General features: G+C 31.0%; 4 protein-coding genes and 1 pseudogene across 7 annotated transcripts; 3 read left to right on the top strand and 2 right to left on the bottom strand.

The window, feature by feature from the left end:
- Nucleotides 1-346: 346 nt before the first annotated feature.
- Nucleotides 347-4,187, top strand: LOC129322126 (pentatricopeptide repeat-containing protein At1g62670, mitochondrial-like; annotated as a pseudogene).
- A 23,346-nt stretch (nucleotides 4,188-27,533) lies between these two features.
- On the top strand, nucleotides 27,534-33,497 carry LOC129321705 (pentatricopeptide repeat-containing protein At2g02750). 4 transcript variants are annotated; one of them, XM_054967586.1, is made up of 4 exons: nucleotides 27,534-29,913; nucleotides 30,043-30,124; nucleotides 32,881-33,018; nucleotides 33,104-33,497. In XM_054967586.1, exon 1 carries the CDS (start codon nucleotides 27,668-27,670, stop codon nucleotides 29,519-29,521), a length of 1,854 nt encoding a protein of 617 aa, XP_054823561.1. In that variant the 5' UTR covers nucleotides 27,534-27,667; the 3' UTR covers nucleotides 29,522-29,913; nucleotides 30,043-30,124; nucleotides 32,881-33,018; nucleotides 33,104-33,497. The 4 variants fall into 4 exon arrangements, with proteins under 4 accessions (XP_054823561.1, XP_054823562.1, XP_054823560.1 ...); XM_054967587.1 differs by lacking the exon at nucleotides 32,881-33,018 and having other exon boundaries at nucleotides 33,283-33,497; XM_054967585.1 differs by lacking the exon at nucleotides 32,881-33,018.
- Nucleotides 32,831-33,834, bottom strand: LOC129322468 (B3 domain-containing protein At2g31420-like). Its single transcript, XM_054968783.1, has 2 exons — nucleotides 33,754-33,834; nucleotides 32,831-33,271 (listed from the first exon to the last, which is right to left on the bottom strand). The coding sequence occupies exons 1-2, from the start codon at nucleotides 33,832-33,834 to the stop codon at nucleotides 32,831-32,833; spliced, it is 522 nt and encodes a 173-aa protein (XP_054824758.1).
- A 3,111-nt stretch (nucleotides 33,835-36,945) lies between these two features.
- LOC129322943 (uncharacterized) lies at nucleotides 36,946-43,577 on the top strand. The gene is given in 10 exon segments (XM_054969410.1): nucleotides 36,946-37,195; nucleotides 39,777-40,059; nucleotides 40,062-40,163; nucleotides 40,640-40,699; nucleotides 40,861-40,943; nucleotides 41,189-41,253; nucleotides 41,343-41,376; nucleotides 42,384-42,454; nucleotides 42,626-42,764; nucleotides 43,130-43,577. Coding segments are annotated over 8 exon segments (714 nt in total). The 5' UTR covers nucleotides 36,946-37,195; nucleotides 39,777-39,851; the 3' UTR covers nucleotides 42,717-42,764; nucleotides 43,130-43,577.
- Nucleotides 43,578-51,112: 7,535 nt separating this feature from the next.
- On the bottom strand, nucleotides 51,113-54,149 carry LOC129322467 (WRKY transcription factor 72A-like). Its single transcript, XM_054968782.1, has 5 exons — nucleotides 53,640-54,149; nucleotides 53,133-53,246; nucleotides 51,625-52,040; nucleotides 51,321-51,541; nucleotides 51,113-51,225 (listed from the first exon to the last, which is right to left on the bottom strand). The coding sequence occupies exons 1-5, from the start codon at nucleotides 54,147-54,149 to the stop codon at nucleotides 51,113-51,115; spliced, it is 1,374 nt and encodes a 457-aa protein (XP_054824757.1).
- Nucleotides 54,150-72,089: the final 17,940 nt, after the last annotated feature.

Genomic DNA, 72,089 nt, shown 5'->3' with positions numbered 1-72,089 from the left:
GGCTAACCAGCGGATCGTTCATTATCTTGGTCTTTACACGGTCACAGAAATATCATCCGTGACAGGTGGCTCCTCCTCAGGCTGAGACTACTTTCGTTGTCCCCTCGGTTCGACGTCCGCATCTCGGAGCAGCAAAGTGTTTTGGCGAAGGATATGAAGGCTAAAGATGATGTTTTGTAGCGCTTCAAGGTATGCCTTCCCTAAATTTCCTTTCTTCCCCGCATCGTCTCCGTCTTCATTCCTTCCTTCTCCTTCCTATGCCCTTCCTCTCTACTTCTGTCTCCATTCCAATTCCACAAATCCTCTAAGGATTGAGGAGGTTGTCTCTTCTTTCCACGCCTTGCTTCATAGGCATCCCTGACCTTATATAGTTTAAATCAATAAGGCTTTAGTATCTATTGCACGGATGAAACATCATCCTACTGCTATCTCTCTTTTTGCACTCGCGGAATCTAAGGGATTCACGCCTTCTTTCGTTACTCTTGGCGTCTTGATTAATTGTTACTGCCACGTGGGTCAAATGACTTTTTCTTTCTCTGTCTTCGGGAAGATTCTTAAGATGGGTTGTCAGCCAAATACGATAATTTTGACAACGCTGATGAAGGGCCTTTACATCAATGATGATGTCGGGAAGGCCTTAGATTTTTATGATGATCTGATAGTAAAAGGGTTTAACTTAAATGAGGTTAGTTACGGCACCCTCATCAATGGGCTATGCAAAACAGGGAAAACAAGATGTGCTGTCAAACTTCTCCAAAAGATGGCCAGAGGGCGGGTTAAGCCTAATTTAATTATGTATAATACAATTATTGATGGCTTTTGCAAGGAAGGACTCATCACAGAAGCCAGTGATTTATTTCATGAAATGATTGGTCATGGAGTATCTCCTAATGCTATGACCTATACCTCAATGATAAATGGTTTGTGTTGTATGGATAAATGGCCAGAAGTAGCAAGGTTGTTCAGTCAAATGAGACTTGAAAGCATCAACCCTGATATTTATACTTTTAATGTAATGTATTAGTCGATGCATTTTGTAAGGAAGGAAGTGTTACCAAAGCTGAAGCTGTTGTTAGCATGATGATGAAGCACAGTATAAAATCCAATGTAGTTATTTACAACACTTTAATGGATGGGTACTGTTGGATCAATAATGTTAGGAAGTCAAGAGAATTGTTCGATGAGATGGTCAAGAGTGGTTTGACTCCTGATGATTTTAGTTATAGTATTTTGATCAATGGATTCTGTAAAATCAAGATGGTTGATGATGCCTTGGATCTCTTCAAAGAAATGAAACACAAAAATTTGATTCCTAATATGGTTACCTATCGCTCTCTTGTTGATGGATTATGCAAATCAGGCAAATTGTTGAGCGTGCAGGATATTATCTATGAGATGCGTGATAGAGGCCACGTCCCAAATATAATATTTTATAGTATCTTATTGTATGACTTGTGTAAAAGTCATTATCTTGATCAGGCAATTGCATTATTTAAACAAATTGTTGACCAAAGAATTCAACCTAATATATACACATATACCATTCTTATAGATGGTTTGTGCAAAGGTAATAGACTAAATGACGCACAACGAATTTTCCAATATCTTTTGGTTAGTGGTCTTCCTTTAGATGTTCAGGCATATACTGCTATGATCAATGGACTGTGTAATGAGGGCTTGTTTGATGAGGCAAAGGCAATGCTCTATAAAATGAAAGAGAATGGGTGCTCACCGAATTTAGTAACTTTCGATACAATTATTAGACCTCTTTTGAAAAAGGGTGAGAATGATAAGGCAAAGGATTTTCTTGATGAAATGTTCGCTAGAGGTCTCCTAAAGTGATGAAAGAAGGTTAGATACTTTGATCCAAATCCATTTGATTGGTGAATGGTGATAGTTGATACTCAGTGATAAAATTTATTGCAATAGTTAACAAATTTCTTAATTTAAATAAACTTTGCGGACTATATGATGGCTTGCTTCAATCGTCTGTTATTGTTAAATCATGTTTGCTGTTTTTTGTTTTTTCACTTTTCGTTGGTACTAGTTGTCAAGATGTTTTTCTTTTTTGGCTTAACATGGCTTTGTTTTTTGTTTATGTCTCCACTTTGATTTATGAACTCATAGGCATGTTATTTTATACAAAATCTATTGTGTGGTGCTTTTACATCTATGGTCTCAGGCCGAAAGAGTTATTTGTGCTCTACAAACTTAACAATATTGCTAAATTGATATTAATGATGTCACCATACCAAGTTGTGAAAGTTTCTACTTTTGGGAGCTGACGTTTTGACTCTTACTCATGCATGATTTCTTAAGAACCTCAAGCATCTTATTGATACTTGCTAACTATGAAAGAAAGCAAATTTATTGTATTTTTTGCAAAATACAGGATAATATTGAGATGGGTTCAACTTGTTATTGTGGGATGCTAACTTTTGCAAAATGAATATCCAATATTGCGTTGATTTTTCTTGTTTTCGTGTTTGTTGGTGCCAATACTATATGATTCTAGGGGCAAGGTGCTATTATGTTGGACATGTGTTTTGGCTTTAGATGTCCTTCAGTCATACATAGCAATTGACCATAGATAAAGTGTAGATGTTTTTACTCGTGCTGTCTTTTTGTTGATTGCTTCTTAAATTTTGTCTCCTTTGATATGTTAATGTCCATATTTTGCTTTTCCAAATCATGCGGAGACTGTTAGTAGAAGTTGGTATCTTTTATTTGGTCCTGGAATTGGATTGTAATGCATGAAAAATGAAAGTACCAATGACTCAAAGTAGCATTATTATAATCAGAAGAGTCTGAATCTTGCAAGATTAATTGCTGGCTCCTGTGGCAGCGGCTTCTTACTTGGTCCATAATAATATTTTATATTCTTCTTCTTCTTTTTGTCCGTAGCATATATTAGGGAAGCAAGAGCACTGTGAAAGATCTTTTTCATTAATTTTCTTGCTTCAGAAATGTTATCATGTGAATAAGTTCCATTTCCCACCCACTAATTAGTGCTTTTTGCATGCTATCATGTTGATAGTCTATATGGCATTTAGAAGTCCGCTTGATGCTCTACATTTGTTTTTCTTGGATGTTGTATCACTCATTGGAGTGAACTGTGAAGTAATTATCTTCCTATTTGTAAGATTGTTCTGTTTGACACTGTTCAATGCTTGGAGAGTTCGGTGCGATCATTACTCATAGCTACTCCTATAAATTTATAGCCTATGCAACAAGCTGCTCTTTCTTTGATATTTTCTAGAAAATTTGACTTAATAGATTATTTATTTGTCTTGTAGTCTCTCTTTTTTCTCACTTCGGAGTTTAATTAATAGAAGGAGTTGACCAGTTTTTGTTGTTCTTGTAATTGGATGCACTTTTAAAGGTTTCTGCCAGGAGATGCAGCATGGGAAGATTGGTAGCATGGGATATTCATGTTGGACTCAGCACCAGAGGAAGATGGAAGAAGGGGAATGTGAATGGCTGACGAACAATTAATGAGTGGCTGGGGTATATGTGAATGGAGGCTTTGGGCTAAAAGATATTGAGTCTCACAAGAAAGTGAGCCTCATGAATTGGGAAGAAGATCTTTGTCAACCCAAAGAGCATGGAGGCGTATGATATTGAGAGCCAAAACTCATGTTTCTTGGTTAAATTAGCTTAAAACCTGATCTCTAATTCTGATGCTTTTTGGGTCCTGTGTCTCCGAGAGAAATATATGCTGGCCTTTAGCAAACAGACGCAAGCTTAAATGTTCCTCATGCTCTCATTTTCGGAGAAATCTAATGAAGATCTTGGAGGAAGTTGATCTGGGGATATTAGGGGAACCCTGTAATGGGAAAGACATGCATTTTAGGAATGACAACTGGGTTGGTGACCTTGGCCCACTTAAGCTTCCATACTTCGCCCCTAGTTTTGATGCCAAAGCTTCAAAGCCCATTGCTGATTTTGTTGATGCTGATGATCAATGGAATAGGGGTTCATTCCAACATAGACTTCCCCAAAGCTCTCGTAAAGTTTTCAAATATCCCTCCTCCTTCTAACGATCAAACTGAAACTTGTCTGTAATTGGAGAGTAACATTCTGGCCTCATTTGTTGGATGCTCTGCACTGTTAAAGACTGTAGAAATTTTGCCAATGATTGCCACACTGCTCATCATCTAGTGATAACCAATCCCTTGCCATGGCTCATCAAGGCCTCTATCTTCAATCACTTTTTGCTTACTGTCCTTCTGTATTGATTTAATTATGATGTATACCCAAGTTTTAATTCCTTGGGCTAACATTATGTAATTCTTTTTTCAGTAATGATTACAGTATTTCTCATTGGGGGAAAAAAAAAGGCAGAGTAGCTAGCCTGGTTTAGGGCTTTTTTTTCCTTTAAAAAAAAAAAAAAAATCTTAGGCCTAACCTAGGATGGGAGTATGAGGATCGTTGAACTACTTAAAGCACTTGACAACAACCCTTCATGTATCCATTAACCCTTCATAAGTAATGACTAGACTTTAGTCTGTTGAATTTTGTATACTTCTGTAATATGCCTATGAAATGTTTGACCCAGAGGTGGAAGCTTATGTTTTGTCTCTTACTCGTATAATTCTTTAATAACTTTAGCATTTGATAGATATTTTCTAGCAATGAAAGAAAGAAAATTTGAGGGTGTTGGAATAATTTCAAGATGGATTTATTTTGGTTCTGTTATTGTGGGCTGCTAGCTTTGGGAAAATGAATATCCCATAGTGAGTCAATTTGCCTCGCTTTTCAAGCTCTCTTATCTCATTCTGAATGCTTTGTGGCATTGTATATGGCACTTGAAGTCTCCTCCCCAATTAAATCACTTTCTATGGAGAGCTCTTAACCAATCACTTGCTACCAATAAAACACTCTATATTAGAAAATGTGCTCCAAATCCCATCTGCCCTTTATGTGAAGAAGCACCTGAGACTATTGAGCACCTTCTCTGCAATTGGGCTAAACCCATTTGGTATGGCTGTCCATTATCTCTTCGCATTGACCCAATCCAGGTCTCTTCTTTTGAAATATGGTGTGAGTATGTGTTTTTGCATAACAGCTTCTTGGATGACCTGGGAAAGGCCTATATTGCCATGCTATGTGGGAACATTTGAAAGATGAGGAGTGCTGCTGTTTTCTCTGCTGCAGAACTTAATCTTGTTTTTGTGGTAGATAATACAAACTTTGCTTCATCAGAGTTTTGGAATGCTAATAATACTGATGTTCAAGAGGGTCCTAAGTGTGACCCTTTTGCTGTCAATTGGAATCCTTCTAACAGAGGGGAACTCAAGATTAATTGTGACAGGACCATGAACGCCATTTTGTCAAAGACTGGAAGGAGAGATTTGCTGTTCTTAATGGTCTTGTGCCTGAAATTCTGGCTTGCTCTTGTGCTATTGACATTGCTTCTACCTTCAGAAACATCCCAGTGACAGCTGATTGAGATTGCCTAGAGCTTTACAAAGTAATTACTTCTAATAATAGTAGCTCTCTGAATTGGTTGAGTCATGGTCCTGCTGCTGATCTTCTTGCTCATATTAGTAACCTTAGCAATATTAGTTTCTCCTTCATCAAGCATAATGGGAACTCCACCGCTGACTGGCTTGCTGCCATAGCTTCAAAGGACATGGATTTACCACGTTGGATCTTCACCCTTCCACCTCCTCTTTAACTGGTTCATGCTTAGGATTTAAAGGCCAACTCTGCATCATGTCCTTCACCTTTTATTGATAATGAACAAGAAGGAATAGGCTAATTTGTTTTACTGTCAGTGCATTTTCTAATGCCTTCGCCTTGCTGGCTTATGGCTTTAGTCATGACTGTCAAAAGACTTTGATGTTTGCTTTATGAATGAAATTTCGGTTGGCCAGGGAAAGAAAAAAGAGGACATTACGTTAAACTAAAAACTGACTATTAATGTTGTCTTTTTGTGTGTGTGTGTGTGTTAAGAAAACGACTAATGGAGATAACAAGGGCTTATGTGCCTAAGCCAGGTTTAGATAGGTCAAGCCTGCCCATTTTCTTGCTCTAGATAAGAGATGATCCAATAGTTCATAATGAGGTCTTTGATCATTTTGATATTGTCGAAGAAGGGGTGATTTTGATCATCCTCAACTGCTCGTTGACTGATTTTTCATACATTTAGGATTTTTATGCGTGAAAAATTAGAGTGGTTTCTATCTTTGCTTTCACATATGCATACTTGTGAATTTTCGTTTTTGTTGGTAAATTGAAGATACCAATGTTCAATTATCCCACAAAATGGATTTTTATATTCGTTGTGTTGATTTTTTTTTTAAAAAAAAAAATCATATATTGAGTCTTTGGTTGTCCAAATATTTATTAGGAGTGAGGTGCATTTTTTGTTTTTAAAATAATTTTTGTAAGAGCACCGGTCACTAAACTCAAAACGGTGGTGCAAGGTAGCGATTTAAGTCTTGAAATTGGAGTAATTTTATCTATCCATTAAACTTCCATGAATTTAACTGTTTGCAAGGAGAAAAATTGTAAATAAATTCTCTAAATAAAAACTAACTTATGTATTTAAAATTTACAAGTGAATATTACTTTTGCATTAATTGACTTGTAAATTAAAGTAGTGCGATAATTTGCATGTCCTGAAAAATTATCAAATTGTCCTTCATAAATTTATAATTCAGCTGGCGTAAAAAAATTTGTAAGTGGTGGTGTTTTTTTTTATATTAATTGATTTATAATTTAAACTAATGTATAATGGATTTATAAAGTTTATATATTTTCGGGTGTAGGCCCTCCTTTGTACCCACAAAAAAAATTGACAACTAAATTATTATTATTATTAAAATTTAATAATTCCCCTAAACGATTACCCTTTTTGTTTTTATATATAAGATGTCTTTAACTGAATCACGTAAACTAATAAAAATTAGTTATTTAATTAAAAGTACATCAACATTTTAATTTTGCCCCTAATTATTCTACATAAAAAAATGATTCTCCTCTTCCAAAGTAAATTAATAAGAGTATATATCCTTTTCTCTTTTCAATTTAATAATGGTATAATAGTTTATTTATTAAAAAATATGCTAACAACCTCTTATATTTAGGGATATAAAAAGGTTCTAGAGGACCTTTTATATATAGGGACGGAGGGAGTAAGTTTAAAAGCATTTAGAACTTGAAACTCAGTTTTTGTGTAATATTTCCCTTTAAATTTTGAAACAGTGCAATTTGACTCTTGTCATTAACAAAACTTAACTTTGGCTATTGGTTGATTGAGAAAAGGTCTCAACAATTATATAAATGAATCAATATATATTTTTTTTTTTGATCCTTGTATGTAATTTTCAAAGTCCTTTTCTATTATTTTTTGGTTAACTAATGATTAAAGTCAACTTTTGTTTATGACAATGGTCAGATTGTATTATTTTCACAAGCTGAAGGTGAACATTATATGAAAAATAAGTTTAGGGTCTTAAATGCTTTTAGACTTACTCACTTTAAATCACAATATATGGCATTTTCTAAAAAACACGAGTGTTTTTGAAGGTTGCAGGTCTCTATTTTCATTGTTGTACGAAGTGAAGATGGCGCTATAAGACTTCCAACGCATTCACTATTACATTGAGCAATGACTTTGATCAGTCTCATGTGTTTTTGTTCAATTCTGGTATTCAAATTGAGGTTTGAAAGTATTCTATATTTCTATTTTACTCTCCACTCTATAGGTGTATGCATTTTCTTCTTTTACATGTGTGTATGCATCTTCTTTGAGCATTATTCTTCTTCTACCTTTTTTGTTGCTAACTTATTCTGTTTCTAAGTCAATGTATTTGAATATCGGTCTCCTATGTTATAGCCTATAAAATGGAAAAGATATGTAGGCTAGAATAAAGAAGTGTAGAAGGAAAAAAGATAAGCCACCGCCTCGAAACAAGTTAAAAAAAAAAAAAGCAATACAAATCTTAAGTGTAAATTTTGTGGGGAAAAGGGACATAATCAAAGAACCTGTAGTCAGCACTCAAGCAAGCTTTGAATACAAACTCACAAATTGGATGTAGCTCACAACCTATCTTCCGTTTGCAAGTTGTGGAAATAGCAACCCTTAGTCCAATTCTTTTTAAAATTTCACCCTTAACTTGGCTCTTTTTTATTAAAAAAAAAAAAGGAGATACACACATTTATACATATACAACACATGTCAATACTGGGTTTGAATTTAGGACTTTTTTTAAGAGAGGAAGGTAGTGTTGTCACTAAGACAACTAGTCATTGACACTCTTAATTCAATTATATTTAGATACACAAGAATAAATTGGGTATTTTCAAACAGTACTTGATGGCTATACTGTATTTAGAATTTATTTACTCTTTTTGTTGTATTATTTTATCAAGTTTATTACATGGCTCTAGTATTTATTTTTACTTTACTGTTCATGAGTAGGATTTTTGTATTGTTGTCCCATTCTTTTCATACAAAATGTGGTCCCAACATTTTAATCTCTGTATTTACAAACATCTAATATTGTGACACAATATTAGATTAGTTTCCTCATAGTTTGCACCTGGTTACATTCCTGTGAATGAAGTTTTCTAGTATTATTTTTAAAAAAATATATTGTGACAGTAAAAATGTATTATCCTGCCAATAGTATGGTTTCTGTGATGGCAAATTGCATAATGACAGCAATTTTGGGACTGTTTGAAACTGTTTTTATTTTATTATTTTGAGAATTAATGTTTTGTAGAACATGTTCTGAAAACAAAAAAATAATAAAAATAGGTGTTTTTTCATTCTCACTTGTTCTTCAGAACAATAATTACAGAATACCTAAAAGTTATTTTCATTTTTCTGTCCTCCAAAACAATATTTTATTTTTTTATTCTTCAAAATACTTTTTGAAAACACGTTACCAAACAAATTTTTTTGTTTTCTTGTTTTGGAGAATAGAAAATTGTTCTCAAAACAGGTTTTCAAACAGACCTTTTATCTTTCTTCAAATGTTGTTTCTCTTCCTTCATCCTCTCATTCTCTTCTTGGCACTTTCCAAAAAGCAGTGCTGCCACCAAACCATATTGCTTCCACTTAGTCGGGGGTCATTATATTTTAGAAATAAAGCTTAGGAGTTCTACAAGCACACAACGACGTGAAAGAGAATGGTCAATTAATTACTGTTGCTTCTGCTTATAAAGCTCGAATGGAGGAACACTTATGGGATGTGAAAGATCCCATTTGGGCACTTTTTTATGACAGATTTTGAAAAATAAACTGGTAACAGATTGTGATAGTGGAAGAAGGAACATAGCTGAAGGTGCTATATTTGTGAGCTGTGTCACGCTGCAGATGAATATACATTGTCCATGTACTTAGAAAATTCAATCCGGCTTGCTCTAGTTGGCACCTTATGGTTCCTCACTGGCTTATGTTGGATTTCTTCAGGAACGGATGAAAGTTAAACCTTAATCCTAAGAGTAGAAGCCAACAATGGACAGTGACATGTGGCATCATTTGTTTTTGGAAGTTTTGCACTGCTAAGAACTGCTGAATTTTTGCCAGTGAATACCACACTGCTCATCGTCTAGCGAATGAAAGCCCTTTGCCATGGTTAACTACATGATCAAGCCCTAACTTGAATCACTTTTTACTTACTGTGAGTGGATCTTTATTTTTTATTTTTTATTTTTTTGGACACTGCCCATTCTTCTTGTATTGATTTAAATCTGATGCGTTGCCGGGTTTTAGATCCCTGGGCCAACTTCATGTTATTCTTTTTTGGCTAATGATTATAATATTTTTCACTAAGGAAAGAGCTATGGTTTGGTCTTTTTTTTTTGGGGGGGGGGGGGTTGCTGTTTTTGTTTGGGAGAATTATGCTTAGGTTTTCCTTGACATAATTAAATAAGGTCAAATGACAATTGAGTATAACAAAACGATAATAAATTATATTGTTAATGAACTTCATGGTATTTAATTGTGTTGTGAAAGGCTAAGTATGTTGTCAATTTTTATTTATTTATCTCCGCCCTGACACACAACTTGAAATGGCTAGATTGCTTCAGGGCTTTGCATGCCAAATGACACAAATGCTAAAATTGCCGGCAAAATAGAAGGGTAGTAAATGACACAAATAATAAAGAATAAAGAAAGAAGGAAAAATTACTAAAAAAGACTTAAACAGAAATTTAATTGCTTAGAAGGTCGTGAGAATGTTTTTAAAATGAGGTCCTTTGTTATCAATAATTGTTGAAGGCTAAATGACACAAATGCCCTAAATGATCAAAAGACAAAAATTGAGCAAGGCTGTTTATTATCAATATGTTGTTAGGTCTATCGCTTTCAATGATTTCAGATCAATATGGAGCACAGTCTTTCAGTGGCAATTTATTGAGCCCTAAAATACAAGGTCTTTGAGTGTCAATATGTTATATGCAATGTTTCTTCCACGATATACAAATCATCTTCTATGAAACATATGTGATGTTTTTTTTATGATATGCAATTAATTTTTCAATAGAATACAATTTTCTTTTATATATTTGAATATCCCTTATAAATATTCTTTCATGATATGCTATCCATCTTCAAGAAAATGCAATTTTTTTCATATATTCATCAAAGAATATGCTTTTTTCATATTCTATAACAAAAATTCCTAATGTCAAAATTTTACATGGATTGTACCTTATACTTAAATATGCTTTTTGCATATTTAAAAAAAAATCTTGGTGTTAAAATTTTACTCTCTTCAAAACAAAGACCTCACCTTAATCTAATTTGTCGCCATCACCATCAAAATCATGACCATCCATCGTGGTTGTCCAAATCATGGAGTTGCGGCAAAACAATGTTAGAAATTGCAATGAGAGACGAGAGGGGGAGAGGATTTCGTTAAGGGCATTTAAGTCTTTTGATTATTTCATTTGTTGAGAACGCAGAACCCAAGTCCTTCCTCAAATTCTAGGGCTTTATGGGCAATAAAAATTTTGCTTAGGTCCTTTTGAAAAATGATTTTCCCATGAAAGAAGATAGTAAAGTCTTGAAAAAAAAAATTAATGATACTTAAGTTCTTTATAATTTTCTGAAAAATAATTTTTAAATAAGAATCTTAGTTATAATTAGGAGATATATTTAAAATTTAACTGTCTTATTTATAATTAAAATTTTTAAATTTACAATTATTTAAATCGATGTTTATGACTAATTTTTTTAAAAAAATTATCAAAACATATTTAAATTTAAAATACTTTAAGATATCTTAACAATTTTTTTAAATTACAATTAGTTTACAACTAGTTTTGGGCCAAAAGAATAGTTTACAAAGAAAAAAGTTACGGTAAATAGAACAACAACTAATATGATTATTCGACCAATCTTTTCACTAGTTTGGCACCCAAGATCTCCATCCAATGAAACTTGAAGTTTAATAGCATCTTAATATCGCACCAAAGCATGTTTCTTGCAGAATCTTTCCCAAGTTTGTTAAAAAAATTTCTCAGGATCCTTCCATTGATAAAGACTAAAGTAATATCTGAGAATTCTGGATCCGTTATCTACACGAAAAAAAAAATCTAAAACAACTAAGTTCATCCTTTTTCAATTTTACATTTCTTATTTAGAATATTGAAAAACTTTTTTGCTTTCAAAATACCAAGAGAAAACCATTATCCTAGTTCTTTGATGACAATATTATTTTTAACGAACAAAAAACTAGTTCACTATATATGGTAGAAGTTTGAATCTCCTTTATTTTTCAAAATCAGGTTATACATACATACGTGTACACACACACACATATATAGAAGTTAAACCAAACAGGCTGTAAAATTTTATATATTAATTTTTATATAGACTTGGGATTAACATGATTGTTTTTTCAAACCTAAAGCCTGCTCATGTCCCCTTCTGGTCAAGCTTTCATAGAAAGCTTCATCATGAGAAAATGGATACAGATTCACCGGCCATCATGGATTGTCTTTAAAGAAATTTGTTAGCAGAAAATTAAAGAAAAGAAGTGGCAAGTGTTGTATAGTTCTGAGTTGCATCTTTTCAACACAAAAGAATCTTAGCTCGGTCATAGCTTGAAAGATTGGCATTCCACATGCATGTTTTTATTTTTTCATGAAAAAATTAATTATTTGATCCTAATAATTTTAACCCAATTGTAACTCAATTCATAAACTTTGACTCATTATAATTCAATCTTTATAGTTTTAATTCGATTGTAACTTAATTTTTAAACTTTGCCTCTTGCACTTTAATCCTTATAGTTTTAACCAATTAAATATTGATTCCTGTAGTTTAAAAAATAAAGTTATAAAGATTAAAAATATTTTAAAGTTTTAACATTTATGATATTTATAAACATTAAAAGGGTTTAGTAATTTAAAATATTAGTAATAAATTTTAACATAATTTTAATCTTTATAATTTTATTTTTTAAGATATGAAGATCAATATTTAAGTAGTTAAAACTATAGGGACTGAGTTGCAAAAATTAAAGTTTAGAGACTAAATTATAACCAAGTTAAAATTTTAAAGAATTAAGTTATAAAAAGTCAAAGTTCAGGGATCAAGTACAACTAAATTAAAACAATAGGGACCAAATATATATATATATTTTTTTTATTTTTCATTTCTATTTAACGTTGCTATGCAGGTTCAAGCATAGAATAGCATTTTTTAGCATATTTGACAGTCAACTTCTAAGGTAATTTGCTGTCTTTAGTGTCTAGATCATCAAATGTTGTAACTGTGGATTTTGGCTGAGATGATGATGTTACTAGGTTCTCATAGTTGGGGGTGTTATTTAGTTTCAAAAAAATGCTATGCAAAAAATTAATTACCCAGTTGTCATATATAATTCTCTTATTGATGGCTTGTGGTGTGCAAATTAGGCTCATGTCATTTTGTGGAGGATGTTGCTAGATTGAATCTTCATGTTGTGACTATGAGTAGAAGTTGATAATCATTTCTTTGATCTGGATTTGGATTTTCAAGCCTAAAAAATGAAATAACAAAAGATTTCTACACCCTATAAGCTTGAGTAGTTAATGATTTTAGCATCACAATTACTATGATCAGTCTTATCAACAAGTCAGTCGGCATGACAATTAACATCTTTAAAGACATGATCAGAGAAGACAATCTAATTGTGCATAACAAGGCCTTTGATCATTTTGGAAGTGTTGTAGAGGGAATGATTCTGATAGTACACGTTGACTACTTTTGCTTCTATTTATAATTTTTAGGGAGAATTTCATTTAAGGACCGCAAAAGCAATTTATCTTTATGTGACTCCCAAAGAATTTTAAAATATTAGTTTAGTCCTATGGGACTAAGTTGAAAATAAGTTGAAAGTAGAAAAAACTAAAATAACCTCAGTTCAATTATAAACAAAAAACAAAAAACCACCAGCCATCGTTGCTAGTGATCGAAGCTTTGTTGGTGACGACAGCCACTAAACCACCGTCGCCGAAGCTCCAGCCACTAGCTAGACCACCATCAGCGGTGGCTGGAGAATTATGGAGAATTAATCTTTCCAAAAGTGGCCAAAGTGAGTGTAAAAACCAAGACCCCTTGGTTCACCAAAGAATTTTGGACCACCAAGCCACTCAACCTATTCAATCATATGATGCATAACATTATATATATAATGAATCTTATTTCCAAACCACTTAATTATTACATTACTTGTTAATATCTTAAAGGAACTTGTTAATTACTTAATTTTCCTTGTTAATCCCATGACTCCTGCGATAGAAATAAATTACTTGTTAATCACGTAACTATATTTGTTAACACCTTAATAAGACTTGTCAATTACTTAACTCTCCTTATTAAGTCCGTGACTCCCACAACAAAACTACATTACTTGTTAATCATGTAACTATCATTGTTAATATCTTAATAGAACTTATTAATTACTTAATTTTACTTGTTAAATGTTGGAATCAGCAAGTAGATTTAAAGTCTGAGTTGTGCCAAGGACACTATCCTTAAAAGCTATTCCGTCACACTAGATTATTCGCATGGCAGCTCCCTAAGATTAAACAGACTCATCCTATAAATTAAGTAAGGCCACAGAACAACAAGGACTAACAGAATATACTCAAGCAACATAATACATAGGAGGAGCTTAAGAACTCTAGAGTTTGGCACCAGGTACACTGCACTGCTAGGCTATATATAGTGACAACCAGAAAGTCCCCTTAATAAACCGTCAAACATCAGTTTTAAAATAATTAAAACAATTTAAGCCTTATAACTTGAGCAATTTTGAAGATTAAAGAAGTTTTTTAAATAAATATTAAACCCTTTTAATGCCATTAAATCAAATAAAAGGTGATTAAAATCTTTCAAACTATAACTCCAAGTTGGTAAAAATAAGATTTAAGTAGGGGTTATAGAAATCAATATCATTAAATTATAACAATTCCTTTTGAAATACCTATGAATATTTTATAATATCCAACAATCCTCCACATATTTCAAAAGGAAAAAAAATTCACAAAACTATTTTATATAAATAATTTTGTAACTCCACAAAATAGTTCCCAAAATTTAAGAAAATCACCCAGTATGCCTAGTACCACATTCAACTCATGCGTAGGGGAAATTAATAGACTTCAACTATGTTTGCATGAGTTCACTTCTCTTCCAAGCCAATTTAGTTGCTCAAGTCCACACATTAGTATATATGTAATAAATCTTCCATTCATCATAGGACTTCCCTTTTTGATACACCTATAACTACAACTACAATTGCCCATATATGTCAAAAAAGATCATTATCATTTGAGTTATTCACACAAAAGATAATCACTTCGAATTTGATGTCTTTTGATTTAAACCAAATATAGATCAATAAAGCTTAGCACACAAAAAAGTTAGTGTAACTTTATTATTGAACTAACAGATCTTAAGTGTGTACTAGAGGTGTTATTAATCGGATTATACCCTTATAGTATAGGCTTTTAATGATGGTTTTGCACATTATCGGCCATGTGCGTGTATGATTTTAACAAATGCTCTAGAAATTTTACTACAATCTCAAAGGAGCGGCCCCACTCTATATTCATATAGGTATTTTCACCAAGTGTATTTACAATGAATACACTATCCATAAGGATTATGAAAACATTAAGAACTTTTGCTCAGCCTCCGATCAATGTATTGTAGCACTTTCTCAAGCCATAGGAAAGGACAAAAATTTAGTGCTAGCAGAACTAACAAATAACTTATTTTTACCTATTGAACCTTCTTCGTGGGATCTCCAATCACAAAGGTTGGATTGCCATCACATTTAATTTTAAATTGGCTTAAGTTGCATTCCCCTCGACATTTAAATAATTAAAATTCTTTCCCAGGGGTTAGTTAATGGATCCATCAGATTTACATCTAATCTCACGTAATTGATTGAGATAACTCTCTTTTTTAGCATGCTTAATTGTATCTCAATCAATATTTACCTATGTCATTATTCTCTTTACAATAACTATTGCCATTTGGCAATTACAAATCATCGACATGGCTTGTGTTGGTTTTACTCATAATAGAATATTCATTAAAAAGTTTCTTAACTACTCAATCTCATTATTAGCCAACTTCAGAGTAATAAACTCTGACTCAAATAACATTTTATTTGGCTATCAATAAATTTTTTTCATTTGAATATAAAATTTAGTTAATATCATTGTATTTTTTTAATACAATGAAAATCCATTATTCATGATTTCAATATTTATGGTATCTCTCAAAGGAATTGACTCATCCTCTTATGAGACTATTTAATATGCTCAATCTCCATGCAACATAACTATATCATGGGATTAACATTAATTAATGCAACAAATTCTCTAAAGTTTGTATGTGCATATATAAATTGAGCAATAAAACCATCCCATTTTTATTTTTAACCAGGTTAGCATTATGGAATACTCGTTGACACTAAGTGTCAAATATTTCATAACTCTATGATCCTATTATTATACTTATTTTCATCACTACTAAGGATGGATAGTCATTAGTGGATCTTTTCACATAAATAAATAATTCATTTAACATTTGTGTATTTTATACAAAAGGGATCTACTATTCACAATCCCATGATTTAAAAAATATTTCATTTTTCTCATATGGACCACAATACATATAAATAAATCATTATGTACAATAATGAATATTTATGTCAAAATAAATAGATCATGCACCTATTAAAATAAATTTATCTACACTAGATAAATAATTAAATTTTGTACCATCATCACAATGCTTGTTTCAAACTAAGCCACAAAAATTACATAATTAATAAATTTGCCATCATGCAAATAATAGCCTTCTCTTAATTAATTTTTCTTTAAATCACAATATAATAATATCTTGGTATTTATAAAATGAGGCTAATAATTCAGTACAAGATATATTTTGCAAAATACCCCGACACTTTTAAATATTTCAACCACATGAATAAAAAATATTTCCATACCTTATCAATAATAATTCTAATTAAATTAGAATCTCTTCACATAATTTCCTCCCATTCTAATTAAATTAGAATTTATCATAATATTTAATAAATTCACCAATAAAAGGCACAAATTTAGTGCCATATAATTTTCCTTAGGGCTTTAAAATCATCACAAGTTCAATTGAGACTAATTACACTTATGACACTTAAAGTCATGATATAACTTATTTTGACACTCATGTAGTCATGTGACCATCATTGTGAAACAAATATTATGTCTCAATGCTGCCAAAATTATAAACCCACCACAAATATATTTTTATTTACCAAGGTGCATATTTTACCACACTTTAATTATAATCATAATGTATATCATCATGACATAGAATGGCAGAAATAAAAGCAAATGAGAGGGGATAAAAAAACACAAATACCGATTTGCACGTATACATTCACAAAAGTTTATTAGTCTTGAAAACATATCATAATTAACTTAGGTTTTGCAAGTAACATATATTCAATTATTTTATCACCAACTGTTGCGGCCCTTTTTAAAAAGCTTTTGAAACACCATTAAACATAATAATAATGGCAATATATTATTAGCATCCAAGAGTTTTATAACATTACACTCCAGCCTTAATATAAAATTGAACGCTAATTCAATTACATTCAAACAATAGGAATATAACAACTGTTGTCCATTCTTTTTTATACGCACAATATATAATTCTAAAACTTTCTCCAAACGTTGTTTTTTAATAAATTTCCAGTAATTGTAAACGGCTTGACATATTTGAAATGTCACTGACTACTATCTTGGCCATCATTATTTCCATCATGTCACCAAACATTATTTTGCATTTCAATCCAGAAAAGGTCTCAACTAAAATTCTAACTTTACATTACCATTATTCCATTCAGCCAAAACACAGATCCCAAACATAATATTTTACGGATCATATAATAAGGAAATGAACTCTTTCCGACTGCAATGTAATCTTTACCTATTGTAAAAGATACACGTGCTTCCTAACTTCAACACCAATATATCTAGTAAAATTATAGGTTGATGAAGTATGCATGCATATGACGAGGCAGAAAACCAAGACGTGTGAAACAGTCTCTAGGCAAGACGTTTAAAACAGCACATCCACGCATCTCTCTCATTAAGCCTGCCATCATTTTGAATCACTACACTGGATGGTATGCCCAGCTATCAATATGAGTTAAACTCAATACTCATGCCATCTTTCTTTTTTAAGAGCTCTTTGACAGCTCTTCGCCGAGTCCAAACCTACTAGGTTTAGTACAACTAAACAATACCAACATGTTGGGAATAGCTCTTAAAATTATTTGGAACTGGCAAGTAGATTTAAAATCTAAGTCGTGTCAAGGACACTATCCTTAAGAGCTATTCTGTCATACTAAATTGTTCGCACGACAGCTTCCTAAGATTAAACAGACTTATCCTGCAAATTAAGCAGGGCCACAAAACAACAAGGACTAACAAAATATACTCAAGCAACACAAATACATAGGAGGAGCTTGAGAACTCTAGAGCTTGCCACTGGGTACACTACACTCTTGGGCTATATATAGTGACAACCAAAAGGTCCCCTTAATAAACCATCAAACATTAGTTTTAAAATAATTAAAACAAATTAAGCCTGTGGTTTTGAACATTAAAAAAGTTTTTTAAATAAATATTAAACCCTTTTAATGCCATTAAATCAAATAAAAGGTGATTAAAATCTTTCAAAATTATAACTCCAAGTTGGTAAAAATAAGATTTAAATAGGGGTTATAGAAATCAATATTATTAAATTATAACAATTCCTTTTGAAATACCTATGAATATTTTATAATATCTAACATTAAATTCACAACTCCTTTAACTGAACTACATTACTTATTAATAATGTAACTTTACTTGTTAATTAAGCAACAATACTTGTTAATTGGCTAGCTTGACTTGTTAATACCATAACAAAATTTGTTTAACTATTGTTTCAAAAAAGCAACCAAGTTACTTGTTAATTTCTCAATTATACTTGTTAATTATCTATTGTCACTTGTTAAATGAATATATAACTTATATAAAAATTAAGTTTGTCAAATAACAAAAGCGATGACAATCGGATCTCCATTATCAGTATTAAGCATACTTGTTAAAATATATTAGGTTTTAATTGTATAAGATTTTTCAAACATCTAGTCTGATCAGTATTAATCAAACTAGAGGTTTGAAAAATCTTATACAATCAATCAAACAATGGTCCAGCCTGAGGCTGGAGCTCTGGTGACAGTGGTCCAGTGGCTGCCGTCACCGATGAAGCTCCGATCACCAGCGACGGTGCTCTAGGGATGGTAGCTGGTGGTTTTCTTTTTTCTTTTTTTATATTTGAACGGAGAGCATTTTGGTCTTTTTCACTTTTAACTTATTTTCAATTTAGTCTCATATGATAAACTGATATTTTAAAATTCTTTGAGAGCCACCTGAAGATAAGTTGCTTTTACAGTTGTTAAATGAAATTCTCCCTAATTTTTATGCCTAAAAATTAAAGTGGTCTCTACCTTAACTTTCACACACGCATATTTGTGAATTTCCTTTTCATTAGTAAATTGAAGAAAAGATACTTATGTTAAAGTATCCCACAAAATGTATTTATATATTCACCATGTTGATTTTTTTTTAAAGAAATATTGAGTCTTTGATTGTATAAATAATTTTTAAGATTAAGTTATATTTTTGTTCTTGAAGTATTTTTGTTGGAGCACTAGTTACTAAATTCAAAGGTGATGCAATGTAGTCATTCAAGTCATGCAATTGAAACATGTCATCTTTCCATTACATTTTGGTGAATTTAAATGTGAGCAATAAAAAATTGTAAAGAAGTCGTCCTTTAAATAAAAATCAAATAGTGTATTCAAAATTTATAAATAAGTATTTTTTTTTTTGCATTAGTTGACTTGTAAATCAAACTAGAGTGATCATTTACAAGTCCTCGAAAATTTGCAAGTGGTCCATCATGAATTTACTCTACTAGTGTGATTGAATTTTGTAAGTTAATGTGTTTTTTCTATACCAATTAATTTATAAATTAAACCAATATATAACTAACAAGTTTCTTCTCTTACAGAAATTTATAGTTAAATTATTATTATAAAATAATATTTTAATTATTTACTGATGGCACTAACAACATTGATATGATGATTTCTTTTTAATTATTTTCAAGGACACTAATTGCACGCAAATTTGCTACTTAACTCTTTTAAATTTTTCTTAAAATTAATGAAAAAGAGATCATCATAATGCTCTAGAAAAATACTTTAAAAACCCGAGGGGCACTTATTCAACTAGTCAAGAGAGATGAATTAATTTATCCTAAAATTTTGAATTCAAATCTTGGGATATATAGTCACATTAAGTAAATATGTTAAAGATATTCTCAAAGCACCTATGAGGCCACCATCGATGATAGCAATCTCACACAGTAGGGTTAGATTGGTTTGGGTGAGAGGTGGTTATATCTTCAAGTTTTCAAGATACCAAGCGCTGTAATAAAAAAAAAGAAAAAAATATTTTAGAAATTAAATATAAACTTTAACTCACTCAAGTTATCAAGTATTTTAAGTATCAATAAGAAAATCCTAGTTGTTTTGTTTTGTCTTTTCTTTTCTTTTCTTTTTTTGAATGAAAGGGAAAATAGTTCCAAATATACCCAAAACTAAAAAGACAAAAGAAAAAGAAAAATCAAAACAATATAGATTGAATACTAAAAGAAGAAACTAAAATAGAGTGTTGTGTTGTTGGACTTGAGTGTCGTTTGCTTTGCTTTGCATTTGCTTTTCTTTTATTTTATATAATCTTTGCATTTTCCTTTGACTGAAGTTTTGCAACCTATGTTTTGTCACTTTTTGTGGCATGCTCTCATCCTTCCAAAACAAAAGGAAAAAAAAAAGAAAAGAAAATCCAAACAACTATGTTTATCTTTTTCCAATCCTATGTTTTTTTATTTAAAATATTAGTAAAATCTCTTTGGCTTTCAAACTACATAGAGAAAACCCTTACCCCAGTTCTTGGATGATCAAGAAATTTAAAAATAAAGATTAATGCAATTTATATTTGGAAATATCACCATAAAGTCACCCATAATCATTTAAAATACCCAAAGATACCATTAAATTCCTAAAGAACTATTAGATCCTGAGGGCTTAGGGGTAATTAAATAAGGTTGAAATGACAATGATCAAAATGCCCATGTTATAAAATGTTCAATTGATAATTTGGTAATAGCCATTCACCATAGGACAAATGATACTAGGTTGCATTTGTTATTAGATGCTTCACTTGTCAATAATATTTGCCTTTTGGCAAATGATCATTGTCAACATAGCATCTTATAATGTGAGTGTTTTCATCATTATCATTTCAATCTTATCCACTACTAAATCCTTAAGGATCTAATAGATATTTTTGAATTTAGTAGGATCTTTGAATATTTTGAATTATTGTGAGAAACTTCATAATAATTTTTCCTTCATGTTTTGACAGAAAAGTATGAACCTCTTATTTTTGTATAACTTACCTTAAGTTACATATAAATACACACATATTATATATATATATATATATATATTTATATAAATACATAAATTTATAGAAGAATCGCGCCCAAGATCCCAAGCAAGAAAATTATAATTAAAATATAATTGAATCTGAAACCTTGATTGCATATATATATATATATATATATATATATATGTATATGTATATATAGTAAAAAAGACTCATCTTCCTTCACAATATGTTCAGTTAGAAAGGAGGGAAGTGGAGAGAAAATTTTTTAATGGAATGAAAGGGAGGGTTGAGAAGAGGAGGAATCCCTTCCAATTTCACCAATTTTGAGGGAAAGAGAGGAAAAACTTAGGGAGAATGACATAGAGGTCTTAAGGGAACCAATTACTTAAACTTAGGTCCCAAGTCCCAAAATTCAAGAATTTGCAAGCTCAACTCTTAATTTTGTAATTTTGTTATGATAAATTTATAATTTATGTTTAAAATTATAATAGAAAAAACAAATTTATTTATTATTTAAACATATTAAAATTTGAAAAATAAATTATAAAATTGAAAGACGAACTTGCAAATTTTCTAGAATTGAAAACTTCAAGCCTAAATTGACTTAATTGTTTCCTTGGGTTTTTGTTCTCCCAAAAACTTTTGTCCCATCTAAATAAGGGTAGGGAAATGCCTCCCTTTCCCTCATTCGCCAAAAGTACAATGAAACAAGGGGTTAAGGATGTGGTGGTCCTTTGTCTTCCTAAACCTTAGCACCATAACCTCTGTTTCCCCTTTCATTGCCACCAAGACACACACACTATCTCTCGCTCTCTAACTCCATAGCCATCAATCATCATGGTTTAATTGATTGCCCTATTTGATGGTCTAATTGAACTTTTGAGCTTGAGATTCCAACCTTGTAGTGGTCAGTGATGTAATTGAGGAAGATCTCTTCGGCAATGTTGTTGTTGCTGCTGCTGCTGCTATTGCTGCCATCAGGGGCAGCCAAGGAGGTCCTACTGAAGATGAGGACGAGAGCGAGGAAGAGAGCGGTGAAGAGGAAGAGCGACAAGAAGTAAGCCAAGATGGTAAGGAATCTGCAAGCAAGGACGGCAAAGGAGGAGATAGTGAAGGCTAAGAACAGAGCTGCAATGAAGCAATATTTGAATTTGAAGAGAGTCTGAGGGATCTTCATGATGAGGATGATGACAACCACAATGTTTATGGAGTTGGAGAGAGGGATCACCTAGACAATAGATGAAAGCACAAGAAAGAAATAGGGGAAGAATATGTTTCTATTGAGCATTTCTTGTTGGCATTTCTATCGAACAAGAGGTTTGGGTTTGGGCAACATTTATTCAAGAACCTTAACATTAATGAGAAAATTTTGAAAGATGCTATCCACCCTATTTATGTAAGTCAAAGGGTGATTAACCAAAGTAGGATATATACTCTTTTCCTTCGGTTTATAGGGCAGAGGGAGAAGATTCATATGGCATTTCATTATTCTCTATGTTCATATTTATTTTTATGTCCTATTAAATGTTAGGAAAAAAATTATTAAAAATAATTCTCTTATATTTATTAGGGTTATGAGCGAAAATTTAATAAATTTTAAGATAGAGTTAATGAAATTTAAAGTTTGAAAAAATAACAATTACAAACCCCATAAAAGGTATTAATGACAATTTCAGACCTTAAAAAAGTAAAATCTTTTTAGAAGATCATAGTCCTTAATTGCAATTAAAAATGTAACAAATTCATAAATTACCCGTATGAGCAAATGTAGCAAATAGCTTATCAAAGTCTTATTTTTTCAATGTGAAATCCTTCTCATTGCTTCAAAGCTACTCGGTTTGCCTTCAATCTTGGTCTTTGCCAAAGTGGGGAGTCCTGTAACCCATATCTTGGTTTTCGACAAAATGGATCATCATGTAATTCATATATGTGCATTCCTCTATTTTTTTGGTTTAAAAATGTGAACCTATAACTGGCTTGATAGTATTATAATTATTGAATTCACTAACTGAGGGTATTTTTAACCTTACTTGTGAAATTTCATACTTGGAAATGAATTGTTTCCAAGTTTAGTTACCAGTTTTTCCAATTACATTAACAATATTCCAACTCATGTTAGCCAGATCCAATAGTTAAGATTTATCCAAAAAATTACATGTTCACCATTTAAACCAGAAATAAAGATATATCAACATTATACCAACATTATATCTCATGAATGTTAGCTAATTTCATAACTATATCCAACCAATTTTATCCAAAATTTTAGGTAATTTTAGTAGTTAATATTTTATCTAACGAAATCTTTCTAGATGTCAATTACATTGTGAATCTTTTTCATTGACAATTACCAAAATAGAGGACCTTCCCACTAGCGTTATTATATATCTTAGCCATTCACCTACAAACAGGGAGAACACAGGAAAACATAAATAAGTACTAAATCATTATACCAAGCTACTAAATATGTCTAACACCACTGTTGAATATATATGACATAATTATTGAACTCACTTTATATTAATGCTAAAAATATATTAAATCACTACTGAAATTACATGATCATTCTATTGAAAAGACAATTTAAATCTTCTAAATGTTATTGCAACAACTTTCTCAAGGTTAATAGTTTAAAAATTGGCTCCTCTTGTGCATCAATTCCATAAAATAGTCCCAAATTACTGAATGTTTGCACATGTAATTTGTTGGATAAATGTTAACTATTGAAACTAGCTAACATGATTTGGAAATATTGTTAATGTAATTAAAAAAATTAGGAACCAAATTTTGAAATGAGTTGTTGTCTAGTATGTAATTCGTGTACAACTTCATGTTCTTTCAATTCCAACTCTGGACTACTTAATTTGAATAGCATTAGTTGTTTGAATATGTGAGTATCTGACTAGTCTCTTGTAAATGTAAGGATAGTTTTAATGTTAACTACTAAAATTAGCAAACATTTTGGATGAAATTATTTGGATATAATTCTGAAATTTACTAACATTGGTGATATAAAATTCTAATATAATATTGATATTGTAATTTGTCAGTTAAAACATTAACTACTGAAAATAACTAACATATATTAGGAATATTATTAATGTTAGTTGGAAAAATCAAAAGCCAAACTTGGGAATGAGTTGCTTTTCAATGCGAAAACCATGGATAGGCTTGTGTTCTTTCAATCCCAACTTTAAACAATTTAATTTGAAATAGCATCAATTGTAAACATTTAATTAATTTTGTAGTTTCATGCTAGAAAACAATCCATTTTCAATTATGGTTCCTAGTTTTTGCAACTAAGCTTAAAAATACTCTAATCTTATGTTAATGATTTCAGTAGTTATAACATTATCAAACTAGTTATAGGTTCACATAGTTAAACTAGAAAAAATGGAGGCACACACATGTATCAATTACAAGATGACCCACTTCCTTGAATATCAAGATAAGGGTTACAAAACACCCTGCTTCACGTGAAGACCAAGATTGAAGGCAAATGGAGCGGCTTTGAAGAGATGAGAAGGATTTCATGCTAAAAAAAAAAACAGAGACTTTGATAAGATATTTGCCGCACTTGCTCATAAGGGTAACTTCGTAAATTTACTAAATTTTTAATCGCAAGTAATGATCATGGTCTTTTAAAGGGATTTCAACTTTTTAAGGTTTGAAATTGTCATTAGTGCCTTTCTCAGGTATGTAATTGTCATCATTCCTTCAAGTTTTTCTTAATTTCATTGAAACATATTAAGAATGATTTATAAATAGAACCAGAGAAAATATGTTCTATTAATTGAAAATAATTGTTTTTATGACACTAAGCCACAACCAAATTCAATTGTTGCAATAATTTTTGCTTTTAACCCGTTATAGTTGAAATGGGAGAATCACAATAAAGATTTGATGGGTGTGGAGTTTAGAAAAAGAGTCTTGGCAATAAAAAGAGGGAAAAAGAGGGTCCTTCTATGTGTAAAGGTGCGGGAAGGAAGGTCCACATTCATAGAGGCAAATGAATCTTTTGGCTGAGAAATAGATTTGTAACTGGGCCTCTGGCCTGCAAAGTTAATTCAGCTTTTATTGAGTTTTACTTCTGACTTTCTTGTTTCTTAAAAACTTTGATGCAATTCTCCTTAACTTTTTTAAGAAAATATCACATAGCCCACATTGAAAAAAGGAAAAAAAATTATATATTTAATTTTATATATTTAAAATATTTTTTAATTAAATTAATACATGTATATTTTTTATAAATTATTTGGTATATAGTAAATTCTTATTATTGATATTATTAATATATTAAAATTTATGTATCTTAATTTAATTAGACGAGAATATATTAAGTATATAAAATGTAAGCCTTGCCCTTTAAAAAACAAAAGAATGTTACCGCCGTTAATTTGTTGCCTGATTAATTCCCCATCAAGAAATCGGATCTTTTTCACTGAAAAATTATTGATTCATAGAGTTGAACGATTATAGTGCAGTGAATGACAAAGAAACACTTGGCCAATGACAAATAATTTTTCCAAATTTATTTTGTCAATGTGTAAAAATGTTTCGATCCTTGGAACTAAATGACTATAATAATTTTGATTAGAATAAATGACTATAATAATTAAAACAATTAATGCTTAGTTTTAGATTTTCAATAAATGACAGCAAATTTATTCTAGCATTGCAACCAGAGCAAGAAAAAAAAAAAATTAAAAACCACACACACACACACAGAACAAAAGATAAAGGGAAAGTCTCAATGAGAATATCATCATGACTAGACTTAATTTCAATCAAACTCTTAAAAATCTAAAATTTTACTACATATGTAGAGAATTAGAATGAAATTAAAAAGCTAACTAAAATAATTTTATTATCCCGAATAAAAAAGTTAAGTGCATAAATAATTCATAATCTATAAAAAATGACCGACTGACATAAATTAAATTTGCAACTTCCATTAACAATATAACATTATTATGAATACAAGCAAAGCACATGAACAACTTATACAGGAAACATAAATAATTGATATATAAAAAATGAACAATTGACATAAGCAAAATGATAGTTGCAAATTCATAGTGATGTTATGCTATTAATGAGAGTTCTAAAATTCACTCATAAATCAATTGTTAATTTTTCTATAAGAGTTGTTCATGTGTCTAACATTATTAGAAACAATAAGATTATTTTAGTAAGCTCTTTAATTTTATTTCAATTCCTCACATGCATATAAAAATGTCAGAATTTTAAGAATTTTAACTGAAATTAAGTTGGGTTGGTAATTTTCCAAAAACAATAAGGGTTTTTGCATATATAGCTCATTTTGTAGATTTTAACTCAATAAACAACATAACATTTGTTATATTTTGTGTTATGGCCATTTTAATACTTAATTGAGCTTTATATGACAAAACTATCTTCTTTGCAAATAACATGACCTTCTTTCAAATGCTTTTTTTTTCTTGATGAAAACTGTCTTTCAAATATTAGAAGATGAAAGAGAGCTTCATTTGACCCTCATAAACAAATGACAAGATTAAGCATCTTTATATCTACATGATTAAATGGTATTGATAAGTTTTTATTAATATGGTTTATCAGTGATATACAATCAGAAACATTAAAAAAAAATATAATCACTTGTCTAAAACAAATCAAATACAATCCATAAAAAATTCTGGATATCTCAGCTTATTATAGAAAATCAAATATCTAAACTAATAAATCTCATTTTTCATCATAAGAAATGATGAGATTAAGCATTTTCATATCTATAAAATTAAATGGTGTTGATAAGTTTTTACTTATTTGATTTATTAGCGATATATCACTAATATAATATCGTGAATTAGAGACACGAAAAGAACTTAATCATTTGCTCAAAATAGATTAAATATAATCTATAAAAAATTATAAATATCTTAGCTTATAATAAAGAATTAAATACCCCTCTATAATGAAATTTTTAAGTTTACATGTATCTTCGTGTAAGGAAGCTTGGCAAGATGGACATCTTTTATAAAAGAGTGCACTTATTAGGACAATAATAAAATAATATGTGAATATCACTTTAATTTTTTCGCCTACCAAAAAAGATAAAGAACAATTGTGAAAAGGAGATAGAGATATGACTGACATATGTGTTAGGATTTTATTTAATTAGTTAAAAGTTAAAATTATTTAACAAATTATGAGATATATATTCATGAACTAGATTATATAAAATATTTTAATAATATATTTGTTCTGTAAAAAAAAAAAAACCCTTTTAATTAATTTGATGAATGAGTTATATTTTGATATATTTAAAAATCTCATTTATAATTTATAAAAATTATATTTTTCATGATCATCGGAACAATTCAATCAAAATAAGACTTGATTATCACGTAGAGCACTGGAGTGTATTTTCTGTTCATAACAGTCTTTCTCAAAACAAGCCCCCACGCCAACCCAAAAAATTATTAAAAAGAAAAAAAGAAAGAAAGAAACTTCGCCTCTAGCCTTCTACCAAGCTCCTGAGGGGACTCTCAATTCAAAGCGAAGCGAGTGACCAGGAGAGGTCTGTGAGATACTATGAGTGATGAAACTGGCAAAGGAGTAATGTCGCCTTCTCTGTCATTCCATGAAGCGCGATATCGCAAAACTTGTATCAGATGGCTTATACAGAGAAGCTCTTCATATCTATTCCCAACTCCACTCTGCTTCCCACTCTCCTCAGAGTTTCACTTTCCCTCCTCTCCTCAAAGCATGCTCCATCCTCAAATCTCCTTCGCAAGGTCAAATCCTGCATGCCCATGTCATCAAATTCGGTTTCCAAGCAGATACTTACGCTTCCACAGCTCTCACGGCCATGTACATGAAACTTCATCGTCTTATTGATGCCCTCATGGTGTTCGACGATATGCCTCACCGAAATGTTGCTTCTTTGAATGCGGCTGTTTCTGGGCTTTCGAAAAATGGGTATCATGGAGTAGCTCTCAGGGTATTCAAGCTAATGGGATATGGTAATTTAAGACCCAATTCTGTTACTCTTGCTAGTTTGTTGTCTGCCTGTGATGGAGTCAATAGTGGTGAGCAGATACATTGCTGGGCGGTGAAATTGGGGGTTGAATCAGATACTTATGTTGCGACCTCGCTTATTTCTATGTATTCTAATGCTGAAGAGTTGGATTCGGCGAATAGGGTATATGGAGGATTAGTAAACAAGAATGTTGTCAGCTACAATGCTTTTATCACAGGGCTACTGCAGAATGGGGTTCCCTGTTTGGTAGTGGACGTGTTTAAGGACATGATGGTATGTTCTAATGATAAGCCCAATTCTGTCACGTTGGTTTCTGTTCTTTCTGCATGTGCCGGTCTCTTGGATGTTCGTTTTGGAAGCCAAGTTCATGGATTCATCGCAAAACTTGTGACAGGGATTGAGGTTATGGTAGTGACCGCACTTGTGGACATGTATTCCAAGTGTGGTTGTTGGCACTCAGCTTTTGATGTCTTCAAAACACTTGAAGGGAACAGGAATTTAGTAACATGGAACACGATGATTGCTGGAATGATGTTAAATGCACAGTTTGAGAAAGCCGCTGAACTGTTTCAACTTCTTGTATTTGAAGGAATGCATCCTGATTCAGTAACTTGGAACTCCATGATCAGTGGGTTTGCACAACAAGGAAAGAGTGTGGAAGCTTTTTTGTGGTTTAGGAAAATGATGCTAGCCGGCATGGCTCCAAGTTTGAAAATTCTCACGAGTCTTTTGTCAGCATGTTCGGATTTATCTGCTTTGAGACATGGAAAAGAGATCCATGGACTTGCTCTCAGAATTGATATTAATAGGGATGAATTTTTGGTAACTGCACTTATTGACATGTACATGAAATGTGGGCATTCTTCTTGGGCACGAGCAATTTTTGATCAATTTGAGATAAAACCAAATGACCCAGCATTTTGGAATGCAATGATAAGTGGTTATGGGAGAAATGGAGACAAGGAGTCTGCCTTTGGAATCTTCGATGAAATGCAAGAGCAAACAGTTCAACCAAATGGTGCAACATTTGTTAGCGTTCTATCTGCTTGCAGCCACACTGGTGAGGTAGAGAGGGGTTTGCAGATTTTCAGAATGATGAAAAGAGATTATGGCTTGCACCCAAATCCAGAGCACGTTGGTTGCGTAGTTGACCTTTTGGGTCGATGTGGCCGGTTGGACGAAGCTCGAGACCTAGTGGAAGAATTAAAAGAGCCATCTTCATCTGTCTATTCTTCTTTACTTGGAGCATGCAGGTCTTACTTAAATTGCAATCTTGGAAAAGAAATGGCTATGAAGCTCCTCGATTTGGAACCAGAAAACCCAACTCCACTCGTGATCCTATCTAACATATATGCTGGACTGGGAAGATGGAGAGATGTAGAAATTGTAAGAGGAATGATAAAGGATATAGGACTGGACAAACTCCGTGGCTTTAGCATGATAGAAGTCACATGAGAATTAGTCGTGCAGAAAATTTTGGACAAAATATTTTCCTGGACACATTAACATAGCTATCACACCTTGAGTGCTCTTTCTATTCTAACTTTCACAGAAGTCACTGTTCCAAATCTCTTTGATCCAAAGCAATAGGCAAAATGGTAAGGAGGTTCAGTCATGAAACAAGAGATCTTATGTCTCAGTGTAAAATTACCTGGGTATACCTCAATTTTCCCATTACTACAAAAATTCTGCAAACAGAAATGCAACAGCTATGAACGCATCATACACAGCTGGGTCAGGTTTTCATGTTATGCGGAAAGTAACTTGCTTGGTTTCTCTTTCATCAAAAAAGAACTTCTGCCATCTATAAGGTTACTACGATGATTGTGTTCATAAAACCCATCAGAGTAAGCTTCCTGAAATACAAAATGCATGGTTTAAGGCAAAGTTGTGTTGTGTGCAATGTTTTAGAACGTCCACGTGTGTCATTCGTTTGCTTGAAAGCTTTAAGAATTAATTGATTCCTCTGGATGCAGCAAATAATTTGGCCAGGAAGGGACAAAAAGATGTTTACTTTTTCAAACTGAGCTGAGAACACATAAATACTCTGACACCAAGGTACACCTGTCTATCCAGTTTGAATTAGTTCTTGCTTCTGCGTGTCCAACATACTCCTCCACTCCCTTATCAAAATCATCAACATCAACAAACAAAAAACAAAAAAAATAAAAGAAATAAAAATGTGAAAAATTTCAAACACGTCTCATTGTCCTTGAATAATATATTCAAAAAATAATATTATATTTTTTTTATCCTTATAAAGATAATTTTAAAAATACTTTTAAAATATTGTCTAAAATACCATACTATAATTAATAAATATGACCAAATGAACATTGTAGAATGTATTTTATAAATGGGATCGAAAGGTGTACTTGTTTGCTGAAATTTCAATTGATATCATACGTTACAGCTTGTAGCTATGTTGATTTTCTTTGACTCATATTAAGTTCATTAGCTAACTGGGGCCAAATGATTTGAAATTGATAATCTCCTTTATCTTGATATCCAAAGCTTTGCTCCCCATATTCAACTGGAAATGCACAACAGTACAGTACTGAACAAGGAAAACTAAGCAATTTCTTTTTCTTCTTTTTTTTCCCCGTATTGAAGATAAACCATATTCTTTGTTTTTTTTTCCTTTTTTGAAGTGAAGACCAATATATTTATAAATAAAAATAATTACAATAACAAGATTTAAAAGTAACCTACCTATATAATGTGACTAGGAGATTATGAAGAGGGAAATTATAGCAAGTAAATACAAACTAAGGACCTGTTTAGTTGTTGAAAAAAAATGGAATGGGTTGATAAAAAATAAAATGAACTAGAATAAGATCATGAATTAATAGAAAGGTGACAATGATAGAGAGATGAGAACTATAGAGTGACAGAGAGATGAGAATGAGTATTGCTGATCTTATTCATGTAAATCCCCATTTTTCTCTCTCTTATCATTCCATGACTTTCCTTTCTGTAGCATTTTCACATTTTCAATCAATCCATGATTTTATTTTAGTTCACTTTATTCGTTATCAACCTATTTAATTTCATTTTTTTCAAACAACCAAATAGATACTAATGCAATGTCTGGTAGATAAAAAATTGTTTTATTGAAAAGAAATGAAAAATATACTTATCACATTTTCTTTCTAAGTATATTTCCCATCTCCTTTCTAGAACACACTTTGTTGCATACAAACATGCAATAAAGGAACTAAAAATGAAAGGAGCTAGAGGACATGTGACAATCAAGCTTGCGTAAGATAAACACCATGAAAAGAGTCATTGTTAACAGTGGCAGAATCAGATCCTAAGTCAGGAGATGCAGAATAATTTAATGAAAAATTAATATTTTTTAAAAAATAGTAATAATTATACTAGGATTAAAATTATAACAACATAAATAAATTTATTATCATTTTTCATTTTAAAAATTATATTAAATAAGTTGATATGATCTTTTATTATAAATATACTCTTCATATCTTATTTAAATCATTAAAATATTATATATTTAATAAGCTTTTAAACCTAAATATTTTTTATTTAGTTTAAAGGGGGGAAAATATTAAAATAGGAGGTGCAAAGTTATAAATTTTATATGCTACATTTGTAATTTTTTCCAAAGTGAGAGGGTGCATTTACACCCCCTCACCCCAACGTGGCTCTGACACTTATTGTTAAGATTGCAAAGAATTGATTAGAGAGAAAACAAATGAACACATTCTTGATGGTGATTATTCAACATTACAAAATCATGATCCTCCACTTGAATGATTTACAACCATAATTCATTCCTTAATTAAAGGTAGAGCTATCAATTAGGGCAAGCTCGACCCTAAACAATTGACTCTTGAAGGGTTAGGGCTTACATAGAGTAGCCTTGATAAGCTTAATTATATTTGAAAGTTTTATTTTATAAGGTTTGACCTAGCTCTTAGTCTCAGGGCTAAAGAGCGGACCATGTAAGCCTTAGCCTTATTTTTTTAATTTAAAAACATAAAAAATATATTTGTAATCTTAAAAAAAAGTTATTACACATAAAACTAAATTTAGGAAAATAAATTTATGTCAATCTATACCACAACAAGTATAATATCAAATAGCAACATCAAAATTAATACTAATAAAACTTAGACTTTGCTAGCACTATCAGTTAAATTTTAATGAATGAATGTGGAAGGAGGAATGAGTCTAAGGCTTTTATTTCTTTTAGTTAGATAGTTAGTCTTTTATTTTTTTATATTAAAATTTTTTAAAAATAAAAGGCTTAAAGGGCCGACTCTTTTAAATCAAAATTATCATTTTCTATTCTAAAATAGTAGTTCAATTCTAGCTATTTTGGGGCTTGACTTAACCTTAATTAACAGCTCTAACTAAAAGTAATGAAAACTAATTTGAAATGGGATCAAGGGGAGGTTACACACAATAGTTATATTTATTATCTTAATTATTATCACCATTGAAATTATTTTTATTGCATTTCTAATATTTTAAATAGTTAGTCCTTAGCTCTCTGAAAATAATATCTAAATTATAAACTAGCGAGAGAAAAAAAAAATCTAAATCCCCCATCTCATTTCATTTCACCATGCAAAAAGAATAAAAGGAAAAAAAAAAAAAAACGGGGTACAAAGAAGGTACAAAGAAGAGACTTCTGTTTTCAGATGTTACTCAAAAAAGATCTGAGAACAAGTTCTTATTACAATTAACAAAAACCTGAAACATATAATTTGATGCAAAAAAGGAATCCAAGATCGATCAAACTTGTGCAAAATGTAAAATCTTCTTATTAAGTTTGACTAATGCAGATCCAAGTTGATCATCAAGCCTTCTAAACGACCATAATTGCACCATATCATTGACCTTGAGATCATTAGATTGCGCATGTTTCCAACGATAAATCAGATTATAAGTAGAACAACTTTTCATTTGCCACCTTTTCAGAAGTAAGTTGAACTCTTGAAGATTTGGTTCCAGCACTAACACATTTATACGTTGAGGTCTTTTATTATTTGTTGAACACGTTTTCAGAAACTCAACCTCTTGAGGCTGCAGAAAATTGCCTCTGGCTTCCTTCAAGATCTTGTTTTCTGGGATTGAGAAGCGATTATTGTTTGAATTTGTATCACTTTCACAAAGCTTCTCTTCTATCACCATTTGTATATCATGACCTCCCATATCATCAATCTTTTGGTCAACCTTCATGGCAGCATCAATGAGTGAAGCAAATTCAGCAAACGTGGAGGTTCGAACAAGGAGGAATCATCATGAGAATCTTGGTTACAATAATGTTGATCTTTGTTTATAATTTGTCTTTATTTTCTTGAATCTCTCTCTCTTCTGGTTGGGTCTCCTTTCTGCAACGACTTCCTCTCTTTGCAGATTGTTTGTAAGAAGCAAACAAGTGGTATCATAATATTCAGATTCTTTTGTTGTTGGAGATATTTCTTTATCTCTCTACGTTTTTTTTTTTTGAGCTTTTGTACAGATAGCTGATATTATAAGATTAAATTAAAAAAAATAACATATTCTTTCTTAAATTTTAAAAATGACTGTTCAAATATTTAGTTAATATTTAATTTACAAAATTGCTTTTATAAAATTATAACACGTTTTGCAAACACCAAAAGAGACTCAAAACACGAGAAATCAAGTGAATGAGAGAGACAAATGCAAGTTACAGTTATGACAGAAGAAGCAATTTGAAGACGAAAGAAAGCAGAGCGATGTGACTGAGCCACAGTCAGAATGGTGAGAGACATTAACAGTACTCAACGAAATGGAGCATGCCAGCAGAAAAACAAAGCTATAGATTCATGATTTTTTTTTATTTTATTAGCTTAGGTATTTGATTCTCTGTGATAAGCTAAGAGTCCAAAATTTCTTGCAAATTATGTTTGATCCATTTTGGACAAATGATCATACATTTTTTGTGTTACTGTTCTGTGATACTACATCATTTATATATTGCTGTATATCAATGATAAACAAGTTTATGTTTGATTGTCACTAACATACTATTATATAACACTGATACATAAACCATATCAGTGAAAATTTACCAACTTATTTATAATTAATATACAACTGTATATTGATAATGTAGTATTGCATATCAGTAACATGAAAAACATATAATTATTTGTTCAAAATGGATCAAACACAATTCGCAAAAAATTTAATGTTATCGAGATATGTGAAGATAGTAAAAATCTGATAATAGATAATAAATCTTAACTTGGTCTTCTATTTCTAGAAATGAGAAGTCAAGTCAATTTCAACTAGATAATAAACAATGATTTTTGCTAATGTGAAATTCTAAAAATTTTCTTTGAATCGTTATTATTATCTAACAAACTCTTTTATATATATATATATATATATATATATAATATTTTAAATTGTTCGGTGCATATAATACAGAATTCTAATCACGGACTAGTTATGTAGGATATTTTTTTTTTTCTATTTTGGATATATAGTGCCAAAAATTTTATAATTGTTGAGGGGAGCTTTTATTGAGCAAATAAGAAAGATCACATTCTAACTAAATTTGTGATGGGCCATACTCCAAGTTTTTATAAACTTTGTCCAGAATTTTTGGGGCCTATATATTTTGCAACCTCTGCGCCAATTTTCTCTCTCTCTTTTTTCTTTGTCATTTTTATCTCAAGAAGCTTGAACTAAATAGATGCATGGGCCTCTATTATTTATAGAGAATTTTTTTTTCCTTCCTAGCTAGTTGGATTGAGGATTCTTTTTCAAACGAATCTTGGATTTGATTGATAATACAAATTTTATGTAATATCCGATAAAATTGATTAAATAAATATACTTGATACACGAGACTGAAATATTTTCTCATAATATTATAAATAGTTAAATATTTTTATTTTTAAGAGAATTACATATTATCTCGAAAGTAAATAACAATGACAATCATTCATAATATAAATAAAATTAGGTGTGCGTTAAGTAAGGATGACTTTGAAAAGAAATTAAAATTCAGGGTCCTTGAAACATTAAAAGATTAAATATATATAACTAGTTGAAAAACGGATTAAAAAATTATTATCAACTAACAATAAAAATAATAATAAATTATCTCGACTATCGATTTATCCCTCAAGTTTAATTTTTTTTTTGATTTAGTTTTTTTTAATTTGCTTTAGTTATCAATTTGAGACTTATCATTCAAAGATGAGGTAATTTATTGACATGGATAGGGAATATTGATGATAATCTTGTACATTTATAAAAAGAAGTGCAATTATTTATGCCGGGGAAATATAAAAAATAATAATAAAATTCCTCCGAATTCTATATACAATAATTTAGTTTTTTAAAATGTTATAATTTTACTGAAATTTTTAGAGGTGTCTTTGTCAATAAATTATAAATTGAAAAGACTATTTTATTCTTATTGACAAGTTGTGATTTCTTATTCAATTCTTGCAACTCTTTGAATAAAAGTTGTAATTCTTTAAATAAAAGTTGTAAATGAAGTTTGTTATTTTGAGAACCTGTTTTTTAATAATATAAAGTACACTTGACGAATTATAATTTCTTATTCAAATCTTGCGATTTACAAAAAAAAAATTATTATTTCTTAAGCAAAAGTTATGATTGGTGCTTATTTTTTAATAATAGAAATTATATTTGACAAGTTATGATTTCTTAAATAAAAATTATAATTGGGGCTTGTTATTTTTAGTAAGGATCAAATAATTTTTTTCACTTTAAAATTTATTAACACAAAGGTCCTTAAGAACTTCATTCAAATTATAGCATTTTGAAGGACCGAATTATCATTTATATAACTTGAAGAGATTTTATTATAATTTTTTTAAAGATTTTTTTAAAACAAAAGAACAAAATATATTATAAGGGATTAGATTGATAAACATTAGATTAATTTGTGGACATATTTATTCTCATTTAACTACATATACGTAGATTACTAAATGACTAATTCTTTTTTGAAAATGACTATTTTAGTTGTATTTGATTGATAAACAAATTTGTAGAAGGAAACTAGTCATTTTCTATTATGTTTTAATCAATAACCTAACTAAATAATTAAGTCTCAATATAAAATAGTTATTGAAAGTAAATATATCATTTTATTACAAAAAATGCCACATTTAGACAAGTCTTTAAAGACTAAATAATAATTAAAAAATTAATTTATACTCATTTCATTTAAAAAGTATGGCATTTTTAATCAGATCTTACCTTTCAATAAAATAGTTATCTACTTTTAAACTAATTATATTTTTTTATATTTACTCTTATTAAATACCTTACAATAAATATAAAGTTATTCATTAATAGAGTACTTTTTAAAAAGACAATGATTATATCTTGAAAAACTAAAAATATCTTATATTTTTAAATATCGAACTTCTCAAAAAATATTTTATATTTTAGAATGAAGGGAGTAAGTCCTTATAGTTTCTTCTAATTTTGAATTGGGTCTTTATAATTTATTTTGTTTTAATCAAACTTTCACTATAATTTGACCTATTAGATATGTTAATTTTTGAAATTTATAATGAATTATTAACTTCATCATTAATAAAAATTCTTTTTGAGTTTATGGAAAATTTAATTTAATATTTTTTAGCCAAAAATAAAAATTAATTTAATACAATATTTATATTTTTATTAAAAATTTTATATATATATAGACTTAATTTATTAAAGAAAATTATAATAATATAAAAATATATTTTTAATAAAATAATACTTAATTATCATTTATATGTTTTAGGATTATTGTTTTGTTTTGTTTTTAATTGACAATACATTAAATAAAAAAAACCCATATTTAGAATTTAGAAAATAACTAGTGGAGGCAATGAGAGGCAGAGTGGGCGTGAGCTGGAGCGAGAGTGGGAAAGATATGAGAGGCTTGTCTCGACGCTCCGCTCTGAAGCCTGAGCCACGTCGTCGTCTCGATCCTCCGAACCACACCTGCTCACCTTCCAACTAAGTTCACTTTCACCAGCGCCGTCGGACCAGCGTCGGGCTTCGACTACAGCTTCCTTGCTTCTCTTCACCTCGTCTTCTCTCTGTTCACCTCTTAGCTCTCACCGTCGGCACAATTATCTCTTCATCTAGGTCAGTGTTTTGCTCTGTTTATCTCTTCATGGATCCCTTCGACCTCCTCAATGAGGACGATTCTGAACCGGACCAGGTTTAATTAATGATCCTTCTCTATCAATTACGAAAATTTTGTCTTTTGTTTATCCTTTGGTGTTGTTGTGGGAGGTGGGGGTGATGCTACACTTGATTCCAACTCATGAACGCATGCCACGTTCGCCTTGTTCCTATATTTTGTGATTTTGTGATTTGTGAATTAGGTTCTCTTTCATATTAACTATTGGGCAGAAAGTAGTTGGACTAGCAGAGTTTCATTTTCTTCGGTTTATAGTCTCACTGCCTTTATTTTATCCGGTAATGGTTTTCATAATCTATTAAACCATATAATTCGCCTTTGATGCTGAGAAAAGTTTAGGCGTTTAGAATTCGAAGTCTCTTGATCATAGTAACTGACTTGAGTTAGTTATGAGGTTTACATGAATGTTTGCTCAGATGAAAGAGTAATTATGATGATTGGTATTATCTGAGTTTTCATATCTTTTCTGTATCCTTCTCTTCTATTTCCCTTTTCTCATCAAAGATGAACGGAAAAAAAAAAAGCTAACTTGGCCTCAAATTTAGGAAAGATATCTGAAACAGCCCATCATGGAGGTGTTTGTTCTGGAATTTATTTGAATGCTGAAAATGAAATGAGAAGAATATTTGAGGGTAGTAATCAAGCTTGAGGCAATTCTAGGCAACCCTGATGGCTGATTCTTGGACCCTATAATCTTAGAAAGACTGATTTTGTCCTGCCAGCCGACCAATTTGATGGTTCTTTATATGTATGGAATGCTTGGAAACAGAGGGTGGATGCAATTTCTTTATACCTAAAAGCATATGTAGTTGCCAATTTCACAGCACAAAACCTTCAATGCCTATTATTTAATTGATCTCCCCTGGTTGTCCCTTGATATTTGCTTTAAATATCTTTCAACATTGCCGATCACTTCTGATAAGTCTTATATTTATATATATATATATATATATTGAGCATGAGCCATTTGGTGGTGACAAAAGATTGGTGTTACTTAAACTACATGGCATTTCCTGCTTGCTATATGCTGGTTGACATGATGTTGATGCTAATTTGAGGTGCTTAATATGATACCCTATCCTTCATAAAATTTACCTTACATGTTTGATTCATGATTATAGTGTTGGAGTCTTTATTGTATAAGCACTATGCTCAATTTTAATATTAGTTTGGACGTTGTTGATTTTTAATTTCTCAAGCTATTATATTTTACTTGATTTTTTCATTTTGAATTTTTGATGTGATCTTTGTATTTGATTTTTGTCCTTCATTGATGGTGTTGGATAATGCATTGTTTGATTTTTTTTTTTCAAGTTATTATATTTAATTTTAAAAAGCTATCCATTTTGATTTTTAAATTGAAAAATAGAAAATTATATTTTTTATTAATTATTTTATTTTATAATAATGAAATAAATTTTTTGCCAAATATTTTGATGATATTAAATTTAATATAATTTTTTCCTTAAATTATGTTGATGGGGATAATAATATGAGAGTGAATATATCTTAATATAAGGGCATTATTGTCATTGTGACATTTTCACATTTTCTTTACTCTCTGTTATAAGTTATCCATCCAAATAAAAGGGCTGATAGCATTATCCCTCTAGTTTTCTCTTCTCTTCATTTTCTCTCTTCCCATTTTCTTCCCTCCTAATTTTTCTGCCCTTCCAAAGAGACCATTAATTTAATGAGGAATAAGTGCGTGTTTGGTCATTGGTGTGTTTCCAACAAAACATGGTTTTAATAATTTCCATCGTAAAACCAAATATGGTTGAAGTTTTAAAAATGGACAAGTGTATTTGTCTTCACTAGCTTGGATTTGAAAAATCTATTTCTGCGCACAGAAAATTTTTTGGAAGTTATAAGTGTTAAATAATGTAATTTTTGTTAGACTTTGAGCTATATAAAATAAAAAAAAAAGTCAAAAATTATAAATCAATAAATATAGGAAAGTATAGTGGACTTGTAATGATCATGAATGTCATGATATATGTCTGCAATCTTAAAAATGAAGCCGTTAGGGTTCATTCGTCCCTTGTTTAACGGCATCATATCTTATTACTCTCAAATGGATAGTTTTTTTAATAATGCATTTTAAATTGAGTCCCCTTACATTCAAAATCTTTACAATATATGATTATGTAGATTAATTCATGTAATGTACTTGTGTCTCTTGATTAGTCTTTAAGGTTAGAGAATAGAGATAATGTAACATACATTTGATACATGTAGGATTATGTAATACACATTTGATATAATGAATAAGAGAATAAGTATTCTCCCCTATTTCTTACTTTTACTAGGTTGTGTATATATTTTATTATTTTTATAACTGAAGTCATGTTTTCATTTTATATATAGCATTGATGATATTAACATTAATTTCATGGAAATGAAATTAAATGAGAGGAAAACGACAGCTCAGATTTGGATGATGTAATAAATACAGTTCATTACAATCACATAAATGTGCGGTTTTCCTTCCTCATTTCTTTCCTTTTTTTTTTTTTTTATCAGTTTTGGTTCCAACGCTGCTCTTGTTAAGAAAGTGAAGAGCAGGGTTTTGGTATATAGGATTGCTGTGAATTCTATATGGCTGCCATCAGGAACACCAGCAGAATGATCTTCAAGGAGATATTGCACCCCTCCCCTATACTTCCGTTCTCTTCTCTGTGCAGGCTTCCTAAAAACCCAGAAAGTCATTTGCCATTAGCTTGTGGAAATGCTGTTCTTCCGTTATCACGACGCTGGGTTGGTTCCAGTGCTATTCGATGTGCAGCTTCAGATGCTGATGGTGGGGGAAGAAAGTATCAGCTCGACTCTCCCAGGTTCAGCAGCTCCTGCAAGAAGCTGAAGACCGAGCTCAGGTTTTTGATAGCGGGCCTACTCCTAAAATCACATTGGGTGAGTGGTTTCTTTTCTTGCGATTACCTTCTGATTAATTGCTGCAAAACTTAAACTGATATTTGTATCAATCCAAATTTTCTCTTCAGTTATAAATTTCCTGCAAGATCTTATGTGCAATATTCTAGAGATATCAGTGGAATTCTATTTTCTTTGAAGCAGTGTGCCTTCTTAAATTTGGTGTTGCTCGATGCTTATTATAGTACTTCTGCATAAATTTCAATTTGTAATAGTTTTTCTGCCACATTTAGGTTTTTCAACAGTTAGAGTCTATCCTTATCCCAGGACCCTATTAAGAAATTGTCCATTGATATATTTATTCTGGGATTTTGATAGCCACTGTCTTCTTTTAATGAACATAATGATGCTGCAGTTTAGTGGTTCATCATGTTTTCCCCCTCTTTTCCCTCTGTACCTAGCTTGGTTTATATCAAGAAAATGGTATACATTTTAAGTACTTTGTTTTTTTGTTTCAGATCATGTCGTAGTGAGCTTTGCAAGAAGTGGGGGGCCTGGAGGTCAAAATGTAAATAAAGGTCAGTTTAACAGTATTTGGCTATTTGCTACTTTGCTGGAACTTATTCTTAACTGTTGCTAGTAACTTTGCATCAAAATCACTATTAATTTCGGCCTTTTGTTTTGCATCCCGTACTATGAGATGTTTCCCATTTGTTGCTCGTTATTGTTGCTTGGACAGTGAACACCAAGGTGGACATGCGGTTCAATGTTAAAAATGCATATTGGTTAGGTGACAGAATCAGGGAGAGAATTATGCAAATGGTTTGTTGCAACAGATCTCTTTTGTTTTGATACAAAACAATGGAATGTTCAATTTTCATAAATCTTAATATTATACATTGAGATGTGTATTTAAGTGCGCATGTGCACGTGCATGTATGTGGTTGTATCTTTTCATATTCTGCTTACAGCGGATAGTTAAACTCTTTATCTCATGGATTCATAAGTTGATTTCTAGATCCTATTTTTCCTCAATTCTTGATCTAACTTTAATATGTCTTGAGCAGGAAAAAAATCGTATTAACAAGGATGGGGAACTTGTGATTTCCTCAACAAAAACTAGAACACAAAAGTTTGTATCTTCCCTGTTATTTTATTTTATTTGTGTTTCCCTTGTATGTTGCAAGAGAAGTTATCCTGATTCTACCATTCTTTTCTTAGGGGTAACATTGAGGATGCTTTGGAAAAACTTCAGGTGATATAGAACATTCAATATTAGACTTGTATCAAAATTGTTCAAAACTTTGCATTAGCATCAAACTTCGTTATTCTGGGGACATTTGCAAATAAACATGCTTCCATATATCCTCTTCTCCCATCATTAACTTGATAAAAAAAAGAGGAGAAGAAAAACACGAGTTCAATGAGACCTTTGAAACGAGATGGAAGCTGTACAGTTAATGTCAGCTGGTTAAGACAAGAGTTCAACTTTCTGAAGTGAGGACCTGGTGGAAGAATGTAGGATAGGGAAGTAATTTTTAAATTGGTTTTTGATGGAGACTAGTTAGTATGGGATACCAAATCTCACATTAAGTAGTATGGGGTGCTTAATGGGATATTTAGGTGGGTTGATCCTCCCACTTTAACGGCTAGTTTTTGGGATAAGGTTTCCTATCCCATTTTGGTGCCCATTGATTAATATCAGAGTCTAGTTGTCTGCAATTTTGAAGAGAGCTAACCATGGAAGGTTTTAACCAGTAGGAGGCCAAGTTAAGTGTTATGGAATGCAGTCACTGGGATGTTGACTCTCCATGCAAGGGGGCCAATTGATGGAGACTTGGTAGTATAGAATGCCAACTCCCACTTGAATAGTATGGAGTGCTCAATGAGATATTTAAATGGGTTGATTTTCTCACCTCAATAGCTAGCTTTTGAAGTAGGGTTTTCCATCCCACTTAGATATCAATCAGTTTCTTACTTCTGTTTACTATTCATTGATTTTTTAAGTCCTTCTGAACTGGTCGCTATATGGTCCTTGCAGTTTGCATTTTTTTTTAATACATTTCTTAATTATAATTAGGTTTACTTGTTATTTACTTCTTGTGAGCAAGCCTATAAATCCATTCATAAACTGATTATCTTTCCTCATCCTACCTTGTTAGGATCATCGAAGGAAGAATTTTGTCTCTGTTAACCCCAAAACAACTTAAAAAAGTTTTTTTAAACTTGGTAATTTTTGTTGTTGTCTAATGGAAAAATCAGGCAATTATTGATGCTGCCGCGTATGTCCCCCCACCTCCTTCTGAAGAACAAAAGAAGAAAATTGCGAAGATGTAAGAGCAGTTCTGTTTTTAAAACTTCTAATTCTTCAAGTTACAGTGACATGATTTCTTTTATTGCTAGCTATGTTTTTTTTTTTTTTTTTTTGGGCTTAAGTTACATTAGTGCTACTCTATGTTGGAGGGCATGTAACTGATTTGTGGCTCATGTGTGTAATTTTGAAGGGCTGCTATTGGAGAGCAGAAACGCCTTAAGAGCAAGAAAGCGCTCTCCGATAAGAAAGCATTGAGAAGAAGTAAGGATAGTTGGGACTAAGTTATGTTATGGAATACCAAAATCTTGCTGTTCTTGATCATTTACCTAGTAAGTTCACTATCATTGATTAAGCCTCTTTGTTAAGTATTTCCTCTGGTCCTTATTACAAGGCTCTTTTAACTGCTTCACCGGAATTAAAAAAAAAAATGACAGTTGATTTATTAAATATGTCTTAAAATGAAACAATTTCCAACTTTACCTTCGGTAAAAATAGAAAAAGAGAAATACATAATATACAATGAGATATAAAATTAAATTTACAATAGCGGTAAAAGTGGAAAATGATAGTAAATAATCTTCCATGTGCCTTATATTGAGGACTAAATAATTATTTTAGAAAGTGCCTAGGACCGGAGGGAGTACACTATTGTTGAATATGCTTTCTCTGTTGTTCATTAATGTGTTTAATCTAGGTTGCAGAGCATGAAAGCTCAACCTTTTGATGCTATAATTGTACGTGAGATGAGCAATTTAATGTAACGAGGTGCAGCTCAGAAGCATAGCCCAACGGCCAGCTTGCTGGAAAGGACCTCAATGAAGTTTCATTCTCAAATTTAAATGCTCTGATTTTTTCTTTTTTGGTTGCAATTGTGGATATATACAATGGGATAATGCTTGCCGCACACATTGGGCACAGAACCAGAGAGAATAGTGCAGCTTGACATCTTTAGATTTAGGACTCAGGATACACTATACATTGTTCATTAAATTAGCTACTTGTTTCTATGGTTTCAATAATGTACCATGTGTACTTTATAGTCTATCGAATTTGAAGATTAACAGCTCAAGATTGCCCTACTTAAATGTTTTCTATTGTTATACGTTATTCATTAAATTAACTACTTGTTTCTATGGTCTTAATTCCTTTCCACTGTTTGATCTTTGGTGAGAAAAAGAAGTGAAAAATAGTTATGACTCTAGCCACGACAGAACATGTGTTTGGACATGACTGATTTTTCATGGCTTGGACATTTTCTTTTTCCAAATAAATGCATAGCTGCTTGTTCTTCTCGAGAAAAGGCAGGAGCATGAGCAAAAGGATTTGACCTGCTGTATCAAAATTTTTGTTAAATATGGATGGTTAGTAGATTCTTGATTTCCTCTCATGTAAATTTCTATTCAAGGTAGATGAGAAACGCTTATCTTTGACGCCAAGTGGAAAATGGCCACTTGCATTGAATTTGTCTTTTACATAGTTTAGGTGAGTTGGATTTTAAGAATTTATCAGGTCAAGACATGCTTTTGGATATAAAGAGCACTTATAGAGGAATTTACAAATCAATCATCAACAAGATTCTCATGTAGGTAGCAGGATTTGAATTATTAGCTTTATGAGTTTTGAATTAAATCTTTATCAATTAGACAAGCTTTTATTAGTTGTACTGAACTCAAGGGGAGGAAAGAAGTAAAAGGGAGGCATTGTTGATGGTTGTAATCTTCATCCACTGATCACGGTAATGCAGGATAATATGATGTCATTTGCATGCTTCAGTGAATCTTCTTGGTCTTGCTACTATTACTCCTATCCTATGTCAAACGCCTCTATCCAAAGAACGGGGAATGAAGATAATTTAGCTAAATCTTTTGCCTCTCACCGGTATCGGCAGTCAACCATGAAATGTAAAAAGATTGTAAAGGAAGGAAATATATATTCAAAGGATTTTGGCCCAAAAAGATGCGAAGAAAGAAGAAGATATGCTGATAAATTATCGATTAGTTTCGGAAGTTTCTTAATATCAAAACTAAACACAACTATTTCTCAGCGGACGTTGTTCAAGATAGGCATACATAACTTCAAAATCTTGGAAACATGATTTGTTTCTAATGTCTCTGTACAAAATTTTGCAGTCTCTTAAAGTTCTCAGAACTAGGCCTTTGCAGGTACCCTGGCAGCCTTTTTTCTTTTCTTTTCTTTTCTTTCTTTCTTTCTTTTTAGTAAAATTTGATTATTTTATAGTATTATTTTACTTAATATTTTTATTTATTATATTTTTTTATGTTTGTTATGGAATTTTTTTATGATTTAAATTTTTCTAATATTTTTTTTTAAGTTTATATCATGTAAAAATGATGAATAATTGTTAAATACATGTAATTTGAAAAATTATTACTTTTAATTATAATATGGATAAATTGACTTACTGACTCAAAAAAAAATCTTATATCTAAAAAATATAGACTTAATTTTTAAAAATTTAAAAATATGGTGGGTTCATGTTGATATACAAAGAATTTATTATTGATATACAAGAAGTTTATTATTAATATATAAAGGATTTATCATTAAAAATTTAAAAATTTATAAGGGATTTATCATTGACAAACATAATAAATCGATTATGATACAATATATAATAAATGTTGAACTATTTTTTATTTTGGTTATGTAATATGGACTATATCTACAAAAGTCCCTTCTAATATGAGTTTTATAAAAAGATCTATTTTAATATATTTATAATTACATTTTTTTATTCATAAATACAATTATTTTTGTATTTTAAAATTAATTTTTTGGTTGAACCAAAATGGGGTTTGAACCTTGTGACTAGGTGTGGACTCGGCTTCTCTCCTTTGAGAGAAGCCTCTTCTGCCTCTTCTTTGAGGTAGAGAAAAATTTGGACTGTTCAAATTTAATTTTTTATTTTTATTTTTATTTTTTAAATAAAAAATATATAAAATTATAAATTTTTTAATAAATATATCTATCAATTTGACAATTTAAATTTAATATAGATAGTTTGAAATTAATATTAAATTATTTTAATAAATTTACTGTTTTGTTCAGAATATATTTACACTGTCCAGAATATATTTGAAAAGTTAATTTAAATTTTTTAAATTAAATTTAAAGTATCTATATTAAATATGGACTTTCAGATTTATTAGTATTTTTATTAAAAAATTTTAAAATTTTAATATATTTTTTAATTTTAAAATATAAATAAAAATAAAAATAAAATTATTAAATTTGGACCGCCCAGATTAAATCTGGATGGTCCAGATTTTCCTCTGCTTCAGAGGAGAGGCAGAGGAGGCTTCTCTCAAAGGAGAGAAGCCGACTCCGACTAGGTATCGGGTTGAGATGAAGCCGGCTGGACCATGTGCATGCCTACTCAGGACCCTAGAGAACTCAAAAGCAAAGTGGCAGACCACTATTATTCCCTTTATGAAACTTCTTCATAAGAAAACCCTAACTCCCATTATGATTCCTCTCCTCCAAATATAGTTTCGATGAGGCTACCAGTCTTACCCTAAGAAGCACCGATATGGGTATGAGTGTCGGGTACAATACGATACAATACGCGGACACGGCTATTTTTCAAAATTTTATGATATAGGTATGGCTATATAAATAATTAAATATTAAATATTTGAATGTCTAAAAACACAATTTCAAGATATCTAATGCCATCACAAAATATAATACAATAAATAGTCAAGCACTTAAACACTATTAAGTGGCAAAAGATAATTATCAACTTAAAGTAATTCTAATCTTCCCCATCTTCATTGACACCACCACTTTCTCCTATAAGTTTTCTCTCCAAATTGGCTCATCTAGAGATAAACTTATAATTTTAATATTTTCAGCATCATCTATTTCCCAACAATCTCCATTAATATCCTACAATCTATTTTTTCAAATGGAATACTTCTCACTCTTTCTTGAAAGAAGATGAAGATTTGAATGAACAAAAACTAAGTTCTCTGATCTTTTTGGAAGCATCTTGTTTCTTTTTAGTGAATGAACAAAAGAGTAAGTGCTCTAATTTCTTTCACAACAAGATGATGAGCAGGGTTGATTGAGAAGTTTCAATGTAGTCCCTTGAAGTTTAGGAGCATCAACACCATAATTGCTCCACCAAACCTTAGGCTCTAATATCCATCTATCTTGTATGGAATCAATAAAAGAGAACTCATCTAAACATCCAAAAAATTTTGAAAATTCATTCATAACCAATTTCCTCCCTTCTTCATCTGGAAACTCCTCTCAGTTGATATTTCAGCATCTCTATATAGAGAGACTCTATTTGGTCCACTTTCAAGCCATTGTGTTGTATAATACCTATAATAATATAATAATATTAATTGGAGTTGTGATGTAAAAATGATAAAGAAAAGAATTTCATGATCAAAAATAAGAATAACACACCTAAGATTCAGTGAGTGGGCAAGACAATGTAATGGAGTGGTACTCTTTGTCCATCAATCAATGATGATGTTATAAACAACTTCATAAAATGAAGAGTACTTAGAAAGTGATTTTATCTCATGCTTATAAATTGATTCCTTGATTTGCTCTATCATTGAATCCCACATCTCATAAATCAAATGAAGTGTGGATCTATCTGTGTCAGCAAATCTTAACATATCATAAATTAGTTTAGTGAAAGAGAGAATATAATCAACCTTCTCCCACCAAAGATCATTAAGAATTATGTCCTTCACAATAGCAACCTTTCCAACATCATCATCTCTATGAGCATTCCATTCTTCACTAATAACCAGTGTACAAAGAGAAGTTTTGATAAGTTCGAATCCCTTCAACATCACAATTGTTGATGCAAATCTTGTTTCGGCTATTGCAAGCAACTTTAATGGCACAAATTTATTAAACATGGCCAATCTCATGAAATGATTCATGATAAATGTTCGGATAAAGACTGCATCATCCCTCACCTTAGTGATCCAACGGCATTCTCCATAAACAATTTCATTTGCCTCTGTATTTTTTGCTGTACATATATTCTTCAAAGCAAGATTAAGTGTATGCACTACACATGGTGTCCAAAAGATGTGAGGACATTCATCTTCCACCATCTTACCAGTAGATTTATAAATAGGTGCATTATTAGTAATAACTTGAACAACTTTATGAGGCTCCACTTCTTCAACCACTTTCTTTATCAAGTCAGCCATGTAAAATATGTCTTTATACTCACTAGTTGTATTAAATGCCTTCAAAAACATGGGGCCCCCATCACTTATTGCCATAAAATTAATTAATGGCCTTCTTTGTACATCTGTCCAACCATCCGTAACTATACTTACCCCCTTATGATTCCAAGTCCCTTTGATTGATTTAAGTTGCCTTTTAACATTGGCCTTTTCTTTTTGCAACAAAGTAGACCTTAGTGCATTATAACAAGGAGGTTTAAAATCAGGAATTACATTGTTGGCAGCATATTGAAATGCACTAATAAAATATAGATTATGTGCCAAATTGAAAGACAAGCCAGCCAAATAGAACATTTTAGCAATTTCAGCAGTTAAATTATCTCTAGCTCCTTGTTAGAAAGCTCTTTCTATTATATTTATTGCCCTCCTTTTTCCCTGATTGTGTTCACTTTGAATAGGGGTAGAACCCCTTTGTCATAAAGGAGACAAGCTCTCAGTTGGAGTTGGCAATGGCACATGTCTTGATTTTGTTCTATTCTCAGCCTCCTCTTGAGCTTTTCACATTTCACCTAAACATTATCATCAACTTTCGGGCATATAGCAATACCTTTTTTAGAGATCCTCAACAAATGAAATTTAACTCTAGAATAAGAGCCATTATATTGGTTATTACAATAGTTACACTTCTAACTTCTATTTCTACTATCCCCTTCATTTTTTTGAGGAACCAAAGTTACATAAACCCATAAAAGAGTACTCTCTTTCTTTCTTTCATTACTAGATTGAAATTGAGAATCCACACTTCCTAAACTACTACCGGGTCTAGAATTAGAAGCCATTGCAGGTTTAATTTTAAACAATATCCTGCAATTTTAACATGAAGAGAGCTAATAAAAATTTAAAATAAATCAATGTTTAACTCAACAAAATAATCCATCTAAATAAAAAAGTTTAAATCACTAATTCAATATTACATTTGAAAAACTAATCAGTTGCTCTGCTTGACTGCCTCTCTCGGTTCAGCAGTAAAAAAATTGAGCAAATTATCTAGCAATGCAATAATAATACTAATAAATATCCAGGAGGCAGCAGCACAACATTGAACAGTAAAACAAGTGAATAAACGACGATACATGAAGAACGAGAGGTAGCGCATCGAAGAACGACGATACATAAAGAACTGAATAAATTACCAAGATTGAAGCTGAATCTGAAGAACAACGAGGTCGAAGACGTTGAGGCAAAGTAGATGGTGAGGCAGCGTGAATAAACGCGAGAGATGAAGAACGAGAACGACAACGGTCGACACACGCAGTGAGCTACAGAGCAAAAAACATGAGAAGGGGGTCGACTGGAGCTGAAAATCTTAGGGCATTGGGTTTCTGGAGCTAGGATTGAGTAAAAAGAAGCAAAAAGAGCAGAGTTTTGTGTTCGCCGTGTCCGACCCGTGTCCGCTCACGTCAACCCGTCTGGACCCGTATTCGCCTGTGTCCGCCGAAAACTGGGAAAAGGGACGCGCCGTTCCCCCATCCTGAACGCATGTCTGTGTCAGATACATATCCAACACAGACACGCCGGCCATTTTCGCGTGTTGGTACTTCTGAGTTCTTATCCCAATATGAATGACTTAAATATTTGGAATTCATTAATCCATAAAATTGTGTCCAAAGATTGAATAATGGCCTTTGGAAAGATCAGCATTGAACATGCTAGGCAAAAACAATGTGATGTTGGTGATCTTCAAGACACTTAAGAAGGGTACTTCCAGAAACGCTTCCTGTAGGGGTGTTTTTAATTTACAAGAAGAATGCTGCCAATGATGACAACGTTTTTCTGATAGTTTTGATATATTTAGTGTATGTTTCAGTTTACATCTAATAAAGATATATTTGAGAGATCTAATTATTTGTTGGATTTAATAAAAGCACATCTTAAATGTAATTTAAATGTATTTTTGAGAGTTATTCAAATGGACCCTTAGAAACGTTGGAATAGCTATTGGAGGGTTTTAAAATGCTGCTAATGAAAAAAAAAAGGAAAAAAAGAAAAATTTCCTACAGGCTTTTTTTTTTTTTGGCCTTTTTAGTGCAACAATTTTAATCGAATACACTTAACCTTTACATTATCTGGACTCTCTTTTACCCTCAATATTTTGGAAAATATCATATGTCTCATTGGAGAGGTGGATATTTTAGCCTTTAGTTTTGGCAAAAGAATATACAAACAAAACAAATTTAAGCTTAGTTTTTTTATTTATTTTATGCCAATGTATAATTATCTGATTCTTCTCGTACTTTTTTTCATTTCCTTACACAATCAATTCAATTTGAGTGAATATAAATTTTTGGGTACTATCTTCAATTTTAAAACAATAATTAAATATCTCGATATTATCCTTTTTCTTCGCAGCAATATTATATATATATATAAATACACACACACACACATCATTCATGACTTATAGCACTTTTTATATAGCATACTCATGCGTTGTAAATAAACATATATAAAAATAATGCATAACCTTTGAGCTTAAATTTCATTCATTTTATGGCCAAGCAAGTGACTGAAGAAACGAGCAAAACTGCTCAATAACCATATATACCTCCCATAGCACAAAACCAAAAAATTGTCTTCAATCATAAAAAAGAAGAAAAACCCAAAAGAACAAAATTAAAGGTTGTCGTCGTAATGAATGAATTGACAATTCCCGCGTAATATTTTTACAAGAACAGATTCTCTCTGAAGATGAAAACCGTAAGATGAAAACAAAATCGAAATGAGAATGAGAAAGCTTTCTTTCATGAACATGCATGACAACTTGTTTTTCTAATAAAATCACATTGTCATCATTAACAAAATTAATGCACATAAAAGAAGAGCTAAATAACAATTTGACCCCTAAACAAGAGAGGCTTATAGAGCATTTGGAATTCTGAACTCATTTTTTATACAATATTTCTTTCAATTTTTGAAAATAATATAATGTTAACAAAAGTTAACATTAACTTTAAATAACAATTTCTTTCAATATTTCTTTCTACATTAACAAAAGTTAACTTTAATAGTTAATTAATCAAAAAATGACTTTAAAAATTACATAAAAGAACGAAGAAAATTTTCTTGAGCCTTTTCTATAATTTGTTGGGTTTTTGTTTGTAATATTTGCAATTTTTTTCATTTTTTCCCTATAATTTTCTTAATTCTTTTTTGTCACTTTTTGACCAATTAACAGTAAAAGTTAAATTTTTATTAATAGTAGGGACAACATTGTATCAATTTTAAAAATTCAAGAAAAAATTACATAAAAAATGAATTTAGGGTTCCAAACGTTTTTATACCTATAATTTAGCTAAGGGACCAAATTGCCATGTAATCCCATAAAATGTATCATACTTTAGCTTTTGCATTTAACTTTGCCAACTTCACATATCTTCAATTTTTAGAAGACATGGATCCGTATCTTCACCCCTTGTCTTTTCTCTCACTAATGATCAGAGGTTTGATTCCTTCGGAGCAATAGTCAAATTCTTTCTCTTCCACTGTTCCAGCATCAGCTTGCTTCTATCTGAATAAGCGGAACCAGAGTTATAGCCGCTTCTAGACGCTGCTGGTACAGGTGGAAATAGTCAATTTCCATGTTGAGCTTTATTGATCTCAGAAGAAGAATAAGACACATTATTACTATTGTTCATCATATACCTTGATGTTGATGAGATATGCAGTCCAAGCCATTTCTGTTACCTCCATTATTATTAGTATTGACGTAGGAAGTGAGAGCTGCTGCAATATTGGCTGACTGAAACTTGGGATTAGTACTGGTGACTGCTTTTGTTTTATCTTCAATTGTTAATGGTTCTTTAACATCACTGCTTTGGCTTGATCTGTTCATCTGGTGGGGGGCCAGTAGTACGGTTCCATTACTGAAACAATTACCACCATTATAACAACAAGGAGAGATCAAAGATTTTAAAGGAGATAAAGGTGAATATAATAAGTACTATACATGGAAGAGAAGCCCGAGGAAGTGAATGTTCTGATGAACTGATGATGAGAGGAGGAGGATGAGGAGGAAGAAGAAGAAGGTGGTGGTGGTGGTGAAATAGAGATAATGGAAGAGTTTGGGAAATACAGAAGCTGATATGGTGGTGGTGATGGTCTTGAAATGGAAGAGGCACTAGACAAGCTATTGAGAACATTATTATTGAAGATTATGGAGGGTAAAGACTTTTCCTGATTTTCGTTGTAAATTTTCGTGGCGAATTTTGTATTTTGTTGTGACGAAGATGGAGGAGGAGCCAGAGGAGCAATAATGGAGGATAAGGAGGTGAAAGGTGTGGGTGATGAGATAGGTAGAGGGTGATCATGAGTTCCTTCATAAGTGGTTATCAAGATGGACATATCCTCAGCACATCTTTGCACCTGAAAAATATTCAATTTGGATATATATATATATATATATACATACACACACACCACTTTAATCAAGATTCAAAATTTAGAAAAAGCATGATTTCATCATATATTGAACTTAATTGTTAAAATTAGCTATGGTTGATTAAAATTTTAAAATACTAAAAAGTAAATTTTTGCCTAATGATGTGCAAGAAATTGTCTTGCAAAATTTTAACCTTACATGTATAACTAGATACAAACCCCACTTTTTTTTTTTTTTTGCATTATGGAGTTCCATGTTGTATGTGCAAGAAAATTGGTCTATACTTGATTGTACATAGCAAAATTACAGTAATTTTGATTTTACTTGTACATATAGATTATTTTATTTTTTATTTTTAATGTATAGTACTTCCTTCATTTAAAAATGTAAAGAATTTTTAACTGAATCTCATCTCCCAATAAAGTAGTTACTTACTTTCCAACTAACCCTATTTTTTATATTTATTCTTATTAAACACCCTATAATAAATATAAAGTCATTATCAATAGGAGCACTTTTGAAAAAAAAGACAATGATTACACCTCTAAAAACTAAAAATGCCTTACATTTTTTAACATCCAACTCCTCAAAAAATACATTATATTTTTAAATAGAGGAAGTATCAATTTATAGGGATATAGTTTATGAATTTAATTATTTTTATCTTATAATATAAATAGATAAAATGAAGAATTACATCCAGTTCCCTTTCAAGAAAATTAATTACAGATAAGAACTAACAACAAGTTTCATTCTGGAAAAAACAAGTTGTGTTCTTATTTTAATAACAATTCATTCCGCATTTGTCTTTGTTTGTTATTAATTCTCTTGAGGGGAGTTGGATATAATTTTCCCTAGAAAAAAAAACTCTTTATGGGAAATTAAAATAATCTCAATTAAATATTTCTCTTAAAAAAAGATAAGCTTCATAAAAAAAAAAAGAATCAAATTTTAAAGCATACGACCCAATTTTTGTGTTTTTTCCCCCAGTAGAGAAGGCTCAAGAAGACAGAAAGTCTCAACTCTATACCTCAAGTAGTATGGAGTTTATTAAGATAAGAAGAGTTAATTCAGACCTGTTTTCTGACAGGGCAAGATAGTGACGCAGTGCATCTGTAGTACGCCCTTGGGCATGGATTTCCCTTTGCTATTTTCTGTCCATATTTTCTCCATTGACATCCATCATTCATCTGCAACACAAAAATATCTCAAGCAAATTCTGACTTGTTTGAAACCTGCTGATATGTACATATATAAACATCTATGTACAGATAGACTCATTGTTTTTCCTTATAGTCTTCACCATTTTCTCTTTATATTTTCTTTTCACAAGTATTTAACGTGTTATTGATCATAGCACACCCTATTCACAGGTTATAAACAGTGAGACTCATTTCTCATCATATTATTATTATTTTTTTACATAGCACCAAAAATAGACTCCATGAACAGTGGAGATTATCTTACAAGTGTTGAGATTAGAACCCCAAAATACTTTTAGTCTCATTTCTCATGTTCTATGTAACATGCATCATGCATGTGAAACATGTATAATGACTTTAGGATTAAAATTAAATACAAACCGTTTGGGTATCACATCTGGCTCGGATAGAAACCCTAGTTTTCTTGAGCTGATGATGAAGTTGTTGAGTAGCTTTACAAGTAGTAATACTGTGATCTTCAGAAGTCCTCATCTTCTTGAGAACCTTACTGTGTGGCTGCATCTCATCATCATCATCAGAGGTGCCTTCAATGGTTATGATGTTTGTCCTTTCAACTTCAGCTGATGATGATGATGTAGGGTCAAATCTGACATCAAGCCCTAGAGCAAGCCCTGATGATGATTGTCCCAAATCCTTCTCATCGTCCTCTCTCAGAGAACTTCTATAATTGCAACTTTTGTAATTCTGATCTTTGGATGAAGAAAACCCTAGAGAAAGAGAGACTAGTTCATTCTCTTCTCTGGTAATATTGTATTGTTCATGATGAGTACTACTAGTGCTATGGTCTTCTGTGCCTATTAATGTAGCAGCATTTTTAGCCTCGTCTTGTTGATGATGATGATCTTGTTGAAGGATTTCGAAGAAATACATTTGAAGTGATTGGTACTCCTTCACAAGCTCTGCCAATAATACTTTCAACTTCTGGTTTTCTTCTCTAGCCTCTCCTATTTATTCTCCCTTTGCTGATTCAATCAACTTTTGATCCTTCTCCTGCGTGAGAGAGAGAGAGAGAGAACGTTGAGATTTGTTTAGTGTGAAATATTTATATACCAATTAATGGTGGGAATTTTCAAAACAAAACCTTTGTGTGCTTTTGTGTTGAAAATAGTGATTGAGATCCCTTGATTAACGTTTAAATTCATATTTAATTGTATGCTTTTTTTTCACTTTCGTGATTTTGTTCACAAATGATTATCACTTCAATATAGTAACAGTAGTCATACGTAGTAGTTTTTATTCTTACTTTATACTCTTTTATCAATTGTATTTTTTTAACAGACTTATTAATTGTATTCAAAATTAACTATATATGTAATGTAATTCAATCAATGATTTAATTATCATGAAACAGAATAAGCCATATTAAATAAAGTGTTTTAAGTATAAATTTGTTATTAGTTTTTTGATAATCAAAAGGGACTATCACTTTTTTCTTTTTTATAATTCAATGGTCGGAGAATATCAACTAGAAAAGGCTAAAGATACAAAACCAACTCTAATTAATTATGCATGGGCGGTAAGAAATTAATTTTCCTCTCTATTATTAAGTCCAATTAACTAAGGGTCACTCATACTGCCAAAATTTAATTTGATTCAATTAAGAGAAGATCAACATTGAAGGTGTGGAGCACATCAATATATATTAATATACTTTAACTCAATTAACCTAATTATAATGAGGCTCGTCAATCAAGGGAAGGCAATGATATGTTTGGTGTAAAACCATATGCTCACTCACAGAAAACGAATCTCAATTTGTTGATTTAATGATTTTATATTTTTGTAACCCTTTCTTACTTTGGAGAAGACCAAAGTTTATTCTAAATGCTTTTAAGGACATATTAATATTTTGGTAAGGGACACCATATCATAGCTGTCCTCTTAATCTTTCTAAATTAATGAAATATATTGAAGCTTCAAAGAAATTTTTAAATTAAACATACGCACTTTTCTCTCTTAATCTTTTTTTTAAAAATCATATGCTCACAATCCCTAATCTCGCGCGCAAATTCTTAAGTAAAATATTCATTATCATTTCAAAAGTAAAACTAAAGTAGTGTTCGAAAGAAGTGACAAAATTTTATTTAAACAAAATTGAAGGCTTAAACCTTCTTTAAAAAAAAAAAATCAGAAGCGTTTCAAATTTTAACCTCTACGCTTAGACCACATGAGTTAGCCACTGGATGGCTAAGAATCATGTTAAAAAATAAATAAATTACACATAATAATAATAATAATAATAATAATAATAATAATAATAATAATAATAATAATAATAATAATAATTGACATAATAATACGAGCTAGATACGAAGTAATTATATCAATGAATAAAGTAAAATTAGATATCTGTAATTGATTAAGGATCTGAACTAACATATAATGCACTACAATTAATATGTTGGATCAAGTCTGTCCTTCAATCTTTGGATCAAGCCAGCAAACCAAATTAATTTCAAACAAAAGAGGACAACATGATTTTTAAACCAACCCAAAAAAAAAAAAAAAGCTAGAAATGTTTCCAAAGATATTAAGATAAGAAAACTCAAAGCTGGGTTACAGAAAATCACCTTATTGTTACCAACCTCTTCGTCACCGCGTGAGACTCCTTGATCTTATTATGAAGTTCTACAATGTTCTACGTCAAATGATCCTTTCTCTGTCACCTTCATCACACACACACACACACACACACACACACATATATATATATATTTGGTCTGGCTTCTTCTATATATACTAAAATAATAAGATTTGACTTTCATCATGTTATAATTAATATATATATATATATATATATATATATATATACACACACATATGCTTGCTAGAATTCAAAGAAAGAGGATTTCTTTTGCACACGTTATAGTCACGACTAGAGCTGTGCAAACAAGTGGCGGGCCAGTCTACACGAGTAAGCGCATTAGCAGGTTGGGTTGGACTAACCTACCAAAATAAATGGGTTAGGAAAACCAAACTCAACCGTACATTGATAGGCTAGCAAGCCGGCCGGCCCACAAAATGTGATTTTATTTTATAAAATTATTTAAAAATTATAATCAACATATCATATATATAGATAATGATTTTTGTCATATTATTTTTAAAATAAAATTTGAATATAAGTCTATATTATTTTTATCAATGAAATTATATTTGTAATTTTAATTAATAGATCTTATCAGATTAACAAATAATATATATTCAAAATATTTCTATAAAAACTAATAAATAATTAATTTACAAACTATAATAAAAATTTTATTTACAAATTGTAAGAAAGATTTACATTATCTTTCAAATGTAAAGAACATAATTGAGACTCATAAATTATAACTTTAAAAAATATAGTCATTATTGTAGATTTATAAAAAGATATATTATAGTTAAAAAATAAATTATTTTTTAAAAATATAGGCTAACACACAGGTCAATCCATTTTTACCTGTCATTTTTGCGAGTTGGGCTAGCCCAACTTGTTTTAAAAAAATGAGCTAATTCTTTCAATCAAACCCATCAAAATTTGTGGGTTGAACGGGTTAGCCCACGGATTCAATCCATTTTCTTGGCTCTAGTTACAACTAAATGTCAACAACCCCAATTAAACTACCCAGCAAAGAAAAATAAATTCAACTTATTACACATTCATGGTATTTTAATATTTATCATGCGATGATCTTAACAAATATGATTTAGGCAGTAGGCCACCAGCATTTAGATTGATCAATTTAGATTTGGTTTTTACATTTCAAATCTTACATTTAAATTTGACTTAGTTAAAATCTTTTGTTTGGGTAGTTTAAAAATTTTAAATGAAGAAGAAAGATATGAATTGAGTTTCGAAACAAAAATGAAAATTAAAAATTACAAATAATAAGTTTATCTTTATTTTTTAATTGATAAGAGAAAAGAATGAGATATGAGAAAAGATTCAAAAGTCACAGAGATATCAATAGTTTATATTTATTTTTTAATCGACATTCGTTGCAGTTAAAAGTTTTTTGCTACTAAAAGTTTGTCCTTTTTGAATGTTGCCGTTAAAAACCTTTAAAAAAAATTAAAGTCATCTCGTGCCATGTCACTCTACTACGTCTACACCTCCTCATGCTATGTCAATTGACACCTCGTGCCACTTGTGTGAGTTTGCTTGTGCATGTCACCTCGCCACCTATGCGCCTCCTCATGTTATATCACTTGATGCCTTGTGCCACATCACCTAACACCTCACTCCATGTCATCTCATCACATGTACACCTCCTCATGCTACGTCATGCACCACATTGTCATATCTTCTCTCACATCACACCATGTTACTACCACATGCCAAGTTGTTGCCAAAAATTATTTTTTTGTAGTAAGATTTGAATCAAACCTAAATTCATAATTTTTTGTGTATCGAAATGAAGGATTTGGTCCAAATTAAATTCAAATCCAAATATGCATTAATCCAAACACATCATAAAATAATTTGAAATTTAAGGTTTGTAAGAGAGAGGACCCTTTTTAATATTATAGTCATAAACTAGACATATTTTATCATATAAATACACAAAATCTAATTAAGAAAGAAAGCTGCGCTTTTTATAAATAATGAAAGGTCAATTAATAATCAACGAAAAAATGATTGATTAAAGGATTTGATGGATCCAATGAGTGACAATACACTAACTCAACAAGTGTCTCATGACGCGATAATAATTATTGTTCAATTAAATTAAACAATTATAAATGATTTTTGTTGGAATATTTATAAATATTTTTGGATTTATATTAATTAATAAGTTCAAACAGATTGGTTTTTATAATTTTGTATGGATTGTAATAGGTGAACCACACAAGTGAACCCAATGAAGAGAGAGGTTTAACCTACAACTTTATAGCCATTAGTTATTCTTTATCTCTTAACTGACTGGGTTAAGGATAATGTAAAATAGTTAATTAATTAATTAAAGTAGTTATTAATCTGGTTCATATAAATTGATAAATCGATCAATCGATAACCAAAACACGATACTTTCTACTCTCTTCATTATTTCTGAACTCTCTATAAACTATGAGGGTCTAGTGGGTTATATGTCTGCCTATACTCAAAGTAATCAATGCACCACAATTAGTCATGGTTTCTTCAGATACGCATATCACTTTACTTGAATCTTATTTGATTTATATGAATTGAGATACCAACATCAACAATTTTATCATATAATATTTAGAAAACATGAAATCTCAAATTTTTTAGAGGGACAATGTATGTGAGGAAATATATTCTCTACCACCAACTAAAGTTAGCCTGAATGATAAGGGTTCTCATCATTTAAATAAGTGGTTGAGGATTTAAATATCAATTTTTGCTTTTGGTAGAGTCTGCTCCTTTTGTTATAAAAAAAAATATTCTCCACAAATAAGATCCATATATTAGTAGCAAGATTTGATTTTATAATCTTGCATGTTGAAAACTGTATTGTTATTGCATGGTAAGATTCTTTAAATATCTCACATGCATGACTGTTTTGGCTTTCTTTCTTTCTTTCTTTCTTTTTACAAGACTTTTGGTTTTTTCTACATATAACGGATTCATTTGTGTTTTCTCTTTCTATGTATAGAAGAGAGAAAATAACATTTTAGTTTAATATAAATCTAAATATCACGCTTTTATTGATTATGGTCTGGAGGTGATCTGTAGAGAAATCGAAGTGTCATATGACCAATTAAATATTGTTGGTCCACTAAAGAAGTAAATGTAGAACATGATACACACACACACACCCAAAAATATTTTAAGCATGTCATTAATTAAAGTAGATACTCGAATTAACATTTTGGAGCAAGAAAGAGACAACCTCAGAGAAACCTCAAATTATAATGCAAGTGAGGGCAGTATCATTGACTCATAAGTTTGGTGAAACGCTGAGTGTCGCTAATTAATTAGTTGTATAAACACACATCAATACTTTTTACTAATTTTTTTTAAGAGCTCGTACTTTATATTGTAGTTTATATATATATATATATATATATATAGAGTGTGTCAAAAACAATTAAAGTTCATTTTCAAAGCCACTCGAGTCTTTCAAGGGTCATTTTCTGCAGATGAATATGTTTTGAAAAACAAGCTAAGGATGCGTGTAGAAATTAATCAAATAATTTTTAGAATAATCAACTTTTAACTGAATCGTTAGGACGTACTTTAATTTTGAAGGCTTGTAAGCATTAGCCATATTAATCTTTTGCAAGAAGGGCCGGCAGTATTAATTCGATCAATAAGCAATACGATGTGCGTGCGTGCGTGCGTGTTTGGCTTGTATATATATATATATATATATATATATATATAATTAGGTGCATATGGAAAGTATAGTCCAATTGCTTGAAACTTGAACGTATACACAAGATGTAATAGTAGTATATTTAGGTTATGAAATTATTATTAGATAAATAGGGAAGACATTAAATTACATATATGGGGTTCTCTCAAATCCTTATTGGCTGTCAACATTATACATATTCAAGCTCATTTCCGGCTTAAATGTGATATGAACTTAATTAATTAATAAATCTACATCCAAAATCTTGGACCAGAAATTAAATTAACCATGCCTGGTTGGAAAATCAAATTAATAATGGAAGCCTTGTTGGCTTGTGGACAGATGTGAAAGACATTTGAAGTTAGCTAGCCAACTCATGAAGCTCTTTACCTACTCTATCTAACTTCCCAAATGCCCAACAATTTTTTCAAAGCTTATATATAGGGGGTCACGATAGGGTTTGCCCTAGACCTGTTATTATGAATTTTTCAGCTTTCCATGGTTAGACAAAATTCTGAAAGTACAAGACAAGGACGACAAACTTACGAACATGCACGCATATATCATTATTATTATTATTATTATTATTATGTAGACACATGACATATTCTACTTAACACACACACACACACACACACACACACACATGTATAGCCGGCAGCTTTTAATCACATGTACAGCACACAAACATGTATATGGAACTGGGTTAGGATTAGATCCTAAAAATTCAAATAAAGAACAGAGCGGTTGCTGGTTTAAAAAAAAAATAATAAAGCAACGGATCTAGAAATTTAGTAATGGGAGCAATATTTATACCAAATATAAATATTAATATTTTTTTAAAAAATATAATTTTAAGTAATAATTAAAGTAATATATAAATAAATTATATGAAATTTTTAAAATATACCTTAATTTTGTTTACACCATAATTTTTTAATATAAATAAAAGGGTAAACAATATTTTTAAATATGTATGCGTGATAGTTTTAAAGAAAATGTGGGGCAATTAGTTTTTTATGGGGGCAATTGCAATTTTAAAGAGGAGGCAAGTGCAATTTTAACAAAAAAAAGTGTAATTTTTGCAAATTTCATGGAGGCAATTGCCCCCTCTTTTCCCAACGTGGATACGTCCCTTAAGCAAGCTAAGCGGTGGAGAATTAGAGAAGAGGATGCAATAGGGACAAGAGAAAGAATTCTTATATCTTGAACATCTTATTACAAATATCTTGCTCTATTTATAGACATAGCCTTACATATCAAAAGATAATACTCATGATTTAAATGACAAATTATGGATAATGAATCTCATGTAAAGGTGGATGGAGGGGACCGGCTAGCAGGGGCATGACTCCCTCATTAAGCTTTTTAAATTTTTTTAATATTATATTGATTTTACATACTTTTGACCTCCCCAAAATTTATAAAAGCTTTGTAATATATGTATTTTCTAAGTGGGAGTTCAGTTGAGTATTAGGTTAATGTAATAGTGATGCGGAGGGTATAGTGGAACAATGTTGGAGAACAATGAGATTGCTTAAAATTCAGAAAAGATGAGGAGGTAGAGGGAGGGTTTCCACAAAACTCTTGATATTTATAACACTCCTTATTGGATGTACTTTATTTAAAAAAGTGCCTTATTACAACATTTCAACTAAAAAAAACCCTGTGAAACAAACCTCAAAAGAAGAAAAAAAAAAGTACATTATTTTGTTAATACATCATTTAATACTACCTTTTTATAAACCTTACCAAAAAAACTCAATGAGACAAAACCTAAAAAAAGAGTAGAAAGCACACTTACTTTTCCTAATGACAACATCACTCTTTATATTAGGTTCAAGATAATATACTAATTTCTCAAATATGATCATTGTCAATGCTTTTTCAAATAGGTCTTACTTTTAATCGATCCATACGAGAAGCATTATTATCATATGACTTTTAGAAATAAATATTCCTCTAGCATATCTTTTGAATATGTTGAATGATCAATACGCTTTCCACTTGCCATATGTATTGTGAAAGTACCAACAAATAGAAGTATTTCTAAAAAGCATCATGCATGCATGATATATTGTGCGGTTGCTTCATGAAACAATTTATTGTAACATCACATCTCTATTTCGATTTCTATATGTTAACTAATAAAATTATAACAAAGATAACATTAGCAAGGTATATAAATATTCACAAATATATAGTACTTCAAGACCAATCAATTCAATATATTCTTGTAGATCGACAAAATAAAAATAGTATAATGATTTTAAAACCTTTGGATTTTTAAATATTCAATCAACAACATGAATAGAAACTCAATATCAAAATGTATTCTCAAATTCTTTTGATCAAAGCCTATCATTTTTCCAATACATAAACACACTTAAACTATTTTAATCCATATGAGCTTAAGAACTTACTCATGTATATATGTTGAATAATTCTCCCAGGAATTTTTTTCATGCTTTTTGGAATTTTAAATCCTTCAAGGATTCTCATATAAATTTTACTATTTACTAAGCCATATGCATAGGTTGACAATATTCAATAGTTGTACACTTTGTTTTCATAAATTGCCAGATTATTTAATAGTAAATGTAAAAATCCACCACATAATAATAATATACTTCATTATAATCAATATTATACCATTGTGAAAATCCTTACATTGACAAGTCATTCTCCAGATCTAATGACTTTTTATTCTATTGTCACATAAAACATTTATCCTATGATAATGTTACATTTTAGGTGTTTAGACAGTAGGATCATAATTTTTATATATTAAAAGTGAAACAGCTTGAATTTTTAATCATTGGATTAAGTGAACTAATCAAGATTAAATAAGTAAAATTGAGTTTTAAACTAGTTTAAGGATGGTTTGGAGTGGCTAATAGGCCTATTGAATTTATTTTCAACATTTGGATTGAATATGGAAATGTTTTGGATCACTTGGGCCCAAAATGGGGAAACAAACTAAGGCCTAGCCATTTTGTGTCATTTGTTGCGGTGGACACACCTTGTGCCGTGGTGGATGGATGAAACTTTAAAATAAAAAATTGGCTAATGTGAGTTGCAAAATGAAAAAAGAAAAGAAAGAAAGAGAGATAAGCATGAAGGTACTAGCATTTGGAAGGAACTAAGAGCTTGTAGACCCTAATGTATGCCTCCCCTATCATTCATCTCCCTCTCTAGTAGATTTTTAAGCTAGGTTTGATGTAGAAAGTTTCATATCTATGGTTATAAGTCTAAATTCATTAGTTTAAATGAGACTAAAGAGAGTTATTTATGTATTCTATACCTAGTTTAGAAGGTTTTACAAGGTTGTGAGTTTAGGGTCATCTATTTTGGATGAACCCTAGACCTCTAAAGAATGATTTTATATTGTTGGGTGTTATATTAACACCTAGATCAATGGGAGTGAAATGAAGTTAATGGGAGTTAATAAACTTATTGGTTGCAAGATTGAGTTTGTGGATTAGGAAATTTGGTTATTAAAGTGTGAAATTAGAAGTTGGAAGTGTTGTTTTTTATAATTATTAGTGATGGTGGTTGATGTTAATTATAGACTAATCTCATGAGTTATTGAAGAGCTTGAGTTGAGCTTAAAAGCAAGTTGTTTTTGGGGGTAACCTTTAAGTTTTCAAAGATTTGAAGTAATTGGTGTGAACACCGTATTTTGTCGGGACATTTTTTAAATTTAATAATAAATAATCAAAAAATACAAAAAATGTAAAAATAAAATTTAATCTTTTTATGATTATATTTTCAAAAAAAATTTTTAATTAATAGGGTTTAATTTTATTTTAGATAACCTTTTGTTAGTTAGGATTTTATTTCTCTTAGTTCATTAAAATAATCAAAAATATAAAAAATACAAAAAATGAAATTTAATCCCTTTTTAAGATTATATTTTCAAAAAAATAATAATGATAATTTAACAAAATAAAAAAAGAAAGGTTAAATCTTGAAAAAGAAAATTTCTCCCAAATTATCCTAATCATTCAAGAATATTGGGAGTTTACTTTTGAGAGTTAATTTTTCTCTCCTCAAATCTTATTTTCATTTAAATACATATTATATATATATATATATATATATATATATGTATGTATGTATGTATGTATGCATGTATGTATGTATTAATCAGAATTATTAATCAAAAAAATAAAAAAAAGAGAAAAGCTGGACAAACGCTGATAGAGTCAGTGTTTCATCACAGCTTAAGTGGGCGGTCAGGCACAGAGCAAAAGAAACAGAAACAAGCACACACACGAGACACAACAGAAACATGCAACAGCACACACGTAGAAACATTGAAACAGAGACAACGCACTCAAATGCCATGCATACAGAGAGAAAGAAAACAAGAAGGCACACACGAGCAGAAGCCACTTGGTCAGACACAACAGAAAGAAAGTAGGAACAGCACGCATGAAGCACAGACCACAGAGAAAAGCACAGAAACACAGAAGAAAATTCAGACGCATGCACACGGCAGAGCAGAGTGAGAAAGCACGTAAACTCTCACCTTACACGCAAGCTCTTCCCTGTTTCTGCTTTAAAAGGGATGAAGGACTGAAAGAAGGGGAGAATGGATGAGGAGACTGAGAAAAACTGAGACGTGAAAGAGACTGGAGGCTAAAAAAAATAGAGGCCGAGAGGACGAGGGAAGAGGTTGTTCTGGCAAAAAAATAGAGATGAGAGGCTAAAAAAATAGAGGCGAAAGAGAAGAGAAAAGGAGAAACAGAAACAAAGACAGAGAGGATGTTAAATAAAAAAAGAGAGAACAAATGAAAGACACAAGAGAGAGACCAAAAATGGACGAGAAATAGAGGAAGGAACCGAGAAAATAGAACAAAAAACTAGAGCAGGAGATTGAGGAGAAGAGCACGTGGAACAGTGACAGAGAAAGAGAACAGAAAACAAGAGCATGAGGATGGACGGAAGAGAGGAGAAGGAAGTTGGATGTGAAAGCTAAAAAACAGAGACTGAGTGAAAGAGGAAACCAAGAGGATGCATACGAAAGGAATGTGAAAGCTGAAAAACAGAGACTGAGTGAAAAAGGAAACCAAGAGGATGCATACGAAAGGAATGTGAAAACTGAAAACAGAGACAGAGAGAAAGAGGAAATCGAGATCAAAAAGGGAGGAGTTTGTTGGACAGAAGTGGTGAGACGGATTTGAGAAGTACTACCCACAGGATTTCTAGTCTGCTTGCTTATGGATTTGAAATGCTCAGTCTAATTTTGGTTTATTATTCCCAAACAAATTTCATGTTTAAATATTTGTCCCACATTTTTCAATTTTCAAATAAAAATTAATGTGATTGTCATTTTTGCTTTCTATCATAACTAAGCTTAATTTGATTTTAGGCATAATCTCATTTCAAATAATGAAAGAATTAGTGTAATTATTAAACAAGGTCTTTAAATGTGTTTTTAGCATGAAAAGGCATATTAATATGTATGGGCATGATTTTTCATCTCCATTAGTCCTAAGGTCCTTTACTTGTTGATAATATTATTACACTCATGTCGTATGGCACTCTCCATCATGATTACATGTACGATTTCATTTATTATGACAAGCCTATTTTATAAAAGGCGAAGGGGAGAGAATTTGATTCTTACCTAATTGAAAAAAAAATGAAATGAATAAGAGAAATTTTATCTCTAATCATTTACTTGTCGTGTGAGATTTAAAAATTTTTTGCAGACATTTAAAGCGATCTCATATCATGTAAATCAATAAGATTTCGCAGGTATAGAGATCCAATTTATACGTATAATCAATGGTTTCAATGACTGACCGTTAAAACTAACTAAATTTTATAATATAAATAATCCATTTAAGTTCCATGTGAGATTTCAAGAATCTTCGTAGGGACTTAAATTAATCACATTATCATGTGGGATAATAAGTTCTCGCAGATACAGTGATTCTCAATTTTTATAATAAATAAATGACTTTTGCAAATAATCATATAACACAATTTAGAAAATTAATTAATCAAATTAATATATTTAAATTGTAATTATATTCACCGATTATATCTTTTAGTCATGAGAGATTTTTAAATCTCTGTAGGCTTCTAAAATAATCGTATTATCGTATAAGTCAATAAGACTATGCAGATATAATAATTAAGTTTTTAAAATATATATAAATTATATATTAAATTAATTAAACTAAAAAGATGTATTTAAATAAATTTAATTCCTTTATCATGTGAGATTTTGAAATCTCCACAAATATTTAGGATAATCATATTACCGTATAAGTCAATAAGGCTTTGTAGGTATGATAATTAAGAACCTTTAAAACATGTATATACGCACTTAAAATATATTTTTAACACTTAAAATATACATAAGAATAAATAAATATATTAAATTGCCAAACTCTTTTATCGTGTGAGATTTCAGAATCTCCACAGATATTTAGAGTAATTGCATTACCGTATGAATTAATAAGGTTCTACAGGTATTGCAATTAAATTCGTATTCACAAAATATAAAAAAATAATTTTAAACCATTTTCTTTTCTTTAACTCAAAATTCAAAAAGTGAGAAAATAATTAAAATTAAATTACTTTTTGCAATTTAAAACAAACATATCAAAATTTCAAAAATTGTTTTATTTGCAAAATGGTGAGTTATTTTTAATTAATTTTTCTTCAAAAAATATTTTCACCAACAAACTTTTAAGCCCGAACTACGTGGACTTTAATCTCCATCACAGAGTACGTAGGCTTTAGAGTTAGATTCTGAGTCAAGTCCGTCCTCCCTCGTAAATAAATAAACATTTCTCACTTAATTTTTATCATTTTTTAAAACACATGAATATAAAAGAGATAATTAAAATAATTTTAAAATCATATTAATATAGCACAACAAACTTCAGGTAACCGTTCTGACGAACGGGTGTTGTGGGGTGCCTAATACCTTCCCTACACTCAACTGACTCCCGAACCTATTCTCTATTTTCACAAACCACCCTTATCCTTCATTAATCGATTTTTCGAGATTTCCCTCAAAATCTTGGTGGTGACTCCTTGTTCGATCCGATTCCTGCCGTAAAGGCTAGGACCTCCACTCGCCCACCGTGCGCATCGCATTTTTCCGGGTGCGACAATTGGGGTAGTCAATTATATGTTATTACTTGTTAATTAATTATAGGTGTTTATGAACTTTGAATATATATATATATATATATATATATATCTAAATGTGTGTAGGTTGTTTTAGTTTTAAAATGTACAACTAGAGCTTTGTATGTTAATATATTTGTGAAACAAGAAAAGAGGATCTCAAGTCTTGATTTTGTTAAACGATGCTGATATTGTGATATGCTATGTGATTTAGCATGTGATGAGTTGCATGATCATAATAATAGTGGGAGGTTGCTTTTATGGTGTGGAGATTTATATTCACGTGGATCACACCAATATTACAAGGCCTCAATGTTTAGTCCTATATATTATCCTTAAGCCCTACATAGTGAAGGCGGCAAAAGGGCTTACCCTTAATCCTCAATTAGAGAAGTTGGTAATAGGGCCTTGAGACACCCCTATGTTCAAGATGGAAGAATTTATGGTTCAAGAATGAGTGTGGGGCCTTGGCTGAATCACCCCTTATAATTGAAGAGTTTGTTACATAGGTCTAGCTCCTATTTATTATGTAGTCCATGGATTCAGTAAGCAATGATGGAGGTTTGGAGATGTGAATGATCATGTATTGCATTGTAATGTCTTTGATGTTGTTACCTAGTTTTATAAATTGCCACTTTGGATGTTTGTGATTATTTGATTTCCATGAGAATACTTTAGTTACTTTGTTTATTGAGTAGTTATATTCACCCTTTGTTTAATATTTTATAGGTGTTAGCTCTGAGCAAGACAAGGCACTATAATAGATCTGATAATAGAGGATAGTTGTTTTTCTCAATAAAGGACAGTTTCTAACCATCCTCTATTGCTTAATCTATATGGGATGGTTATTAAACCATCCTATATTAGAGATAATATAGAATGGTTATTAACAATGGTCCTATATAAAGTTTCATATTTAGAAAATTAGAGAGACCATATAGGACGGTTATGGTGGCCAATTATAGAGGATGATTATGGTGATAATGGTCCTTTATATTAGGCCATATAGGATGGTTATGTCCATAATCGTCCTATAAGGCTAGGTTTTTTTTTTAATAAGGAGGCTACTTTTTTAGCAACCTACTGCAACATAAATACATATATACTCAATAATATTCTAGAGCAGCCTAAAAATTAGATTTACACTACTCAATTCAAATTATAATGTTTACAATTTAATTACATCAAAGTTATTGTATTTAAAAGTCAATGATATAAACAAATCAATTTTCACTAAAATACTAATTCCTAAAATCTATATATTGACAACTAAACTAATATATTCTTAAACCAACTATATTATCACTTCGTATTAGATATGCCCTACTTTTCATATGCACATACACTCCAATCTTCAAGGACTTCATTAATATGGGTATCGTTGAAATGAGGTATAATACAGTCTCGATAGTATTACCACATGCATGACAATAAAGTTAGTTGATGACAATTAATATTCATTATAATATAAAATAATTTATTACAAATGATAGATACCGTGAGGGGGATTGTAGGTTGCCTGTGAATGATGATGTCTTTAGCATACGTAATCACACATTAGCCACAATTATAACTACTATCAATTTGTCGAGGGCATTACATGAAGAAAATGATAAATATATATGTTATTGATATAAAAAATGAAAACAATTGAGTAATTGACAATAATTTATACATCCCTGTATTACATTCCATTCAATGGCATCCTTGTATTTGTTGAACAACCTCTTATTTGGAAGATTTGCATTGATGCGACGTGGCACAATAGCTCTATTATAAGGAAGGCAAAATGTTAAAAAGGTAGCATTTTGGAAATAAATAAAACATTAGTTACTAAATGTACTTACCTATTGAATAGGTCTATCATATCCAGTCAGTTAGTTGGATCCTTACCATAAGTAGATGAATCTAAATAGTACACCTTTGGAGCTTTAAGATCTACTGGCTCAATCATGATAAGCATCCAATATCCCCTAGGAGAATTGGATGATGTATGTTACAATTGGAATTTTAAAAAGACAATAAATTGCAATCAAGGCAGTAGAAAACCAAGTAACTTGCCCATTCAAATAAGGAATAAAAAACATCATCCCCTTTGAAGCCAATCTTTCCTTGAAGTACATAGTCAGTGTTTGAGATTACTGTTATAAACGTTTATCCTTCTGACTACCTTCAAAACTTAGGAACTCATGGGGATTGACAAACACAAACCTCGATCCTAAGTTACTAAGGATGATAAAGGTATCATACAAGTACTTGAATGAAGAAATTATCGAAAGTAAATATGAATAAAAACAACAACTAGAAATGTGAATAGGAAGAGTAATTAAGTACCTCATATAAATGTTGATTGGGCAATGGACGACCTTATTGCATGTCAGGACGGTATTGACAATGTCAAAGTTAATTATCTCACTAACCTCTTTTCGATACATGTCGTCATTCAATAGTACGAACTGTGCCACCATGTTCTTGGCTATTCGTGCATACTTTGCTAGCTTGTTTTGATTTGTCTTTAATAAAAGAGAAGGAACATCCACTGGTACTAGCTTAGAGGTCAGTTGTTTCTCAGTTTTGATAGCTAACTTGATTGTTTAAGGAGGTCATCCCCTTAGACTAAGTACCAATTAACATTGATTATTTGAATTTAAATTTGAATTGAAATAGTAGTGTAAATTAATGGCATACCTGCGATGGAGTTTTTTCAGCTCCCAATATAAGAGCCAACAGCATCTGCTATAATTTCTAACTCATAGTTTTGTTTGAACAGCTTTTAATTGGCATTATTAGGCTTAATAATCAACCCCTTGACTCGCCCCTCAGGTATGGGCTTACTATGAACATGTTACCTTAGGATATTATACATTTTTCCCATGAAAACTCTATGTCTACCTAGGCTATTTGCCCTAAACATAAAAAAGTATAAGTCAATAAGGAAATAACAATTGTGAACTATAATCAAGAAAGTAAAATAATTCAAATACCTCAGGGAGGTCATAAAGAGCATGATGCAGCTATCTTTTTGAGGATGGACAGTCTACAGGGTTGACTTTTCAAGTCCATGGGTCTTCATTATTATTGCTATAATTTCTTCTTATTACGCTACTCATGCTGTTAATGCCTCAAGCTCAACATTGACATCCTTTTTTAGAGCCATCTTTTCACTCACAATTTGCTTTTTGGTGACATCCGTGCTGACACCTCTAACACGATTAGGGTGATCCTTATTGCATAATGCCTTCTCTGAGATATCTTCAATCCTTAGAAGATCACCTCTAGAGACTTCCTTTGAGATGGCACTCTATAAAAGATATATAGGTTATTTAAGTAAGGAAATATTAAATTAAATTATTTAAATTATTTAAAGATTGTGCTTCTAACTTTTTCAACAAATTCTTGAACATGTAAAGAAGTGATTGTGCTATTTTTGTCTATCTAGGCTAGAATGAAAAGCTGGGCACATAACATGGATGCCTTTCCCGTGCCCAATCTCGTGAGCTATGTGAATCAATGCAACAACAAGCTAATGACAAAAAAGATTTTCATGTCATTTAATATAATAAAAACTATTAAATTTAATATACATACATATATATACCTCTTCTTGCTCAATGTCTGAATAGCCTGCATGGATCCTAGGTAAGGCATATCATTATTTTTTGCCCTCAAATCCCTATTCCGCTGGCTCAATGCTTGGAACTTATTGCTAGGATAGTTGGCAAAAAATGCACCCTACTAATCTTATCTAACAATTGCTCTCAGTGACTCAGGAATGACAAAGTATGGGTCTTGCATGTCTAACAAGCTCAGAAAGGCTAAAAAGTCCACAATACAAAAGTGGTGAAACATTAAGGCCAACAATCAACCAGTGACCCAAAAATATAAAAGGATCACATGGACATTGACATAGATAATTGCACATATGGAATATGACATAACACATGATAGGCCACCTCTAAAGCCACTATGGGTCAATTTCCAATTTGTTAAAGGCCCAATGTTGTTATATACACATAGAGGAATCCAATGGAGCTTTAATATGTTAAATGGTCTCAAATGCATTGCCTAACGAACTATAGGAGTTTCAGAATGTGAATGAACCTTATTCAAGCCTAAAAGGTTGCTCAAATAGCCCATGCATGTGTATGGACGTGATTAATGAGATAAACATCCATTTAGAAGGTTCACTCCATGAAAAAGTTGTGTCACAAGCCCAAGTTTATGAAGATTCAAGCCCAATAGTTGCAAACCCTAGCCCAATGTAAGGAAGACTATAAGTAAAGCCTCTTACAAGCAAAGAGGCATGAAACCTTAATGAAGAGGTCAAGGGTGGTGTGATTTTGAGTCCCTTATGATCCCTTGATTGTCTTCTTAATTGTTTCCTAATTTAATGGTCCTTTGACTTGACTCTCTTTCTTAAGGAGTAAGACTAGTTATAGTTTTCTATTTTAAGTTTAGTCAAAGATTAGGATTAGTTATATTATTTTTTAAATTTTGTAATTCCATAATTTTATGATTATATCTCTTAAATTATGTGATTGAATATTTTTTTCTTTATTTTATATTATGTTCATTCTCCTTTTAATATTAGGAAATTATGGTTCTAATTTTAGGAAATTGTCTTTTTTATGAGCTTATATGTATTAGGTGTGCTCCCTTTTGTAAAATAGAAGAGAAGTTGAATGAAATTAGTCATTTCAGAGTTTATAATTGTTGTAAGCCTTAATGCTTTATGGTGGTATCCCATGTGAGAAACAGATATGATCAAGAGCTTGATCAACTCTTGTGATATCTTTAAAAGTTGAGGTTTCTAAATGTAGGTGCTTTAAAGGATCTTCTTATTGATCATTATTCCATTATTTATTTCATTTCTTTCTTTATTTTCATCATAAATTTCATCACTTTCTTTTTGTTCTTATGTTTTTGTTTTGTTTTATGGTTCTGTCCCTAAACTAACATGATTTTACTTCCACATCCTTTATTAGAGAACCTCACCGTTGATTCTTTCAACCAAGGTAATATATTTCATTCCCACGTAGTACCAGAATTTTCAATATGGCTTGGCTGCCAAATCAAAGACACATTTCTTCCGAGTAACGTCAATATGAAATGTTGCCTGTTTAATAACACAATCAAGGCATAAGTTATATGAAATGCCACCTATTCCAAAACACAACCAATTAACTAAGAATTTTAATTTTACCTCAATCTCTATAGCGACTCCCTTATCACTTCATCAACGTCACGCCAATCATTATCTAATAGGCCAAGCTATGATTGAATTATTACACTGATATAACTACTAAATTTATGCTTATTTTCCTTTATTGGTTGATCCTTAGGATTCCAT

This window comes from Prosopis cineraria, unplaced genomic scaffold (assembly GCF_029017545.1).
Source record: "Prosopis cineraria cultivar Desert tree isolate PC_DT_omini unplaced genomic scaffold, ASM2901754v1 PC10, whole genome shotgun sequence".
NCBI lineage: Eukaryota > Viridiplantae > Streptophyta > Magnoliopsida > Fabales > Fabaceae > Prosopis > Prosopis cineraria.
This window is presented reverse-complemented; position numbering and strand designations above follow the sequence as displayed.

Coding starts and splice junctions, on each gene's coding strand:
- LOC129321705 (XM_054967587.1), top strand. CDS start 27,668: ATGAAGCGCGATATCGCAAAACTTGTATCAGATGGCTTATACAGAGAA.
- LOC129322468 (XM_054968783.1), bottom strand. CDS start 33,834: ATGTCTCTCACCATTCTGACTGTGGCTCAGTCACATCGCTCTGCTTTC. Junction 33,272..33,753: donor TTGCTTCTTCTGTCATAACT/GTAACTTGCATT, acceptor GCTGCCATGAAG/GTTGACCAAAAGATTGATGA.
- LOC129322467 (XM_054968782.1), bottom strand. CDS start 54,149: ATGTATTTCTTCGAAATCCTTCAACAAGATCATCATCATCAACAAGAC. Junction 51,542..51,624: donor TCCTCGGGCTTCTCTTCCAT/GTATAGTACTTA, acceptor TAATTGTTTCAG/TAATGGAACCGTACTACTGG. Junction 51,226..51,320: donor CATATCTCATCAACATCAAG/GTATATGATGAA, acceptor CTGTACCAGCAG/CGTCTAGAAGCGGCTATAAC.